At 31.4% G+C, this 72089-nt stretch overlaps 1 protein-coding gene across 2 annotated transcripts; it reads right to left on the reverse strand.

Annotated features, from left to right (window-relative positions):
• Positions 1-14994: 14994 nt before the first annotated feature.
• Positions 14995-56909, reverse strand: LOC119601479 (ras-related protein Rab-40C). Of its 2 annotated transcripts, none has more exons than XM_037952432.1 (5): positions 56700-56909; positions 39548-39683; positions 39294-39487; positions 37554-37776; positions 14995-15243 (listed from the first exon to the last, which is right to left on the reverse strand). In XM_037952432.1, the coding sequence occupies exons 1-5, from the start codon at positions 56700-56702 to the stop codon at positions 15026-15028; spliced, it is 774 nt and encodes a 257-aa protein (XP_037808360.1). In that variant the 5' UTR covers positions 56703-56909; the 3' UTR covers positions 14995-15025. The 2 variants fall into 2 exon arrangements, with proteins under 2 accessions (XP_037808360.1, XP_037808361.1); XM_037952433.1 differs by having other exon boundaries at positions 56706-56885.
• Positions 56910-72089: the final 15180 nt, after the last annotated feature.

Genomic DNA, 72089 nt, shown 5'->3' on the forward strand with positions numbered 1-72089 from the left:
CCATTAAATACGAAACGATGTTTCTACAGATAGCCAGTAAAAACTAATTTTTAAGATGTACATAATTAATTTTTAAACATATTTTTTCAGAAAATCAAGTAAAATTGACTTAAACAAAAGATGTCCAAAAATTTTTAAAATGTGCTAAAAAAAAGTACCAAAAAATATTTGAAAAATTCCAAAAAAAAAAGGTGCTAGATGCTATATTACATTTTTGGGTACTAAATGAGTTTAAAAAGTGCTAAATCTAGCACTAAAAGTGCTAAATTGGCAACACTAATTACAACTGACAAAAAATTATAAATTTAATACTTTTAGACAAAGAATATAAAGAAATTGGGACTTGTCAGTTGGTATTTAAAGGAGTTGTCATTCGGTACCTAATTCAAAGAATATATTGGTAGAATTTTTGTATAAGTATTGTAGCTCCAACCACTTTCACCACTGAATCCAAACCTACATAGTTGCATAAAAACGTAAAATTTTAAGAAAAATATAAAACATTTATATTTATACTTTCACAGATTTTTTAATCTTTTTATTGCACATTTAATCTGTAAACATTTAATAAATACATTTTTCAATTTGTTTATTCCCATATTTGCAAAATATTATGTATGTATATTTTAAATTTATTTCCCATTTTCAATACTCAAATTTACAACTTCGTTTTTTCTAGTTTTATTTAAATTCCTCAAAAATTTAATTGAGAGCGTGTGCCAAATCATAGCAAAGTTCTATGGTGGATTGTAATTTTCCTATGGTGGGAACATTTTTACATTTTGCTGTGCCAAACGATATCTTTTTTGATTACATTAAATTTTTACAATTGTCACTAATTTCACAAGAAAATCTGCATTTATTTTAATAAAAGAAACACTTTTATTGATTTTTTTATTATTAAAATAAATTTCTACAATCACAAATGTATTATAAACTAAAATTATAAAATATTTTATTTTTTGTATTTTCAAATTTTTCTTTTCATTTGTCAAAAATTTATATAACCCTATGAGCTAGTAAAATTTTATTCACCTCATATTTATCAAAAATTTACATATTCAAGTAAATTGTTACCGATTGGCACACACTCTGAGTCAAAAAATTAAAAAAAAAAAATAAAACTATTTCGGGCTATTAAACGGTGTAAAAATGCGCAAAAAAAATTGAAAAAATGTGTTGTGAGTGTAAGAAAATGAGCAAGAAGTGAAATTATCTTCATATTTTCGCGAAAAAGTTTTGAAGCGTTGTGAGAGAGTCGGATCTTCACCAGTGTGTTGAATTCACACAAAACTCGTCTGTGTGGAGATTCTCCACACAAATTAACAAAAAATCTCTTCCGGAACACTTTATATAAAGAAACACATATGAAGAATTTAGCCGGACAGCGGCATGGCTTAATTTTGAAATCTATTAAATGTTAACAATTTAAAAAATATTGTTTTATATATACACCATGTAAATAAAGAGATTAACTAAAAAAAGTTTGTTCCGGAACGCTTTATATAACAAAACCCATATGAGGTATTTACCATAGCTGTAAAATGTAAATAGAATCGAAAATAAAAATACTTTTAATATTATTATAATTTTTAAAATAAAATTTTCTTATGGTGGAAAATATTATCACTTTTGCTGTGCCAAACTAAATCTTTTTTGATTACATAAAATTTTGACAATTGTCACTAATTTCACAAAATCACTAATTTATCAAAATTAAATCTTAAAATAGATGAAGGCTTTGATCTAAACTCTGATCATTCACCAATCTACTTAACATTCTCTTGCGATATCCAACCAAAAGTACCGTATACAGTTTTGTATAATAAATACACAGATTGGAACTTATATAAATTAAATATTAAACATAATTTAAAAACTCATCCTCAAATCCACACAACAGAAGATTTGGAAAATGAAGCTAAAAATTTTGTAACAACCCTACAACAATCCGCATGGAAAAGCACGCCTGAACTTCAACCTAAGATTTATAGTAATGTATCCTATCCCCAAAGTATCAGATCTTTGATAACTTCTAAAAGAAAATTACGCCGAAAATGGCAAAGTACTCGAGCTCCCTGCGATAAAACTTTATTAAATAACGCTACACAAACTCTAAAGAGAGCGATACAAAAATTCAAAAATGATGAATCATGAATCATTATCTATCACATTTGTCATATAATAATAAGACAGACTACTCCTTATGGAAAGCTACCAAAAGTTTTAAGAGGCCAATAAATCAATCATACACAATTAGAACAAGTAAGAGTGCTATATTCGGCTGTGCCGAATCTCATATACCCACCATCAAACCGTATGCTGTAAAAGGAATGCTCCCCTATAAACATCAGCGTGATATTTGGAATATAGCTTAAGTCAATTATGGCCAGAGCTCTTTTGAACTACCAAAATATTAATTAAACAAGTAAGAGTGCTATATTCGGCTGTGCCGAATCTCATATACCCACTATCAAACCGTATGCTGTAAAAGGAATGCTCCCCTATAAACATCAGCGTGATATTTGGAATATAGCTTAAGTCAATTATGGCCAGAGCTCTTTTGAACTACCAAAATATTAATTAAAAAAAACAAATATTTTATTTCAATTCTTAAACCGTGAGCGTCAATTATGAACCGATACTCATAAAATTTTGTACATAGATTATGTATATTTTAAATAAGGAACACTCGTAGTTATTAACCAAGACTCTTTCCTGAAGGGAACCTTTTGTGTATTACCAACACATTCCACATGAAATTCGGAGCGAATTTCATAACCGTATTTCATAACTCATATTTTTAAGCCAGTAATGATCGTTTAAGTAATTTTCTGAAAATTAAATTATGGACCGATCCTCCCTAAATTTGGTGGAGAGATATTGGCACGCATTAAACTTATGTGCGTCAATTTTCGTCACATTCATATTTTTAAGCCAATAATGAACATGTAGTTATTTGCAGAGGGGGACCTTATATGGGGGAAGGCTCATTTATGGGCCGATGCAAAAAAATTGGTACAGAGGTTTTGGCTCGTAAGAAACTTACGTGTGTAGCATTTCATCGCTTTACTCGTATTTTTAAGACAGTAATGAGCGTTTAAGCTATTTCCTGAAGTGGACCCAATAGGGAGAGTAGGGCCAATTATGGACCTATCCACATAAAAGTTATTAAAAAGATTTTGGCTCGCGAAGAACTTAATTGTGTAAAATTTTATTGCTATATTCATATTTTTTAGCCAGTAATGATCGTTAAAGTCATTTTCAGAAGGGGACCTTATATGGGGGATAGGGTCATTTATGGGCCGATCTTAAAAAAATTCGTAGAGCGATTTTGGTTCGTAAGAAACTTACTTATACCGAATTTCATCGCTATACTCGTATTTTTGGACCAGTAATGAGTGTTAAAGTAATTTTCTAAATGGGACCTTATATGGGGGGTAGGGTCAATTATGGACCGATCCTCAAAAAATTTGGTAGACAAATTTTGGCTCACATGAAACGTATTTATGTCGAATTTCATCGCTATACTTGCATTTTAGGGCCAGGGGGACCTTATATAGGAGGTAGGGTCATTTATGGGCCGATCCTAAAAAAAATTGGTTAAAAGGTTTTGGTTCGTAAGAAACTTACTTATACTGAATTTCATCGCTATACTCGAATTTTTAGGCTAGTAATGAGTGTTAAAGTCATTTTCTAAAGGGGACCTTATATAGGGGGTAGGGTCATTTATGGGCCGATCCTAAAAAAAATTGGTAGAGAGATTTTGGTTCGTAGGAAACATACTTGTACCAAATTTCATCGCTATACTTGCATTTTGGGACCAGTAATGATTGTTAAAGTAATTTTCATAAGGGGACCTTATATGGGGGTTAGGGTCATTTATAGGCCGATCCTCAAAAACTTTGGTAGAAATATTTTGGCTCACATTAAACTTCTTTATGTCGAATTTCATCACTATACTCCTACTTATAAAACAGTTATGCCCGTTAAAGCTGTTTTTTGGAGGTCCACTTGTATGGGGGCTATCCGAAAAAGTGGACCGATATTGCCCATTTTCAATACCAAACAAACCTTAACAATAGAGAATATTTATGCAAAATTTCAACTGTCTAGCTCCTCTCGTGTGGTCCCTATCGTGATTTCAACAGACAGACGGACAGACGGACGGACGGACGGACATGGCTAGATCGTCTTAGAATTTAATAAGGACCCGGAATATACATACTTTTATGGGTCTATGACCAATATTTCGATGTGTTACAAACGGAATGACAAAATCAATATACCCCCCATCTTTTTTGATGGTGGGTATAAAAAGCGATGGAAGCTGGGCCAAATCCAACAAAGAAAAAGTGGAAGTTTTTGGGACATACTTAGAAAATGTATTCAAAACGCAAATACCTATCTACGATAGTATTGAAACAGTGATTAACAATGACGATGAAGAAATACCTCTACTAACAAATTCCGAAGTGAAAAAAGAAATCCGGTTACTAAAATGCAAAAAAAGCCCAGGATATGATCTAATAGCAGCTGAGCTTTACAAACATTTGCCTCATAAAGCACTTGCAATATTAACCAAAATCTTCAATGCTATAATAAATCTAAAATATATGCCAAGTCTTTGGAAAGTGGCTGAGATAATAATGATTCCAAAACCAGGAAAACCACTCACAGATGCCAGCTCATATAGGCCAATATCACTATTACCGGTGATAGGAAAACTGTTTGAAAAACTATTCTGTAAAAGGCTGAAAAGTATAATTACAAATAGAAATATTATACCAAATCATCAATTTTGATTTCGTGAAAAACACTCTACAATCGAACAAATACATAGGATAACACATACAATTGAAAATGCCCTAGAAAACAAAGAAATATGTTCATCCGTATTCTTGGATATTTCAAAAGCTTTCGATGGTGTATGGCATAAAGGCTTGCTACATAAACTAAACATGCTCTTACCAATTCAATACTGCGAAATGCTAGAATCTTACCTAAAAGAAAGATATTTCCGTGTTAAAATCAATGATGAATTCTCAAATCTTCATCCGATAAGCTCTGGTGTCCCGCAGGGAAGTATCCTGGGACCAATATTATACTTACTGTATACCTACGATTTACCAGTAGACTCAGATTGTATTGTCGGCACATTTGCAGATGACACTGTAATCATGTCAACTGGAAAAGATGTTGAAGTCGCAACACATAAACTACAACTAGCACTAAATCGAATAGATAGGTGGACTAAAAAATGGTGTATCAAACTAAATAGCTCAAAATCGATTCATGTAAATTTTACAAATAAAAACGTCAACCACAAACCAGTCTTTATCGATGAAATTGAGATTCCACACGAGAACACAGCCAAATACTTGGGAATGACCCTAGACGCAAAGCTTCGTTGGAAAGCGCATGTTAAGAAGAAAAAGGATGAGCTAGAGTTAAAGTTTAGAAAAATGGATTGGCTAATTGGGAGAAAATCTAACCTTTCAGTCCATAATAAGCTAATTGTCTATAAACAAATTCTAAAGCCAGTATGGAGCTATGGCATCCAGATATGGGGATGCGCTAAAAACGATGTTATTAAAATTATACAAAGATTTCAAAACAAAATCCTAAGGACCATCCTGAATGCCCCATGGTACGTTAGAAACTCTGATATCCATAGAGATCTCAACATGAACACAGTAACTGAGGAAATTATTATGAAAGCAGAACAACATAGGCGTAAACTTATACTCCACCCAAATGAAGAAATAGCGTCCTTATTAAGAACCACAAATGTAGTAAGACGACTAAACAGATGCCAACCTCATGACCTCATCAGGCGTTTCAACCAGCATAATGTTTTATAAAATATTTGAATTGCTGTTAATACTAAATTATATGTTTAAATAATTAGATTCGAACTGCTAGTTAGTCTATTTTGACTAGTCGCAGTATTTTAAGAAAAATTGTATATATCAATTTATACCGTTTTAAATAAAAAAAAAAAAAAAAAAAAAAACTAATTTCACAAGAAAATCTGCTTTTATATTAATAAAAGAAACACTTTTATTGATTTTTTATTATTAAAATAAATTTCTACAATCACAAATGTATTATAAACTAAAATTATAAAATATTTCATTTTTTGTATTTTCAAATTTTACTTTTCATTTGTCAAAAATTTATGTAGCCCAATGAGCTATTAAAATTTTATTCACCTCATATCTATCAAAAATTTACATTTTCAAGTAAATTGTTACCGATTGGCACACACTCTAATTAAATAAAATAAATTAAATAATTTCTAATATAAATTAGCTTTTGCATAGTACAAATTTATTAGATTTGATTCATACAAATTAAATTTATATTGAACAAATTTTATATATTAAAAAACAAATTAATACATAAATAAAATCATTTTATAATATTAAAAATAAAATATTGTATATCTGGTATAACATTTTTTATATTTGAATATCATAAATTGAAATAAAAGTCTAACTTTTTTATAATAATTTTATTTATAAAATTTTTGAACGATTAGAATTATTCAAACAAAATACATTTAAATACAAAAAATTCAAATCAACTTTTAACAATTTTTATTCCAAGAAATTGTAAAGAAATACTTTTATTTATACAACAAAGGTAAATTAAAGATAATGTAATACATTTTTCCTATATAATCCAACTAACCCTTAAAAAAACAAGTAAGACATTCAAATGTTTAATTTATTAAACCTACACCACTTTCGTGGGGAGGGTATATTGGATTGGTGCTGATGTTTGTAATGCTTAGAATTAATGGTATAATACCAACCTTTAAGTCCGTCTGTCTGTCCATGTAAACCTTGTAATCAAACTACAGGTCGCAATTTAGACATAATTGGATGAATTGTGGTACATAATTGGATGAAGTTGGCCCAAGGACGAATATTATTGATTTTGGTCCATTATTTCACCTAGCCCCCATATAACGGTACCTCCCAAATTGGGATTTGAGCTCATAATTATGTTAAATATACTAATATCTCACAACTACGTTTTATACCAGCATAAATGATTTTTGGCTTCGTTCTTGTTTTAGTACAGCAAATGTACCTTTTATATCATCAACGGATGCTAAATCTTCATCATACGATCACTTTTTTATATTAAATTCTATTAGGAACTAGTACAATATCAAATTAAATATTTTTAAATATTTGTATTTTTCTTGAAGAAATAAAAATATTTCAGGAAAGTTGATTTGAATATTAACTATTCAAAAAATTTTTGTTGAATAAAAAGAATTTCATTCATAACTTATTGAATAAAATATTATAAAAATCCATTTGTACAATAAAAATACAATTTAAAAATATTTTTAGGTTTTTATATTGAATGAAGCATAATAAAACAATAATAAGGTAGAATCAGTAGAAAAGTACATTCTCAATTTTACATGCCTTGAATTGTCACAAAAAAGAAAATTAAAAAATACTAAAAAAACATCAAATAAAAATTATTGAAAAATTTTTTGTGAAAAAAATAAAATTGGATAATTTGAAAAAAAAGATCGCATAACCAATAAAAATCATAAACAGAATACAGAAGAGTGGAATGCTGTTTGCGTGTGCCGTTCAATAAACATTTCATGGTATTTTTCGTGGTTTTTCATTTGAAGATTTTGAAGTTTTTCTCTTTTTAGTTCTTTTTTGTTTGACTTAACAAGGCAGAGAATTGACAACTCTCCCTACTGATTCTACCTTTCTATGGTTGTATCATGGAATGAAGTATTTTATAATCTATTTTTGATAATATAAATTATATAACTCTTATTTTATTTCATACTATGCAATTTACTTAATATAAAAAAATATTTTGAAAACTGTTAAATACAATTTGTTTATATTTTATTTCTATTAATTTAAATAATATTTTTTAATTTTTTTACCAAATGTATAAATGGTAATTATTATCTTTTTTGAAATAGTATAAATAAAATTCAATATAATGAATTTTTTCCCAGTATACTAAATTTTAAAAATAATTAATTTTTTAAAATATTTAGAATAAAATTATTCACACTTTACAGCTATGGTCGAGACGAGTTCTTCTTTGCTTTTAGGTTAAAAATATCAAAAATAAATTATACTCAAAAAGAAATTCTTGGCAATTTCATGGCAAATCATACGGATTTGCCCAAGAACTTGTTGCCAAATACTTCCCAAGGGAAAGCCCGGTCAAATAAACTTTGGGAACAACTTACTGCTAAGCTAAATGCTTCAGACCCACCAGTTAAAGATGCTAAAGCTTGGCGCAAGGTAATGTACATATAAATAAAAACATTTACCCTCTTCATTATTGCTGTGGAACTACAAATACGTAAAAAGGAGTTGGAAAAACTTAATATTGATATATTAATGGATTAAAATACTTATTTAATTCTTCGTTCTATTGATCTCATTAATTAGATTTTTATTTTTTTTTTCAAAACATTTATACATTTTTCTGTTGGATTAAATTTAATAACAAAAATAGAAAAATATTCGTTTAATTCTAGGAACATAAGCTTAATTCAATGTTGTCTCTAATCTTTTTCCCTAATTTAGCTATTTGTGTTTCTATTCCCGTATATATTTCAGGAATTTCCATATCCAATGGCGTTTGTTGTATGTCGTCGTAATTGGGCTCTTTAATATGTATGCAAATATTGTGTAGAGCTGCACATACATTAGAAAACTGTGCAATTTTCTCGGCACTATAACGTTTTCGCTTGTCCTGACAAAAATTTTCCACCGGGCCTTCAAAATTCTAATTATCCTTTCTACAATACACCTTGCTTTGGAATGAATATCGATAAACTTCGATTCCATTGAATTTTCTTGGAGATTTCGGTAGGGTGTTAACAACCAAGGTTCACATGGATATGACGAATCACCTACATATAAATATAAATAATATTTATGTGACATACCTATTTACATACACAAAATTTATTATACCGTACACCACTATAGTGGGGAGGGTATAATGCGTTTGTGCTGATGTTTGTAACACCCAAAAATATTGGTCCTACACCCACCTTAAAGTATACCAATCGGCTCAGAATTTAGCTATGCCCGTCTGTCTATCTGTCCGTCAGTCTGTCTGTGTGTCCATGTAAAGCTTGTGCACACGCTACAGGTCGCAATTTTTAAGATAATTTGATGAAATTTAGCACATACTCTTCTTTCGACCCAAGGACGCTATTGAAAATGGTTGAAATCGGTCCATTATTTCGCCTTTATTTACCCTTATCCCCATATAACCCCTCATATAGAAAATCTCTTTTTATGTCAACAATGAGTAAAAATATTCCGGAATTAAGGTAAAAATCACAATTAAATGCTTTATTATTTAAAAAATAATCCACATTTTTAACATACTCACTGGTGTAGGGTATAATACTATACTTGCATACTTGTTTTTTAAATTACCTAAGAGGCAAACATTTTATTATATTCTTGTTCGAGGTGGATTCTTTCTTCTGATTCCTTCCAAACAAACGAATCATGAGCAGCTCCTCCATATTTAAAATTTATGGCCAAAATTGTATATTTATGGTTGCATATTATGGTGCATGCCGGTCTGAGGCTCGCCGGATGGGATAGGTTCTTTCCGACACAGCAACTTTTTCTGGGTACAAAAACTATATAAAATTCCAGCTTTTGTCCTTTAGTTAAAAAAAAGGAAACAAATATTCAAATTTGTAAGGGACCCGAAGTAAGTAAAACTATCACAAGACGGACACACCAAACGTTTACCTAAAGTTTTCCTTTACCAACCTAGAATAATCATTATTGGTAGATGGAGTTGCCAATACACAATTACCCTCCCAGAGGCATAAACCTACTACCGTAGCAACCTAACCGTATTAGTGGCCTCTAACTAACCCTACACACTCACAATAATTTCACCCCAATCACTTACCTTGTACTTTAATGACTCTTCATATTATGGATCTGGACTACCATGACCTTAACGACCAAGCATCCGGAGGAAGTGCAACGTTGGTTTTCAGTCTATCCGTTATCTGTCTATATAAAAAAAATAATAAAAACTTTACGAAATACCTTTTAAATAGTTTGTTATTTACTATATCTTTATTTAATTTCTGTTTTCTTCACTATATTTTATTTTTATTGTTTCTTCTTTTTTATACCCTACACCACCATCAGTGGTGATAGAGGTTATATATAAGTTTGTCATTTCGTGTGTAACACCGAGAAATATTCATCTGAGACCCAACAAAGAATATATTCCGGGTCCTTATCAAATTCTATGTCGATTTAGCTATGTCCGTCTGTCCGTCCATCTGTCTGTCTGTGTAAATTACTCTCATGTTAAAACTAAGTAAATGAAATCAACCAAGTTCTCCGAAAATATTCATTATTGGCCTGAGCAGTTTGGTATTGAAAATCAGCAAAATCGGTTCACAACGTAAAAAGTTATGAGTAAAAATTTCAGACTACCTCGAAAAAAATAACATATTTTTCCTAATTCCCGAGTAGTTTTCTCAGAAACTACCGAAGATTATTCAATGAATTCTGTCACAAGTTATTTACTTTGCCCAGGGATCAATTATTTTCAAACTCAAAACAATCGGTCCAAGATTTCCCATAGCCCCCATACAAAGGTCCATATTCTCGAAAATAGGTTTATTATTAATAACTTATAGGTTTTGCACATATGTATATAATATGAACAGAAATTATATTACCAACGTAAATCTGTCTCGGTCCATAAATGGTCATAGCTCCCATATAAGGTCCACTTCCGAAAATCACTTAAATGAACATAACTAATTAAGAAATAAATAAATATATTGGAATAATATTCAACATAAATATGTTCTCTGTATACATATATCACTCTGGAAAATATTTTTCAGATTGGTCCATAATTGGGCATAGCTCCGATATAAGATCTATTGCCGGTAATCACGTAAACTCACATATTTCATTACTAAATGGAGATATCATATATGACTCTACCAAAATCTTTTCGGGTCGGTCATTAATTGGTCATAGCTATGTGTTTAAAGTAGATATGAACCATCCTGAGAAATATTTTCCGGATCAGTCCATAATTGGTCATAGCTCCCATATAAGATCCACTTCCAAAAATCGCATATTTCATTGATAAATAAAGATACCGGACTAAAATTCCTCATAAATTGGTTTTTGAAATATACAAATTTTTTTCTGGATTGGCCCATAATTTGGTCTCCGATATACGGCCCACCAAAAAAAATACTTAGCAGCACATATTTCATTGACAAAAAGAGATATCGCTAGCTCTTTCAGAAAAATATTTGGATCAGTCCATAATTGACCAAAGCTCTCATATAAGATCCATTTCCTCAAGTCACTTTAACCCATATATTTCATTAACATACAAGTATATATGAACAAAATCCGATATATTATATTTTGTGTATCGATAAATTATTCTGCGAAATTTGTTTCAGATTGGCCATACCTTCCATAGCAGGTCTATAAACTAGTTATAGACTTGATCAAAGTTAGCTCCATTGGTTTATAAAGCAACTACTAATAAAATTTATTAAAACCCTGAAACTATTTAGATGGGTTTCAAAAAGCTTACAGGTATTTAAGATTCGGCATAGCCGAATATAGCACTCTAACTTGTTTTTGTATTAAAATTAAAAAGGAACATTCTAAAGGAACAGATGTTATTCGTCATGTCGTTCGAGTAAAAGTAAACTATCATAGTCGAAAACCGGTACCTGGGCACCACAGGACTGTTGGTGCGGATTCGCTCTAGAGTCCCCCGTTGAATGGAGCTGGTGACGGCGTGTCTTGATTTTCTTGTGTTTAGGTTTAACTTAACGTTTTGTTTTTTAATTTAGTTTCACGTTTAGCTTTTTAAATTTTAAACTTTCAAATGGAATACAAATAATTTAATTAAAATAAAATTGTTTTCTTTATTTACGATGACAAAAGCCACGGGCTCCACCTTCTTCCTGAGCCAAGTCTTTATAAAAAAAATCCCTTTTCTATTCAGTTGCCACATGTTTAATTTGCTTCTTCTTGTATTTGGTAGCTTAACTACAGGGTGCACACGACAACTAATTCCTATTAAAAAGTCATTCCCAACTGAATGTTGGAAACCTCCAGAAGCTAATAGGGTACTTTATCCCAATTGTATTTTTGGTGGAACTGTGGTAAAAAGTTGCCCTTCAAATACCAATTCGTCAAGAAGAAAATTTAATGCTTCCTTCGATAGTCTAAACCGATTTTTAAATCTAAAAAATAGAAATTAGTAGTCTATGTATTTTTTTAAATATAAGATCACCTTCTCATTATTTTGCAAACTTAAGGGGTGACTAGTATTCCGTATTTTTTATACCGATCATCAAAAAAGATGGGGGTATATCGTTTTTGTCATTCCGTTTGTAACACATCGAAATATTAGCCCTTAGCTTCTGTAGAGCTAAGAACCACTGTGGACTGCTTCCATCTCAACCAGGTTCATCCATACATAAGTTCAGAAAAGACGTTTTGTTGGGATGTTTGTGGTACAGTCAATTGTCGTGTTATGCCACACTCTTTCAAATAGTTGTTAAAATGTACTCACCCCATTGTCGTTACGAATGCATTTTATATTTCCGCCAGTCTGATGTTCCACCTGTGCCTTAATATCTTTAAATTTCTCCAATATTTCAGATTTTCGCCTCAAAAAATAAAGAAAGGTACTCATGGATTTATCATCAATAAAAATTAGGAAATATTTCGATCCACCGATAGATTGAACCTTCATCGGCCCGCATACATCCGTGTGCACCAGTTCTAGTAACTCATATGATGTTGACGTAGATTGAATAAATCGTCTATAATAAACTTTATTCAACATGTAAGTTATACACATCCCTTTTGAATCACTCCCCTTAGAATCTAAGCCAATCACAATTTTGTCCGTCGATAAGAGGTCAAAACTTTTGGCAATTATATGACAATACTAATCATTCCATTTTAAATTTTGCAGCTCTCATCAATTTTTGTCGTCCAACTTTTCAATTTGATATAACAAACAGTTTTACATCATTTAAAAAAAAAAAAAAACTATTTTTAAACTTTTCGCGTACACTGCGGCCCATAACCTGGTGAAATTATTGATGTTGAATAAAAAAATTTGGTCATTGTATACATTGGCAGAAAAAGTTACTTAGCTCTCGAACAATACTTTATATATGCCAAGTAGTGTTTTCACGGAAATTTCCGGGACGGAAAATCCAGTTAATTATTTTCCTTAGTTTAATGTGATATTTTTGACAAAAAATTTTGTTTACAATAAATATATTGATTTGAAGTGTTAAATTCAAAGAAGATACATTAAAAAGTGCTAAAAGCTAGGAAACAAATTACTAATGCATTATTATTTTTAAGCAATTTATTGACGAAAAACTATATACAAGTATATTTGATATAATTAGCCCAAATCGATAGGTTCGGTTATTTGGGTGTAGGTGAAACAATGGATGCATATCATTGTTAGTTATTGGGGTAAAAGAGCAGTATTCAAAAAAACATAGCCGATTAATTTTTTTTTTTTAAATCCTAATTATTTTCATAATATTTTGTTATCCAATTTTCAATTGTTTATGCACTTTTTAATGTATTTTACATTTTTTTATTGTATTTTGAAATACATACCGAATACGTTTGAAAATACAAAGTTTTTTAAATTGTTTTAAAAAATTTATGAATACCAGTAATATTTTTGAAAATCAAATTTGTTTAGAATAGAAAATTGTATTATCATACAAACATTTTTGACAAGTATTAATTCTCAGTATTGTAATCTGAAAATACCTTAAAAATTAATTATACAATCCTCAATAAAAACCATTCCGACAGAAATATTTTGTGATTGTACATAACATAAATTACAAATCATATCCCATATAGTAGCATATAGGCGAAAGGGATTGTCAAAGACATAAGTCCCCTGTCAAAAACCTAACTGGTGAGAATGTATTAGTAGAAGCAAAAAAATAAACACAGTTGTTCAAAAGGTACTAAATAATAAATGAATTTCTGATACGTTATTTTTTGTATGTTATTACTGGGATTTTATATACTAGTGAATGAAAATAATAGTTATTTTATTTTTTTCAGAAGATATTTCTTTTTGTTATTTGTTTCTGCACTAATGAAAAAAGAAAAAAAGTATGTGAAATACTTTTTTCATTTTCAATACGAAAATTTACAACTTTTCTTTTTTCAGTTTTAAATAAAATGAAATGTCAAAGAATAAAAAATATGTTTTTTTCGTTTGTAAAATATAAATTATTTTCGGGTTCTTAAATACATTAAAAGTGTGGCAAAAAATAATAAATATTAAGTTTAAGTGATAAAAAAAACTATTAAGTGCTAAAATCCTCGCAATTTTGCGAAGAAAATTTGAAGTTTTGTGAGTACGTTTAATTCTCTCAAGAGTGTTTAATTCTCTCAGATCTCGTCTGTGTGAAGAGAATAAAAAATTTTGTTTGACAACCCCTTCAGTTTCGCCTATATCCCTACTATATGTCATATCCTTTAACCCCTTTTTATTTAATTTTTATTGCCTTTTTATTTGTATCTAACTATAAATAACTTAATAATAATACGAAAATGTAAAAATGTGTTCTAGGCGGGAATTCCCGGAAAATAAAATAGAAAAAGAAAAACATTAATACCAGTTGAGTCCGGCCCCAAATTTTATCCACATAAATACCCTTAAATTGTTTGCCAAAATTCAAAACTAGTATGCCATCTATCAAGTTTATACGTTTATAATACAAAAATAAAAACATCTTGTTTTGCTTGTATTTCTTTAATTTATCAATAAAAAATAATAAAAATTCATGTAAACAGAAATATGAAATTAACAACTTTAGATACTAAGTTAGTGTGTAATGCTATAAATATGTAATTAAAATAAATACTTTGTAAATATATTATAGATGTAATGCAAGTAATTTAAACGTATGAAACAATCACGTAATGCAACAGCTGTTTCGTCCACTACTCGTTGGTGTTTTACATCGGTTTTTACTTTTCGAATTATTACTTAACGTATTAAAACACTGGGAAGTAGTCAGAGCATATGATTTTAGTGTTGATTTGACAGATGGAGGCAGAGGTAAGGAATCTATTGCATATACGCTGGTACGTCTGACAATTGTACGGCAACATAATTCTTGTAAAGACAACACTGCAAAATATAAAAAAATATATATGTATTGTTATTAAAGTATGAAATACAAAAGTATAAATGAAATTTTAATAGATATTAGCGGTTTTCACTCTTGGTAGTAAAGTACCATTGTATCCATGTTAAGATGGTAGGTATATTATAAATAATACTATTTACATCAACGCAACAACAAAATATATTTATTTTAAATATACATCGCTGTACTAGAACTACCATGAAAAAAGGTCTAGTATATAAGCGTGGTAGATTTACCAACAAAATAAACAGCTGATCGGCATACCGCCAATAACTTAAAGTGAAAATTAGCAGTGTGATGGTCTAATGTAGTTTTTTCATTGGAATTTCAAATTTTGGAGACAGAACGTAAACATAATTTTTGCTAATACAACCATTCCCTCAACAAAAACTAAGAAAACAAATTAAGATGTCTCTTGGCAATTATATTTTAAGAATAGGCAAAAATGTCTCAAGCAAATAGTAACATAAAAAATGTTGTAAAAACTTAATATCCAGCAAAATCTTTGCTTACAATGATTACCATTAAGTACTTCATTAATGACTTACTTTGTAGGTAAAGTTTAAAAAAATCAAAATAAAGAAACAAACAAAAATAAAACAGTTACTTTTTCTGTTTTTTTCCTTTTTTTGTGCACACGATATCAAATGTCTATTTTTAGACAAACAGAAAATAAAATAGTATTTGTGTGTGAAAACTATTATTTGACGCACAATAAATCAACAAAGCAGTGGTGTGGTAAGAGTAGCATTCAACTGGTAGACGGAAGGTAGAGTTCAACCCCAGTCTGTGTCGACTTTTATTTTTTCATAAATATTCTATAAATAACTCTACTAAAAAACAACTTATTTCCAACCAAATAATATTGACTTACTTTTGGAACATCTCAAACAAAAATAAGTACTTTTTCTAGTAGAATTGTAAGCACTTTACTCGATGAGTACTGGTGATTTTTCTAGTGAATTTGTAAGCAAATATTTTGCTGGGTAACTGCTAAAAACTAGTTGTGTTAAGATATTTCGAAACTCTTTCATGGATTTTGTGATAATCTTTAACACTATACATTGAATTTCATTTTTGCGTAATAACAAAAAATCAGCTGTTTTACCTAGTTTACAATAAACAACAAAAGTTCGCTCACGCTTTCTATAAAAATTCGGTAAATATAATAGGGTATTAAACATACTACCAAGAGTGAAAACCGCTATTATATATGAAGTTTTAAAAGTAATTAAGATTTGTTTTTACGTTATTAATAACAATGAAATTGATTTTAGTGAATAATAATATTTATTTGTTTTTCTTTTCACGTGCATTAGAGCAAAATCACATTGATTCAACAAAACTTTTTATTAAACTAGGATTTTGTACCCGGTGTTGCCCGGGCATTTAAGTGGTTTCATAAAATTAAACTTTACTATTATCCCCTTTGGGTAAACTATAGATCAATTTATGCAAAAGATCGGAGGCTTTCAGAAATATACAAATTTCGTTAACATAAAACAACTTCCACTAAGGGTGGGCTCTCGAAATGTACATATTTCTGAGACTAAAAATCGTGGTCATAATCAGTCTTAAAGCAGAGAAGTACTAATTTTGCCCATTTTGGCCTTTGCCTTATTTTTTGTCTCCCTCTGGTCCAACCATCGCAACGTGACTTTGCTAATACATATTTCTGACGCTTTAAGAAGCTAAATTGAAAATGGTTTTTCTTAAGTATGGACAATAATTAGTAATTACGCTTAAAACTAATTTTGCCTGTTTTTCATCCATTTTTTAAAGAAACAATATAATAATACCCTCAAAACTATGTTTCTAATTTGAAAAAAGATAGTATAAAGCTACGTTCAGACCTATCAAACATTTGATGAAAAAGACGTAACCACTAATTTTGTAATTTTTTTTTTTTTTTTTGATTCTGCATGATTTTTGTAATTGCAAATATTGTCGAAACAAATAATAAAGACGTTCTGAACTGATGTCGTCAAAGATATATTATGTTTGTGCAAATAAATATATATTTTAAGGAAATCAAAATGTAGATTTTTTTAGGGGTCACGTCATTTTAGTCAAACATTTGATAGGTGTGAACGTAGCCTAAGACCTGCTTTTACCGGTTTATACAGCAAATACAGAATTCCCTTTTGTACCTGTTTTCCCCCTAAGAGTGGCATTCGAAACATACATATTTCTGAGACTATAAAAAAAAAAATAATCTAAAATATTTTGACTTCAGAACAGAAAAAGATCGGTCTTAAAGCACTTTTGTGTATGTTCCCTATGTTAAGGGCGGCTGGAAGGTACAATCTGGTTCTGTCAGTCTGAATGTTTTTGGTCGTAACAAAATCCAGGGTGCGTCTGACTCATATTGAGCGGCATCCTGGTCTGCGTCTGACTCCAGAGCGGCAGTGTCTTTTTTCACACCTATGGTAGAGGTATAAACTACCAGAGCAGGCATGTGACCACATCTAAACATGTGCCCCATGCCAGCACTGGACCGAACACGATCACCGTCTCGGAGAATCTCAACGTACAGCCATCTTCATCAAAGAAGGCCACGTCGGGACCAAAGAGAGGTGATGACCAATGCGGCATGACAAAGTCTGCTAGCACAACACCCAAGGGACTGTCTGCATCTTCCTCTTCTCGAGGTACGGCGACGGTCATCAAAGGTCCAGCAAGCAGGCCTAGTATAAAGCGGCAAAGGTCAGGTGAAACGCAGGTGTCTGAGGGTAAGCGGTTGAAACCATCAACTAGCTTAACATCAGCACCTGAGCTACAAGTAGCCATCATAGACCGTAGCACAGTGGTATAGGAAAAAAAAAGAGGGAAACTTCTAAACGGTTAATCCGATTTTAATGAAATTTGGTATGCACAAAGAGGAGGTGTTGTCGATTTTAGGTTTTGAATTTGGACCTTATAGGCAACCAGGGGCCCGGCGGGGGGTCCTCAAATTAGGACACCTCGGCTATGTTAAATTTTTAAAACGATCCTATTTCTTCATTTGAGTTCCGATTTAAAAAAAATTAGTAAAAAAAGCAGTAAATTATCTCTTATAGTTTAGGAGATATTCGCATTTGAAAATTAAAATTTTAAAATTTTTACCGTCCTTACTTTAGTTTTTTTGATAATAGCGGGTCCAAATATTCCCGATTTTCGCCATTTTTTTATTCGCTTAACAACAAGTTTATATATTAAGCAGTGAAAGAATTATGTAAAAATCATGACTGAGTCCAAAGTTATAGGCATTTTAATTTAAAAAATAAAAAAAGGCGATTTTTTGTAATTTTTTGGGAAAAAAATATCAAATTATAGTGACCTGTTTTATATGACCCAATATGTTCTTAATCATTTTGTAGCGGGTTTCGATAACCCTGCCCCTGGTATGGATATAATAGGCAAAAAACCAAAAAATCCCATTTTTGGGATTTTTTAAAACTTTTTTGAGAATTCCGGGATTTCTAATAAGAAAATTCGAAATTTTTATTTATAACTGTATAACTGTAAAATTTCATCAAAAAATATTCATAAATAAAATTTTTATTGCAATTTGAAAAAATTGTATCTTCGCAAAAACTGAATAAAAAACATTTTTGAATAGAAAAATAATAGTGCTATGTAAATTTTCTAAAAGATTTTCTTATTAGAAATCCCGGAATTCCCAAAAAAGTTTTAAAAAATCCCAAAAATGGGATTTTTTGGTTTTTTGCCTATTATATCCATACCAGGGGCGGGGTTATCGAAACCCGTTACAAAATGATTAAGAACATATTGGGTCATATAAAACAGGTCACTATAATTTGATATCGACTATGCGATTTGAGAATTTTTGCTCAAAATTGAATTTTCCATAAAAAATAGGGTTTTTTTGGATGGACCTGGTCCCCTCGGTATCAAAAATTTTTAGGTTTTGTTTCATTTATCGTACTTTATGTAAAGTCAGCTTTCCAAAAAGTATAAATTCTATATACATCTTCTTAGAAACTTTTTAGATAACTTAAAAAGAAAAAGATACTTTTTTCCCAAAAAAATTACAAAAAATCGCCTTTTTTTCATTTTTTAAATTAAAATGCCTATAACTTTGGACTCAGTCATGATTTTTACATAATTCTTTCACTGCTTGATATATAAACTTGTTGTTAAGCGAATAAAAAAAATGGCGAAAATCGGGAATATTTGGACCCGCTATTATCAAAAAAACTAAAGTAAGGACGGTAAAAATTTTAAAATTTTAATTTTCAAATGCGAATATCTCCTAAACTATAACAGATAATTTACTGCTACGACAACATTTTTTATAGTGCTCGATGAGGAGATTCTATATACGAATATATGTCCTAATTTGAGGACCCCCCGCCGGGCCCCTGGTTGGCCTATAAGGTCCAAATTCAAAACCGACAACACCTCCTCTTTGTGCATACCAAATTTCATTAAAATCGGATTAACCGTTTAGAAGTTACCGAATTATTTCCCTCTTTTTTTTTTCCTATACCACTGTGCGTAGTCATCCCGATGTGAAAATTACTACGGACAGATGGCTACTTCTGGAGGAGAAGATCTTGCGGGCACTAGTTGACGAACTCGCACGCAGTGAGGATGACTCCTTTACTGCGTTCGATGGCGCCAAATGGTCAAAGGGTGTCAAAATCATCGGATGCGGTAATGAGAAAGCCCTAGGCTTTCTCAAAAACTGCATCCGAGGAGTTGGCGAACCCTGGCCCAACGCGAAGATTGAAATCGTCCCACTGGACCAAGTACCTTTTCGTACGACGGTGAGAGTGTGGGTTCCTCCTCCTATTCTGGAGGACAAATCCATACTAACACTAATCAAGCGTCAGAATAAGGAACTTGGTACTGATGACTGGACGGTAGAACGAGGACGCACGAGGGACAATGGAGAAGGTAAGGATCTCTGGATCAAAATTGGTTCAGAATCCCTCCGACTCCTTCGTTCCTCTCAAGGCGTCATAAAGTACGGGCTCAACCAAATTCGGTTGATCTTGCCCGCAGAGAAACGCAGTGATGAGTCCAAGCGGCCTGAGGGTGGTACAGATTAATCTGCACCACTCCGAAGCAGCAACGGACGACTTGCTGCGCTTTATGGAGAAGGAAGTTATCCACGTGGCCTTAATCCAAGAACCCTGGCTTGCAGCCAGTAAAGTTCGAGGCGTCCGGTCACGAAACTATGTGCTCCTCTCTCCAATCCCTGAAGGTAAAATAAGGAGCTGTATTTTGGTCACGAAAGACATTAAAGTTTTCCTTCTATCTAATTACAGTTCTGGTGATTTAACGGTAGTTGCATTAGAGCGACAGGGGCTACCAACTCTAATTATATCATCTGCGTACCTACCGTACGACGAAGACAATCCGCCCTCACGTGCCGTACGCACACTAATAGAATGGTGTGATACAAGGGGCCATGATCTTGTCATAGGATGTGATGCTAATGCCCATCATACTCTGTGGGGGAGCTCGGATATAAATGACAGGGGTGAGTGTTTACTTCAATACCTTCTAACTACTAACCTTAGTGTTTGCAATAGGGGTAATAGACCAACGTTTTTCAATAGGATCAGGGAACAGGTCATTGATATTACTTTGGTAGGGAACACTGACTCAGTCAGAATTCTTGATTGGAGAGTATCACTCGAGTGCTCATTCTCTGATCATCACAGAATAATCTTTACGATACAGCTTACGATGGCTAGGGAAAACCCCTTTAGAAATCCTAGGAAAACCGACCGGATAAAAAACTGGACAGAAAACATGCTTAAGAGTAGGGCCATTAACTCTAATATGGGTATTGGCAAGACAAGAAAGTAGTGACAAGGGGCACACCACAAGGTGGTGTTATCTCTCCACTCCTGTGGAATCTTGTCGTGAATAAAATCCTTTTCAGACTCAGTAGGATGGGCTTCAAAGTAGTCGCATATGCTGACGACGTCGTGCTCCTTATTCAAGGGAAGTTTCATCCCACAATAAGTGAACTCATGGAATCAGCCCTCAGCGTTCTACTATCATGGGCCAAGGAAAACGGTCTGGGTGTCAACACGGCCAAAACTGAACTGGTTCTTTTCACCAGGAGGTACAAAATTCCAGAATTCAGACCTCCGCGTTTGGATGGTACCATTTTGAACACCTCAAGCGAAGCCAAATATCTTGGCGTAATCCTAGACTCTAAACTCACGTGGAAACGTAATGCTGAGAGTCGAATGAAGAAGGCATTATGTGCCTTCTGTATATGTAAGAAAACCTTTGGGAAAAGATGGGGTCTTAAACCATACATTGTGCACTGGATGTACACCGCGGTCATAAGACCTATCTTGACCTACGGAGCTCTTGTTTGGTGGAGAGCGGTGGATACCAAGACTTATCTCTCTATTCTGAACAAGGTACAAAGATTGGCATGTCTTGCAATCACTGGCTGTTTGAGTTCCACCCCTCAGGCTAGTCTAGAGACGATGCTGAACATTACTCCCCTTGATATATACATCAAATGCATTTCTGCTAAATCTGCTCTACGACTTAAACAGTCGAACGGGTTGAAGCACGACCGCATTGGTCATGGCACCATCCTACAAAAGATAGGCAGGCCTATCATGGGCAGGAAACAGATTACATTCTATCTACACTGAATTTTAATAGGTCATTCAAGACCAAAATAAAGACAAGGGATGATTGGGCCGCGAATACTGTCCTAAGGGATGACGTGATCTCAATCTACACACAGAAAAAAAAATGCACAATTTTTTTCTTAACAATCGGTTGCTTAAATTTAATTTCTATTTTTATTAATATTTTTATTTGGGTTTATAACGAATTTGTTTGATGTTCACACAGAAGGAAAATATTTTCTAACAAACACTTTATTGAAATAAATTTAACTTTCAGTAAATATTTTTACTGATTCAATAAATGTTTTTGTTTGAGTTTTATTTTTATGTCAGCATATGGAATACAACAATAAAACCAGTTTTGGAATGTACTAAAACGAATTGATATAATTCTTATTTGGTTTATAACATTTAATGTATAAGTGTTTCAGTTTTCACAGTACAAAATAATAGTTTCTAGAATTAGAAACGTTTTCTTAAAAATGTTGTAAATATATATGTAATTTTTTTACTACTTTTAGTTTTAAATATTTTTTGTAAAATTTTTGTTAAAAATTAGTATATATTTTTTAACAAAATTTTTATAGATTCAATGAAAAATTTTCTTATTATTATTGCCAAAATACAATAAATAATTTAAATGTTTCAGATAACATATTTGCTTGAATTTCAGTACAAATACTAATAACTTGTGTTATTGTTTCAGTAAAATAATTGTTTGGAAATGTTGCGATTATTTATTAATGTTTTTCGTAAATAGTATATTATTTTAATAAGAAAAATCCTGAAATTTTTTCAATAAAGAATTTACGAATTTGAGTACTTGATTTTACGAATTTTGTGATAGGTCCTATTTTAGTAAAAAAAATACTTGGCTTTATGAATTTTTTGTTTGATTTTGAATTCCATTTTTTTCTGTGCACAGATGGCTCAAAGACAGAAAGAGGCACGCGATCGGGAATCTTCTCCGATAAACTAAATCTTCTACTGTCTCTTCGACTACCTGACACCTGCACGGTCCTTCAGGCAGATATATATGCCATCTATACTGCCGCGAGAAGAATCCGGGAACTAAATCTCGAAAATTCGACTATACATATATACTTGGACAGCCTTGCATCAATCAAGACGGAACTCAGGTGGTCAAATCTCACCACTTGTAGAATATCGAGACTGCTCTGGCCCACTCTGACAACGGATAGGACTAAGACCCTCTTATCTCTTGGTAAGAACTCGATTAGGCTTCTAACTGGTATAATTACTGTGCACTGTATGATTGGACATATGTCAGAACGTATGGGCTACCCAAATCATAGCTACTGTAGAAGCTGCTTGGACGAAGAGGAAGTGGAATCGGTACAACACCTTCTATGTGACTGTCCAGCCTTACAAGAGCACAGACTACTCTATCTGGGTAGAGCTCTTTTTCATGATCTAGACTGTCTCAGAGATGCGTCACTGATAAACATGATCGGTTTTATTAAAAGCACCGGCTGGTTTACATGGAGACCGAACGAACCAAGTAGTCAACGAAATTAGGGAGGGTAACCATTCTCTCATCGCTAGAGAATGGTAATTCTAAGGGTATCACAATGGGCCATAAGGCCTCCGAGTGAACTCGCTTGCTAGCGAGCGACCCACGTAACCTAACCTAACCTAACCTACATAGACGCTTTAATAGTACCTAATTTACCTGTTTTCACTCACCCCTTTTTGTCCCATTCTACGCAAGTTTTGAAAACAATATAGCCTATAACACCCTCCATGTATAGATCTTACTATATTCCAAATTTGAATAAAATCGTTTCAGCCGTTTAAGCGTGATTGACGAACGAACAAACAAACAAACGACTTAAGGCAGGTTTCCGCATACACCGTAATCGGCACAGAAAACGAAATTTCATACATTTCCTATGAAAAAAAAAAACTTACTTTTAGACTCCTCCGACCAAAATTATTGACAAAAAACAAAAGGCCCTATCTACAAAAACATTTAAATATTAAAGGTAAAAGTCCAATTTATCCATTTTTATGTACGCCAATGTCAATTGTCATAACAAATAATACGTTTCACCATTAAACAATTTGTTTATTTGATAGAAACAAACTTTTCAATTTAAATAATTTTTTGCTTCTCCTGTAAAATTTTAAAAATGTTAGATAGGGCCGTTTGCGTATTAGGTGACGATATGTGTATTGCTAAAATATATTTTTTTGTTAAAAGTATTTTGAATTAAAATTTTGTTTGTGGCTTCCGGTAGATTAGTGGTTAGTGTTCTAGTCTAGTAGACCGGAGGTGGTGGGTTCGATTCCCACCTGAGACACTGGTTAAGGAGAGCACAACAGACCCGATAGAGTATGTACATCCTCCTTTGAAACTCGTTAACTAACTAAAAAAATTTTATTGTTATGCTATTTTAATCTTTATATATTTTTCAGTAATTTATATATTTCATTTATATCGGTTGAAAGCAAAATAATATGCTTTCATGAAAATTTACCAATATTGCATAGCTTGAGTTTAACCTTCAGTTTATGGATTAACATTATTCTTTACATGTATGTTTCCCAATATCTTGAATACATAACAGTACAAAATAAATCCTGTTTTCCAAAAATTTTATCAAAAAATTGTTTTCTCCGTAATCCTCAAAATTTAAATCGCAGGTACCGCTAATATGTGAGAGATATATGTAGACGATGCACAGTGAGACATTTGGCACTTTTAGAACGACATTAATCAAATCTTAGTGATATTGAGTTCTAATTTTAGTTACAGTTAGCAAACAATTGGCCAAACGCTCCACATAATAATCAGCACGATAAGACTGCTGCCACGCCCATTTTTACAAGTATATATTGAATAAAAATTTAATTTTTGGTCGCATATATCTCAAAACTTTTGCAATCGATTTTAAATTTTTATATATTTTTAGAAAGACAATTTTATACAGATTGCTATTTATTTATAAGAAAATGCAAAATATAAATATTTGTAGCACAGTCAAAAAGTTAATAAAACCCATTTTCCTATTTAAACACATTTTCAACGTTTAGATACTGTTTTAAACGGGTTAGTATTATCCGATTTGTCTCAAATGCTCTGCATTGCAGTTTTAGTGCATGCTCTTCTATAATTTTTAAAAACATGTTTATTAGGGTGGTTATATACCCTAATGAATATTAGGGTAGTCACTCTTAGAAATTTTTATCAAATTGTACAAATATTTGCAAATAATTGAATGCAACATTAACAAACAATTTATACTCTAATTAAAATTTAAAATAAAATATAAATTCCGCGGTTTTTACAAAGAACAAAATAAATTTATAATCTATGAATTTAAATCTGGAAATAAACAGAAAATTTTACTTTTTAAATAAAGCTATGACACCTGATTGGCTTAAGTAATTGTCTTTTAAAAACACTAATTGTGGGCTAATACATGGTGCCAAGGCCAAAATTTATGTATACCCCTAACGTGAGTTTACACTTAATTTAAAAAAAAAAAAAAAAAAACATATTAAATTCTATAGGACACTCTAATTTTTTCAATATCTCTGAAGATCGCAAAAGATCGTAGCCAATTTTCATATATATGTTTCTATAGAAAATTTCCTATGCAAGGTTATAATTAGATAACTGCGATTGGCTGCAGTCATTAGATCTATTCCATTAAAAATATAATTTTTAAATATCTTTTTATTATTAATATTATTTTTCCTTAGAGTTAAAAATAAAACCTTTAAAATTGAGCTTTTGTCTAAAAAATCATTGCAGAATAATCTTGAAGTACTAAATTATACTACACTGAAGAAACTATATAAATATCTGAAATATTTACCAAGATATACGCATTCAAAATTAATATGCCGCTTCAGGAATATTACAAGAAAATTATTTTATTTTTAAAAGTAGCAACTTTGAGCATCTATATTTCGGGTTAAAGGAACTCTGCAATATTTTTAGTTATTTTTCTATAGTATATGGAATGTTTACTGTTAACTATAATAACAAGCAAGACAATTGGAAAGCGTTTAATTTTTTATTTTTGTCGTTCTAAAAGTACCAAATGTCTCACTATGCGACGTTCAGATCCCTGCAGGAAAATGTCAACAAAATTAACTGTGACCTTATTACAATACACTGTTGGTCAGTAAAAAACGGACTATGTCTTAACCCAAAGAAATCAAAATGCTTAATTATTCACAAAAAATTCCATCAGTATTTTATCCCCTATCAAAATATTAATAAATAATCAAACAATTGAAATTGTTCTGAAGGCTAAAAATCTCGATGTCTTCTTCAACAATAATTTGACTTGGTCGACTCACATAGATTCACTTGTCACTCAAACTTACTTAAAACAAGTAAGAAGTCTAAGTTCGCCATTGTGTGTTTTTAAAAAAGATTAATTTTAAATTTCAAATTATTTAATTTTTTCCGACTCTTCCATTACTTTAGCAATAGCAAAACAAAAGAAACAACGACAAAAACGATAAACTTAATAACAAAATACACAAGCCAATGAAACCAACACAAATTCAAACAAACGTTTTTTTCTAATACATGTTGTTGTTGCTTTAAAAAAATAGGAAAAAAAAACAACCAACGTAAATGTCCTCTTTCAAATGTCATATCATTTGTTTTATAAAAATCAGGTTTAATTCTGTATTTATCGCCACAAATCACCTTATGGCTGCCCCATCGTGCATTGTTGTTATAAAAAACAACAACCACATGACAACTTCGTGCGTTTTGTGTAACATAATCTTCTGTAGAATAAAAGTACGGTATATTCGATACTTAAAACATGGCGATTAATAAACTACAAGGTTTTGATAAAAGTGTTTGGTATCATTAAAAAGAGAACTTCTCCTATATTACAAATGTGTAAAAATATAATAACCCATCGAACAATTTCAGGAGGTAATAACCAAAAGATTAAAAACATATATATGTTTTTGTGTATCAACAATTATATTTAGGAATAATTGTGTCTTTTTTCTTTATGCACATTTATATGTTCAAAATTTTGTAAAAAGAGGTGTACTTCAAAGTAAATAATTGAAAATTCATTAGAGCGGCTCTAGTTCTTTGTAGCAACATTTTGATATTGAATTTGTTAATATTCATATTGATAAATAATTTGTGTAACGAATTGTAGGAGAATTCTGGAGAATTTTTGAATTTTTGATATTTGCTTTTTAAATTGTTTAATTATAAAATTAAAAATAATAAATTATGTTTTTTTATAATTACAAATTTGATCCCGTTTTTACATAAATGTTTATAAAAGTTTACACATGTATTAGCAACAAAATATTTTATTGTAATTTGTTTAAAATTTGGACTTTTTATAACAACTTAGCGTCTTTTCTTCATGATAAACATACACTTATTAAGAAACTGAATTTAATTATTTTTTTTGTTAGACCTTTTCTCCGACTTTAACTTCCGCCTAAGGGTAGATAACAATGTCCAGAACAAACTAATGACGAGGTTGCATGGAGGGAAATGTCAGCTTTCCAGCAATATAAATGTTTCGAAAATCTCATTTTTAATTATTGAATTATCGCTAACCTTCCCCATATAGCTGCACCAATGTGCAATGTTTAGTTTGTTAGTTTTTATACCCTCCACCACAATCAGTGGTGATAGAGGGTATATATAAAATTGTCATTCCGTGTGTAACACCAAGAAATATTCATCTGAGACCCATATGAAATTCTGAGGCCGTCTGTCCGTCCGTCTGTCTGTATAAAACATTCTCACGTTAACACGAAGCAACAAAAATTAACGAAATTCACCCAAAATATTTATTATTGTCCTAGGTAGTCCTGGTATTGAAAATGAGCAAAATAGGTTAACACCGGGAAAAGTTATGAATCAAAATTTGAAACAACCTCGAAAAAATAAGCATTTTTTACAAATTCTGATGTAATTTTCTCAAAAACTATGCAAGATAATTCCATGAAAATTACCACACATTCGTTTCTATACAAGAGCTTGACTCCTGCTGAAAATTGCCAGAATCGGTCCACAATTTCATATACCTCCCATACAAAAGTACATATTCCCGGAAAATGGGTTTTTTGTTATTAACTTCCGTCACAATATCGAAATCTTTACAAAATTTTACAAATTAAAATCTTATGTCAATAGCATTCATTCAGAGAAAAAATTTTCTGGATCGGTCCATAATTGGACATAGCTCCCATACAAGGTCCCCTCCCGAAAATAACTTAAACGCAAATAATTCATTACTAAATTAAGATATCCGTATAAAATTTGGTACAAGTGAAATTTTTTTTCCATCGGTTCATAATTGGTCATAGCTCCCATACAAGGTCCCCTCCCGAAAATCACTTAAACGCACATAACTCATTACAAAATGAAGATATCAATATAAAATTTGGTACAAGTATTGCTCTCGCATACAGAAATATTACTATTAAATTTTTTCCGATCGGTCCATAATTGGTCATAGCTCCCATACAAGGTCCCCTTCCGAAAATCACTTAAACGCACATAACTCATTACAAAATTAAGATATCCACATAAAATTTGGTACAAGTGTTGCTCATATGCACGAAAATATTACTGTGAAATTTTTTTCCTATCGGTCCATAATTGATCATAGCTCCCATACAATGTCCCTTTCAGAAAAACACTTAAAGGCACATAACTCATTACCAAATAGTGATACCCATAAAAAATTTGGCATAAATATTATTTTTGTATACAGATATGTTATTTGAACATTTTTTCATGATCGGTCCAACTTTGGTTATAGCTCCCATACAAGGTTCCCTCCCAAAAATCACTTAAACGCACATAACTCATTACAAAATATTGATATCCATACATTTAGCAAAAATATTGCTCTTATATACATAAATTAAACTATAGAATTGTTTTACGATCGGTCTATAATTGGTCATATCTCCAATACTAGGTCCTGAAAATCCTTAATTCACACACATGCATACTTGCAATTTACTAATTATCGCTAAGCGCTATAAAAATATAAAGAAAATGGCGTTTGTAATGTTCAATAAATCATGGAATTGTAATAGATTTAAGCTGTTTAAATCTTGGGATTTTTTCTATTTAAGACATGAGAAAACTTATTTCTACAAATATTTGATCAATTAGAAAAGTATTAATATAAAAGTAGCTGGTGGAGGGTATTTAAGATTCGGCTCAGCCGAATATAGCACTCTAACTTGTTTTGATTTGTTTTCTATGTCAAGTTTAAAATTTGCGGAAGGGTTTTTATTTTTCGGTTTTTTTCATTTGACACAGTGAACCAGTACCAACAAAAAACATATATGAGTATATATACATATGAGTGGCATTGTCAAAAAAAAAAAAAAACAAGTAAGAGTGTTATATTCGGCTATGCCCAATCTTATATACCCACCATCAAACCTCGTTTTACTCGAACGAAACTTACTTATGTCGAATTTCATCTATATACTCGTATATTTAGGCCAGTTATAAGCGTTAAAGTAATTTTCTGAAGGGGATCTTATATAGGGGGGTAGGGTCAATTATGGGTCGATCCTCATAAAATTTGGTAGACAGAATTTGGTTCGTATTAAATTTACTTGTGTCGAATTTCATCGCTACACTCGTATTTTTAAACCATTAATGAGCGTTGCAGTCATTTTCTGAAGGAGACCTTATATGGGGGGTAGGGTCAATCATGGACCGATCCTCATAAAATTTTTTAGATAGATTTTGACTCGTATGAAACTTACTTATGTCAAATTTCATCTATATACTAGTATTTTTAAGCCAGTAATGAGCGTTAAAGTCATTTTCTGAAGGGGACCTTATATGGGGGGTAGGGTCAATTATGGACCGATGCTCATCCTGATTTTGGATCATAAGAAACTTACTTATGTCGAATTTCATCGCTATATTCGTATTTTTAAACAAGTTATGGCTGTTAAAGCTGCTTTTCGAGGGGCCACTTGTATGGGGGCTATCCGAAAACGTGGACCGATATTGCCCATTTCCAATACCAAACAAACCTTACCTATAAGAAATATTTATGTGAAATTTCAACCCTCTAGCTCTTTCCATTCGGACTCTATCGTGCTTTCAACAGACAGACAGACGGACGGACAGACAGACATGGCTAGATCGTCTTAGAATTTAATGAGGACCCAGAATATATATACTTTTGTGGGTCTATGATCAATATTTCGATGTGTTACAAACGGAATGACAAAATCAATATACCCCCCATCTTTTTTGATGGTGGGTATAAAATAAATTAAATAATAGTTTCGGTCCATACTAATGTAAATAAATATAACTCAAAATGTCTAAATTATGATATCGTTTTCAAAAAAGTTTTGAAACCGAATGAAATGCAAAATTATAAACATATCACTATTATTAATATATTAACCATTTACTAAACATTTCTAATTGATCAGACCACTAAATATAAATATATAATTAACGATCGAGCAGATTGGCCATTTCTCCCACTGTGCGTTGGTGGAAAAATGCAATATGTGAATTGTTTGAAGTCGTGGTAGTCTGCTTTTTTTGGTTGATTGAATTTCGGCGTCAAGAGACTATGAAGTCGTTAGGTCGATACAAGTAAACGATTGTGGTTAAGTGGTTTGATGTTAGAGAAACTACTGCACTCTAGGTTGCGTAGTTAATCAGGTCAGGAGCAATTACCCAAAATCCGTTTGGGGCCCTCATCATTCAAGGTGCACTAGATAGATTAGTGTTCCACGCTACTCTCTGGTCTTCACCTAGTTTAGAGTGCCAGAGCAGATCACTGTCTGTAGGGTTCTGATTGATTTACAACAATGTTTGTCGTTGTTATTGATGATGTTGTATAATCAGCGGTTGTTGCGATTGTGTAGGGGTGCGTGGTGAATTTCCCTGTTTGACAGTATAATATGATGAAAATGTGGTATGTATGTATATGAATTCAAGTATTGTTCTCCACATAATATTTAATTACATAAACTAAAAAATATTTGTTATGATAATCATCCAGCAAAAACTAGGCAATTACTTTCCTAAAAGCATACTTTGCAATGACTACTACATATCGCCTCGATTACATATAAGTAGTCTATTAAAGTCTTACTAATAATGTGTTATGTAAATACTTTCTAATTCATTAGTCATCTTGCCAGTGAAGATATGGATGCTGTATACGTTTTTTAATGCGATTTACAATGACTACTTTTTCTAATTACTTGTAATCGTTTGTAGTAAGTACTTGCCTCCAATGACATCACCGTGTTAAAATAATGACTTAAAATGTAAGTAAATTTTATCATTTTAACCCCTTACATGGTAATAAAAGTTTTTACTGGACATATATCAGATCTTTCAGCAGAGATTGACAAAATAGACACACCATATTATATGTATACTAGAGTGTCCCGTGTTTTTGTGGGAATACATCCCAAACGATGCGTATTAATGTTCTGAATACGAGGAAAATAAAAAATATTTTCTTTGAAAAGAGCGTAAATTCCCTACCAGAGATGGAAATTCGTGATCTCATAATATGTTAAAAAATTTTTTCGAAATGGGTCCCAAAAATTCCGTTATTTTGAGCTTATCGCGCGATTTTTGTTAGAGTATTCCTTTTTCAAAATACTACTTTTAGTGCATTATAAGGTGCATATTAGATTAGGTTCAATGCCAAACAATTTTTAAATATTTTTCTGTATAAGCAAAAATTAAAACAATTTTGACACCTATTTCAAACCCACTAAAAATCATTTTGTGGAGCAAAAATACTCTAAAACAGTTTACAATTATTTGTCACGCAATACGATTAAAATTACGGAATTTTTGAGCACCATTTCGAAAATATTGTAGATTTTTTAAAATTTTGTACCCTGCATAGCCGGATTACTTTCACAGTGAATTTGAATAAATCTAATAAGGAACCCTTTAGGGATCATAGGAAAACCGACTGGTTAAAATTGGGATGTATCCGAAGTACTGTGTGAGGGGCGTGCAGTCTTTACTGATGGATCCATGATGGATTCTGGTACAGGTGCCGGGGTTTATTTGGTAGATGACAACATAAAAGTGTCTCACAGACTTCCGGACGAATGTAGCATCTTTCAGGCGGAGATCCTGGCAATATGGAAATCTGTGGTCATTATTCAGACACGCATTACTAGGGGTTCGGAAGTAACGATTTATGTTGATAGTCAGGCAGCTCTTAAAGCTTTGCAGCGTAAAACATTACATTCAAGCTTGGTAAATAGCTGTATAAGGGACCTGCAAGAGTTAGTCTTTACTGATGGATCCATGATGGATTCTGGTACAGGCGCCGGGGTTTATTTGGTAGATGACAACATATAAGTGTCACAGACTTCCGGACGAATGTAGCATCTTTCAGGCGGAGATCTTGGCAATATGGAAATCCGTGGACATTATTCAGACACGCATTACTAGAGCTTCGGAAGTAACGATTTATGTTGATAGTCAGGCAGCTCTTAAAGCTTTGCAGTGTAAAACATTACATTCTACCTTGGTAAATAACTGCAAAAGGGACCTGAAAGAGTTAATCAGGTTATACACGGAAAGGCTGTGTTGGGTACCGGGACACTGTGATAATGAGATTGCGAATGAATTGGCCAGACAGAGCTCGATATAGGGTCGGTTCGGGAAAATCCCCCATTTGTTATTACTATTGGCTAATCTCCGAATATTTCAAAAACTCCACCAACCGATCCTGGCACAGTAGGCTGGATTGTAGGATTTCTAGGACACTATGGCCGAAGTTAAATCCAAAAGCAACCAGAGTGCTATTATTTAGTAGGCGTAATAACCGGACACCGCGCAATTGGAGCCTTTGGGGGTAATAGGGTCGGTAACACACGGGATTTTTGCAGGTTGTGTGAGGACGAAGAGGAACTGGAGACAGTAAGCAATATTCTATGCCACTGTCCCAGAATACAGAGTCTGAGACTGAAATGGGTAGGCAAAAGATTCCACGATGAACTTGGAGATTTAGCAGGGTGCAACTTAGGCGACATTCTGGGCTTCATCGGGGGAATATTTTGGTTATTCAGATAACGGACAATTAGTGATTTCTGTTCCATGACCACTTTCTTCCTTTGTTCTTTTTGAAGGGGAATTCTCTCTTTTCACATATTTCTCTTTTCTTCTGTCTTCTTTTTATTTTTCCTTGTTCTTTATTAAAGGGAATCACAATGGACCTTTGGGTCTCCAAGTGGATGTATGCCTTTGGTATACAACCCTTTTAAACTAAACTAATTACTAATTTCAACAAATATTAAATACAGTGGCACCTCGATTTTCCACAATGATCGGGACCGAGAGCATTCTGTATAATCGATTTCTCGGTTAATTGGATACCAATTTTGGGTATCTTTTTAATACATATTTTTATTAATTAATAAATGAATATGTACAATGTGCATAAGATTTTTCTCCTTCGGTCGTGGCTATGTGCTTCGATATAACAGCATCAAATACTGGGAGACTTAATGGAGCGTGCAAACTCCTGGAGCAGATGTTAGGTCGAGAGCTTGCCGACACCACGTTTTAGAAGTCTTGTTGAGAGGGGTTTTTGACTGCAAGTTTGGAAACAAATAGGGACCTCAATCAGATATATTCAAGAGGCTTCAACAAAAATTGTCGGTGATTAATAAATCCAAGTTCGATGTAGGCGAAAATGTTTTGGAACTACTGCCCAAAGAAGAAGTATAGAATATCAAAGAACTGCAAAGGAAACTAATGTAATGCCAGCCAAGAGATGGCTACAAGGAGCTGTTACAGTTGGCATTGATATATCTTGGCCATCTTGACGGAAAAGATGTGCGCTTCAGGTCTCCAGGTCCAGTACACCATGCCCGGTGGATAGCAAAACCTATTTGCTGTCTAAAAATACAACTCTTCCTTCACCAGTTTAAGCTGACTTACCAAGAACAAAAGGCCCTAGAAACACTTTGCTTTCATCGTCTGAGACTACTGTAAAGCCAGGTATAACGCCCCCAGAGCGTGTTTAACAACAAAACAAGACTAAAACACCGTAAAGAGCCGAATGGCAACAAAAATCTTAACAAATCAAGCAGAAGAAAATGAGAAGTGCTTCAGAAATATGCGACCCAAACTAAAAAACAATTGCGGAAATTCTTAGAAAAAGGTCTCCCAGCCCTAATTACAAATGAGACTTACCTGTTGTTCAAGAGATTTAAATTTACACCGAATTTCTGGATAAAGATCCTCTAACTTGGACGCAAAATATCAACTACAAAGAGGGGCAAAGGATGGTAAACAACTTGAAAGTTGTGAACGACATGGTAGAGCGAGGAGTCAAGCTTGCTCTTAACAGATTACAATCAATTATTACAACAACGAGCAACAAAAACCATATTATGTCAGTCACTTGAATGAATTTAAATAAGAATAAAATAAAGACATTTATTATACTTGATTTTTTAAATACATAATTGTTTTCATTCCAAAAGTTTATAATATAAAGGAAAATGGGTTTTTTCACAATAGGTTCCATCTTCGCTCTTACGAACATTGGCTTCATTATCTCGAATTCAGTACTACATACGCAGTACTGCATATAAAATATTATAAATAGTATCGGCTTCAATTTGATGTATTACACTGACAAATATGTTAAACCGTTCTAGAGAACTGCCAAAAAATCGAGATTTTCAAAACTTTGAGGCCCCAGTGGCTCGTGTTAACATCTTTCAATCGTGCTCAAACTTGGCCATCTTTAAATTTAACAAAATGAAACATTTTAAGGGGCTGCCTTCTAAAGAAATCCGACATCGATTTTTTAAAACTACCGTAATACACACCCTGAATTTGTGTCTAATTTTGAGTGGAATATTTTAGCATTTTCCTTCACCCTTAATCCATACCATTCACAAATATGCATATTTTTGTAAGAGAATTTTTACATTTTGTCTCCAATATTTATTTGTACCACTGAAACAGATGAAGACCAATAAAAATAAAATTCCAATAAAAAAATTCTTTAGATTTTTAGAACAAGTGAAATACAATTATGAGATGTTTAATCAATATCATTAAAGAATATAAAATAGAGTAATTGATGAAATGACCCAAAGAATTATTAGAAAAAAATGCACTAAGTGGTCTTATAAAATCTTTAACTACCAAAGGGGAGAGGCTTGTATCCAAGGAAACCCATTAAAATCCTCATTTATCTTCTCCAAAGTCCATATACGAAGTAGGAAGAACACTATGTTTAAATTTAGACCTCTAAACAGACCTTAGGTTGCTTTGAACTAATATAAAGTGAACTGTCGTGTGGTACAGGAAAAATACTTAATTTAGATATTTACAAACAGAGGCGGTTATCATCACTACTATACCTACCTACCTACTGTATTTTATTCATAAAATAAAAGATTTTAGCATGTAATAGTTCTATAGTGGCATACGGTGATGTCCCCATACTTAGAGTGGCTAGGATGCTACTTAGTGTTAGCTTTATTGAATAAGAATAAATATTATACAATTCTAAATAAAATTCACACAGTACTCCCCAAATAGGTGGGGTTTCCGTAATGTAGTTTTTGTTTATCAATACAAAATGACCAACGACCCAGATTATTTTGTTAGTTTTATACCCCACTAAACATTTTTTCTTGTTCCAATTCCATTGACTTTTTGGTATATCATGTATCCAATTCAAAATGACTTATTATTTTAGAAATAAAATCAAAGAAACAATAGATTTCACGTTAAGTCAAATATTAGAAAATTCTTATAGGTATATAGGATAATAAAATCGGTTAATAAATGTCGAAATTTAGTCGTACCGCTACTAAAATATCTAAAAATTGTTATTTTAATATATAGGATTAATATAAATGTTAAATTTTATAAAATAATACAGCAATATTAAAAAAATTTACAAAAAAACTAAAAAAGCAAAATACTTTATTGACCTAACAAATTAACAATACTTTCACATTTTATCAAAAATCTCGTTAATTAATATTACGATTTTTATTATTTTGGTAGAAAATTAAAATATAAGATATTCTTTAAAAAATACAACAAACAAATTGCTTAACTTTGCTAAAAATAATTGTTCAGACAAAGTTTTTTCTTAAAATTTATAAAATTTCACTGTATGTATAAACTTTATGGGGTCGAAAAATTATATTGTGGAAATTACAAACGGAATGACAAACATTCTCACCTAGGTTATAACAAGCATAAATTTGGTGCCAAACAATAATTAAGTACCGTTAACGGTTTACAACATAGATGTTGGAATACGGTTTTTAACGTTGTTAAAAATCGTATTATTCATTTAAAAGAAACAATTAACAAAATGCAGCTCGCAATAAAACTCCATTAAACAATGACACTTTCCGATGGTGCAATGATGAGGTGAAAGATACTTTCGACTTTCTCTGGCCATGCGTTGCATTATCATATTACCGATTTAAATATTTTGAGTCTTATTTCTTTAAGAGTCTTAAAGAGCAAAGAGAATTAGTCCGATGAAGACAATAAAATACATAAAACTTACAAAGTTATATTAAAGCAGGTAGAGATCATTACTATTTTAGAAGATATTGAACTGAAGAACGTAACTTTGAGGACTTACTATGGATCAGCAAATTAGACTTTTATACTCACACAACTTTTGTGGTTCTCGGTAAACCTAACTTACATATATTTTTAGTATACATGTATGTATTATTAAATGTGTATGAACATGGATATTAATCTAACTACATTGCCTGTGTTCTGTAACTTTCGAATCGACAAAAAAATCGAAAAATTTATAATCGTCTTGTTTAAAACAGGGTGAACACACGTAATTCAAATATATGTTGGTTAAGTGTAACGTGTTCAGTTTAAAAATTTTTTGAATCACGCAACTAAAAAGTGGAAGACTCTAATATTTCAATGTTTTTTTCTCGACTCGAAAGTTACAGAACACGGGCACATAATATAAAAATGACGTAACTAACATTTTTTTATAAAAAATTTTTGATTTGTAAAATAATGACTCTTCTTTCATTTTTCACATCGGATTTTAATAAGATTTTTCACCATACAAAAATGGAAATACGTCTTTTAATAATAAGATGGAGATATACAATGGGAAATTTCGTGTCAAGTGGCCCAACTTTTAAAATCGATGTCTTCCGATTTGGATGAAATTTGCACCAAGTTGGGTACAGATACAAAATTTCTATTGCTGAAGAACTGCCGGACTTAGTGGGGGTCAAAATTGGACATTTTGGTCATACAGGGTTTTATTCAAATGAGTGTAACTTTTCACCTATTGGTCCATTGGAGTTCAGATAGCCATTTCTTCATTGTTTCCAAAAAAAAATGTTTTTTTCAAATTTTTTTTTTTTTCAAAAAACTGCCTTTTTTGATCAGATGAAAGCTTATAGAATTTCCTTTATGGGCTTTTTAGTCCCATGATGTGATGCGACTGGGATATCATTCAAAAAAAATAATTTTTTAGCTAAAGAATTAGATTTTTTTCAATATTTGGCACTTAAGTTTCGACTATTTTTTCAAAATGTTTTTTTTTTTTTTTTTTTGCTCAAAGAAAGCTTAAACCATTTCCGTGAAGAGCTTTGTAGTTACTTACAGAAATTGCTTACTCCTAATTACTTACCCTTATTATTCCTCCATATCCTCTCCATTCCGTTTCTATGGAGAGCCATTCGTGCCAATTCACAAAATGATTCCCTTATATTAAAATCGCAAAGAGGAGATATTTCGAAGCAAGACATATTATTTCGAGATGCATAAAGTTCTGCTTGTTTCGCTGCAACCTGCCTTTTGAATGCCAAATGAAGTCTATTTCCTACAAGAACTTTTGGAATACCAGGAGCATGCTACAAAAAAAATATATAAAACAAATAAATTTTAAATTAGCGTATTTTGCTTAAATAATTGTTATTAGTTGTGTTTAAAAAGTGAAATCAAATTGCTTAATACAAAATTGTTATAAATAGTTTGTGTCCAAGCTATACAATAATTAAAATGATGTCAAATAATTAATATTAAATAATATTAAGCATAAATAATATTAAGTAACCCAACACAGCAAAAAGTTACGTGTCTTTGGAGATCATGTGTTTATGCAAGAATTCCGAATAATCGAACCAATGCAAATTCGATGATTCGAAAACGATGTTTCATTGGTTCAAGCTATTTGTTTTGTATGTATTTTTGGAAGATATTTTAAATATTTTTAAGGAAAATATTATAATAAATATTGGAAAATATATAAAATAATATTATTAATCAAAAATATTTCTAATAACACATAAATTTCCTTTGATTAAATTAACAATCTGAATTAATTTTTGAAGTTTTAAAGGAATTTTTTAACTGCGGAATAGGTTGAATTTAGGAAGGCGTTTAGAATGAGTTGCATTAGCACCCAGCAAAAAATAATTGATGTCATACTTTACAAACGACATCTTAATCACATCTAAAAATGCGATTGCATACTTTTCGCTTTTATAAACCAAACATATACTTACAAATTAAAACACAGTTAAAAATGAGTAAAGAGATGTAGAAAAGTCACTACAAACAACATATTCGAAGTACTTCAAATTTTGATGAAAAACCAATGAAATTTACATAAGCGTTTCATTGAAAGAATATGGTTTATTTTTGACATACAAATATCGGATTTTTACAGCTTCTAAAGATAAGATTAGATGTAGTTCAAAGTTGTCAAAAATGAACAACATCCCTCCAATGACACGCTAATGTAAAATTCATAGGTTTTTCACCTGAATTTGAAGCACTTCGGGTTACTACTTAGTTGTGATGAAAATTCTACATCTTTTTCCACACTTTTTTTGCTGGGCACTGTTATTAAAGAAGTCATGAAACATGCATTCACTTTGCACTACTGCAACATTTTTTTGCTGGGAAGTGCTTCAAATTCGTGTGAAAAACCTATGAATTTTACATTAGCGTGTCATTGGAGGGATGTTGTTCATTTTGGACAACTTTGAACTACAAATAATCTTATTTTTAAAAGCAGAAAAAAAACAATATTTGGATGTCAAAAATAAAACGCATTCTTTCAATGACATGTTTATGTAAATTTCATAGGTTTTTCACCAAAATTTGATGTACTTCGAATATGTTTTCTACATCTCTTTCCTAACTTTTAACTAGATTTTATTTGTAAAGAAATATTTCGTTTATAAAAGCAAAAAATATATAACCGCATTTTTAGATGTGATTAATATGTCGTTTGTAAAGTATGACATCAATTACTTTTTGCTGAGAAGTATTAAAAAATTTTCGCCAAATTAGTTATATCCCTAATGTACATATATTAAAATAATAGTAACATATCTATTTGTATATTCATTATAGTATTTACCTCTTCTACTTCCTTCAGCCATCTATCAATTCCATCAAAACTCCACTTGTTAGTTATGTCGTAAACTAATATTATTCCTTGTGCGCCTCTGGAGTAAGACCGAATTATAGTACAAAATCGCCCCTGGCCAGATGTATCCCATAACTGAAGTTTTACTCTTTTTCCTTCCAGAAGAATTGTTGTTGTTTTGTATGCTAATATAAATATATATTATATGGAAATAGAATTCAAGCAGTTTTAATATTAAATAATACCATTTCCACTGCAAAACGGGCTCTCTGATGATGCATCTTCCAATCCCGACAAAATTTCATGTTTTCCAACATCACTATCTCCTACTAATAATACTTTAAGCAAGTAATCATAGTCTTTCGTCATATTATTCATAGACTATAAAATTTAAGAATATGATTATCAGAATTATAATTATTTAAAAAATATTACATTTAATACAAATTTTGCAAATAACAAACAAATATGATATGATATAAAATTTTACCTAAATAAAAAAATTGATTACAAATCACGATTTTTAAATCTAAGCTTTAATCTAAGCTCTTAAACAAATACGTCAATATTTAACTTTAAAGAACTACAACAGCAAAAGTTTTCCAACTTAAACTTATATAATCATATAGACAGTAGCCATTCAACAGATCCTTATCCTTAACCTTAAAGCCATGTTCATGACATCTTAAAAAAAAGTATATTAAACTTATTCTAAATGCCTTCCGCATTTAACGAAGTTTATTGGATCTTCTAAAATTGGTTCCGAGATTTAAATCAAATAATTAGTCATATAGGCGTTAAAAATATTAATATTTGAAAATATCAGTGCAATGAATAAAATAATACACTACAGCTCGAAAACAACTCTCTCTATAGAAATTATAATATATACCATCAAAACACGTACGGCACACAATAAGTGAGCTATTCGTAAAAAACAGATTTGTATGGCCTTAGACCGCCAATACATACGTGCCAATTTACTTTCAGCAATCTAAAATTCAGCAGCAAAACTCTTACTTTCCCGGGCTATGAACTTTGTGTACAATTAGCAATAATCACAGAGAACTGCATAACGTTAAAATTTCAAAAAAGCACCAAATTAAAGAAAAAACAAGTATATCTCGTAAAACAGCACTAAGAAAATTATTTTCCAAACTAGAAATTATAATTTGTTCTAAATTCAGTAGATATAGAACCAGTTCCGATTAAAAGTGTAAGGAATAAAAAACTAGCAAATATTTTTATACCATGATACAACCATGCTTTTAAACCGAAAAATAAAATTTTAAGTGATCAATACTCGAAAATTTATTTCTAGAAGTGTCTTGAAAGATCTTAAATTATTTTGTTCAATAATACCGTCGATTTTTTGGTAAATTTTGGTAACTGTTTGCGCGCAGTAAACTACCACGATAACCAACCAACACTCCGTGGTGGGAAAAACATCAGTACAACATCGTTTTTGGAAATTTTTATTTTACGGATGATATTTTGAGAAAACAAAATTTCATTTTTCTTTGATCGGATTTATGGTTTACGAGTAATATTAATTTAACAATAGTAATTTTTTTATGTAAAGGCCTTACCGAAAAAATATGAATTTATTCTAAATTTAGTAGATCTAGAACCCGTGGAAACAGATAAATCGAAATGCAAACCTTAGAATTAATAATAATACCACTACATCAATTTAACAGACATTAGTAACGAAGTAACTTGGAACAGGTTTAAAATAATTTTTAAAAATTAATATTAATTAAGAATTAAATAAATTTCCTTCCATGAAATTATAGTATGTATTAAAATATTCAATTATTTATGAATGTACGTTTTCTAATTATAATTATTTTGTCCCAGAACTCTTTTAAAGATGGATTATATACATATGGGGAATTTCGTGTCAAGTAACCCAACTTTAAAAATCGATGTCTTGGATGAAATTTGCACCAAGGTTAGTACTGTTGGATAGAAGGCCGGACACAAATTTTTAGCTATATCGGTCAAGAATTTCCGGAGTCAGAAAATAGGGGAACATTAGGTAAGTGCCAAATATTGGAAAAAAAAACATTCTTGAGTTAACCGTTATGTCAATACCCACATAACCGGGTATGTTTTTCATTTTTGAAGTGATATATCTCGAGATCTATATATCGTATCGGCTTGAAATTTGGACTATGCTTTTAGAGTAATGTTTTCTATACATTTTCCAAAAATTAGTTATATATATATATATATATATATATATATATATATATATATATATATATATATATATATATATATATATATATATATATATATAACTATATATATATATATATATATATATATATATATATATATATATATATATATATATATATATATATATATATATATATATATATATATATATAACTATATATATATATATATATACTATATATATATGGCTTCGTTTCAAAAAATAAAATGTTTCCCGTTTTTGTATCAGTAATTAGTATGCTGTCATAATTTTTTCAAAATTCCAACTCCTTCCAATTAATAATTGATTTTATAGGAAAAATCAATAAGAATGAGCTTAATTTCACACTTTTATAATGCTTCAAAAGTGCATTTAGTATTATCCAAAGATGCACTTTTTTCAAAAAATATTTCAAAAAATTTTGTTAGTATGCTTTTTGCTGAGACAAATGGTGCAAAAACAAAAATTTTATCATTAACCCTTTAGATGTGATGAGACTTAAAATTTTCAGATTTTAAACTTTACAACGCTATATTTCGAAAACCACGAAAGTTATAAGACCCATAATTTGTCATTATACAAGTTATACAGTTAATCTCAAAAATAAGTATACAGAAATACTGACAATTGGTTTTATTTAAAAAAGGATATTATTTTTTCAAAAATCAAAAAAGTAACACATTTATTTATTAAAAACAATTATGATAATTATTATTCACTACTTTTTTTCTTCATATTTTGGTTCTTTGAGTTCTCATTTAAGCTGAAAATTTACGTCACAAAAGTAAGTATACAGATAATTTCAGTATATATTTGGTTTAATTATATTGACAAAATTTATGGAAATTTTACTTGTAATAATAAATAAAATATTTTTTACACATTTTAAAATATTTTTTACACAATAACTTGGAAAAAATCTACTTGGCTCCGGAATTAATTAGTAGGACAGTTTTTTTCCCACTTCTGCGATTTTTTTCCACTTTAGACCCCGGATTTTGGATCTGGTGGTCATTGAACCCTCCAAATGATGCCTTGGAAATAGAATTTTTAACTTTTGAAAAGAGTTGTTATTTCGAAATTAATGTTATATGCATGGATTTGGCCATTTTGAACACAGTACGTTCTTAAAAAACCGAAATTTAACTCCGATTTCTTAAGACTTACAACATAATCTTTAAAATTTGGATAATTCTATATATTTCCTTTAATTTAAACAGGTTTTCCAAATACTCCGATTTCCAAAGCATACAATAATGCTACCAATCATATCTTGATATACTTGATACAATAACCATGTTTTATGGATCGGACATTTTATTTGTTCTAGCAACAAACTAAGATGTATCTGTGTTCAAAATTGTTCAATTCGTATTCATACCACCAATTGAGCCTGATTTAATGTAAAAATCTTACTATTTTGGAGAATAATCAATTTCAGAACCGATATGTAGTGTAAGTTATTGACATGGTCACCATTTGACGATTATTGGTAGTATTTAGAAGTGTGTAATGGATGATTGGAACCAAAAAACTTGTTTTAATTAATGGATACTAGTACAAATATTATTAATATCGCAATTTAAGATATAAATTTTAGGAAATCGTCGTTAAATATCGAATATGAACGCTATACTATGTTAAAAACGGCAATGTTCCGCAATGGATTGCAATTATTGTACAGAAACAATTAATTTAAAAGTTAAAATATCGTCTTCCAATGCATCATAATGAACAAACGAGGGTTATTATTGAATACCCGATCCAAAACTCCGGGGATTTAAATAGTCAGATGTTCTTAAATAGGAAAAAATGCTCCTATAAATAATATTCAGATCAATTACCAAAAATTTTAATTTTTCGGAACAAAAAGTGAATTTTTTTCCATGTTATAGTGTACAGAATATTTTATTATAAAATAATTACATTCAAACGGTAAAATTTTCATGAATTTTGTTAATATCATTAAGCCAAATACATATTAAAATTATCTGTATACTTATTTTTGTGACGTAAATTTTGCACCTTCTTAACTTCAGCTTAAATGAGAACTCAAAGAACCAAAATATGAAGAAAAAAGTAGTGAATAATAATTATCATAATTGTTTTAATAAATAAATGTGTTACTTTTGTGATTTTTGAAAAAATAATATCCTTTTTTAAATAAAACCAATTGTCAGTATTTCTGTATACTTATTTTTGAGATTAACTGTATATGGAACATTAATTGAATGGAGTTTTATTAAATTCGGAGATGATGATGAAAAACACCATTGTTTGATGGGAAATTATTAAACCACAAGCCAACATGATAACCATCATAACTCCTAAAGGGATTACAATAAATTAAAAATTTTAACACTATTTTTTTAAGGGCATTGAATATTATATTTACGAATGATAAAATCAGGTTTTGATTTTTTTTTTAATTGCAGTTTTTCTTTTGCTCTTATGCATTTATAGTGCATCTAAATTCTGTCAAATTAAGTTTATATATCTTAAATTTTCCTGTATAATAGTATACTAAAGTCAGATTTGAAATATGTACAGCAGTTTTCGGACTATAAAAAAATGTCGCCCAAAATCGGTATTTTGGGCGCAGATATGCAGATGAAGGAGTTGAAATTTTAACAAAATAATTACGCTAATATTAGCGCTGTTCCAAAAACTGTCATAAAAGGTATGATATCACAATTTCAAAAATATTGCGTGAAGCCTAATATATATATACAGTTAATCTCAAAAATAAGTATACAGAAATACTGACAATTGGTTTTATTTAAAAAAGGATATTATTTTTTCAAAAATCAAAAAAGTAACACATTTATTTATTAAAAACAATTATGATAATTATTATTCACTACTTTTTTCCGGGTTATTTTGGTTACTTAAGTTCTCATTTAAGGTGTAGTTAAATAGGTGCAAAATTTACGTCACAAAAGTAAGTATACAGATAATTTCAATATGTATTTGGCTTAATGATATTAACAAAATTCATGAAAATTTTACCTGTTTGAATGTAATTATTTTATAATAAAATATTCTGTACATTATAACATGGAAAAATTCACTTTTTGTTCCGAAAAATTGAAGTTTTTGGTAATTGATCTGAATATTATTTATAGGAGCATTTTTTCCTATTTAAGAACATCTGACTATTTAAACCCCCGGAGTTTTGGATCGGGTATTCAATAACATCCCTCGTTTGTTCATTATGATACATTAGAAGACGATATTTTAACTTTTAAATTAATTGTTTCTTTACAATAATTGCAATCCATTGCGGAACATTGCCGTTTTTAACATAGTATAGCGTTCATATTCGATATTTAATGGCGATTTCCTAAAATATATATCTTAAAATGCGATATTAATAATATTTGTACTAGTATCCATTAATTAAAACAAGTTTGTTGGTTCCAATCATCCATTACACACTTCTAAATACTACCAATAATCGTCAAATGGTGACCATGTCAATAACTTACACTACATATCGGTTCTGAAATTGATTATTGTCCAAAATAGTAAGATTTTTACATTAAATCAGGCTCAATTGGTGGTATGAATACGAATTGAACAATTTTGAACACGGATACATCTTAATTTGTTGCTAGAACAAATAAAATGTCCGATCCATAAAACATGGTTATTGTATCGACTATATCAAGATATGATTGGTAGCATTATTGTATGCTTTGGAAATCGGAGTATTTCGAAAACCTGTTTAAATTAAAGGAAATATATAGAATTATCCAAATTTTAAAGTTTATGTTATAAGTCTTAAGAAATCGGAGTTAAGTTTCGGTTTTTTAAGAACGTACTGTGTTCAAAATAGCCAAATCCATGCACATAACATTAATTTCGAAATAACAACTCTTTTCAAAAGTTAAAAATTCTATTTCCAATGCATCATTTGGAGGGTTCAATGACCACCAGATCCAAAATCCGGTGTCTAAAGTGTAAAAAAATCGTAGAAATGAGAAAAAACTGTTCTACTAATTAATTCCGGAGCCAATCGGCCCAAATTTCAAGATTTCGGAACTAAAAGTAGATGTTTTCCAAGTTATTGTGTAAAAAAATATTTTATTTATATTTATTAATACAAGTAAAATTTTCATAAATTTTGTTAATATCATTAAACCAAATATATACTGAAATGATCTGTATACTTACTTTTGTGACGTAAATTTTGCACCTTTTTAACTTCAACTTAAATGAGAACTCAAAGAACCAAAATATGAATAAAAAAAGTAGTAAATAATAATTATCATAATTGTTTTTAATAAATAAATGTGTATATATATATATATATATATATATATATATATATACACTGGTTTCCCGGTTTAACGAATACTCAGTTTAGCGAATTCGCGATTTAACGAACGGGCAAATTGTTTCCATTGAGTACCTTATATTACGAATGAATGAGTAAATTTAGTACTCGATATAACGAATTTCTAAAAAAATTTCTATAAAAAGAGGTGAAAATAATACGGAATGATAACTAAACTTCTTTATAAACCAAAAGCAATAACATATTAAGATTTTATGTAAGTTCAATATCCAATTCAATGGGTACAAAATCTACAAATACAAAAATCCGGGAATACGAATAAAATAACATTTAAAAAAATATTTTCGGAAATATAAATTAAATTTATTAAATACATTTTAATATAAAATTCTTTATTTAAGGGAATATTATGATTATTTTACTAATAAAGTGAGAAAAGGAATTGTTTGTAATGAAAATTACCATAAAATACTTAGAATTTCACATCGATTAAAATGGGCATCAAATCCCTATTCTTTTATAAGAGAAGAATTAATTCATTTTCGAAATGAAACAACTTTAACATCATTAAACAAAAAATATTGTTTTTTCCTAATTGTAATAAAATTTTTCATAAAAGCTTTAATTTTGGTTTGATTGCAAATTTAACAAAAAAAACTAATTTCTATCTTTTGCACACTGCATAAAAATGCATTGAAATTGTCAAAAACTTTATGGGTGCATTCAAAAAGATTTAAATAATAGACTTCCTACCTTCCATTACCGTATTTTTATCATTAAATCATAGAAAAGTTGTTATTCGGTTTAACGAATTTTTCGTTTTTACGAATGGGTCTGACATTATATCTTTCGTTAAACCGGGAAACCACTGTATATATATATATATATATATATATTAAACCGATTTATGACCGATTTTCTACTTTTACCTCGTGTATCAATACCCAAGATACCCCGGTATGTATACAAATTATATGTCAGTTGTCATTAAGTTCCATTATAAATTTTATGTTTTATTATTATAATTATATATATTCTTGTATCTTATGAAAAAAATTTAATTAAACAACAAATTTTGTTTCAAATACTATATACTATATATATTCGTGAAATATTTGTGGACCCTGTAACATTAACAAATATGGGCCGATTTTGATGAAATATTTTTTTTTTTTTTTTTGTTGTATATGACTTAGTAAAGTAAAATTATGCTGATATAATATAATAATTTTATTCTCATATAAACAAAAATATTTAAGTTTAAATTTTTATTTGTGACCATGACTTAGCAATCTTTTCGATTTTATACACCTTAATAAATAATATATAAAAAGTTTTGTTCAATTATCTTTCCCGGTCACACAGTAATAGCTTTTTGAAGACAAAATTGTTTAAGCTTTCTTTAAAAAGGGCGCATTTTGAAAAAAAAAATATTAAAAAAAAATCAAAGAATGAAAAAATAGCTACAAAGTCCTTAAAGGAAATTGTTTAAGCATTCTTTAAAAAGGGCACATTTTGAAAAAAAAAATATTTAAAAAAAAATCAAAGAATGAAGAAATAGCTATCCTTTGACAATTTTGGCTAGGACCAATAGGTCCCTGTATGACCAAAATGTCCAAATTTGACCCCCTCTAAATCCGCAGTTCTTGACCGATAGAGCTGAAAATTTGAGTCTGGCCTACTATCCAATAGTACTAACATTGTACAAATTTCGTCGAAATCGATTTATTGAGTTGGGTCACTTGACATGAAATTCCCATATGTATCTCAAAATTGTTACCCTCAAATTCAAAATGAGTATGCCGATTATCATGGTGGCAGTCCAGACATAAATTCTAGAGGTGAGTAAATTTTTAATTTCATTCTATGCAGTAATCTTGACATTTTAAACTCAGGATCCGAACCAACCTATAGTTTCAAACAGAAGGGCGGTTCTTGACATTACGCTGGTTAGTTCTATGCAGCATGATGGGATAAGGGGATGGAGAGTCTCAAGTGAATGTTCGTTCTCTGACCATCAATATATCGATTTTGAAATGATAGTAAACAAGGAGGTCCCAAAACCCTTCAGAACAGGAGAAGAACAGACTGGAAAATGCAAGTAAAGCTAATCTCACGTTCACTCCACACTGTTCCGATCATTGAACGTCGATCGGACATAGTAAACGCGGTCGAAACTATAAAGCTTTCGATCTCGCGACTACACTGACTTGCAAACAAAAGTTCACAAAGTGGTGGTCTGCAGACATTACTGAATCTCGTAAACTGTTTAACGAGGCTAAGAAAACGAGCAACTGGATTTCTTACAAGACCTCGGTAAATAAATTAAAAAACCTGGTGAGAAATGCAAAGCACAAATCTTGGAGATCCTAGTCGTCTTCGCAAAATCTTATCGTCAACTCCTCTGGTCCCGAGTATTATTAAGAAACCATGTGGCAGTTGGACGACCAGTAGCCAGGAAACCCTAGATTTTAATGGCCACTCACTTTCCAGATCTCCCAGTTGATACAGGAAAAAAAATCTCAAGCCTTAGCTAATGTGGATATGTAATGCCTGTCTCAAATGGTCTTATATACCAGAACGTTAGACCAAGTGCACAGTGATCTTCATCCCTAAAGGAAGAAAGACCTCTCACACGAAGCCAAAGTATTCTAGACAAATTAGTCTATCCTCCTTTGTTCTTAAAACGTTGGAAAGGATTATTGATCTGCATCTTAGAATTCACATCAAATCTGAGCTTCTATAAGCGTCTCAACATACCTATATGAAGAGTAAATCTGTTGAGACTGCACTTTACTCGGTAGTAGAACACATAGACTTCCTAGCGCAAGGAGAATATACACTTCCTAGATATTGAGGGGGCCTTCAACAATATTTATCCCGAATCGGCTCTAAATGGTCTAGGTATATATCTACTAATCACAGCTTTCATTAAGAGATTATTGACCCAACGAATTACAAATGTCACAAAAGTGGCAAATCGCGGTACCTCACCAGGAGGAGCTGAACCCACTTCTCATGGACCTCAGGTCAATGGGCTTTATGGTTATTGCGTATGCGCATGATATCTTCGTATCGTATCAAATCACACAGAACTTGGAGAACTATATGTGGTCTTGGTGTATATCCATTGAAAACGGAACTTGTTCTATTCACTAGAAGATACTCTTTCACTCTTCCACGTTTGAACGGGACAGAGCTGAATTTATCTGATAGTGCTAAATATATCTAAACTATCATGGCATTTAAACACTCAATCTAGAGTGTTGAAAGCGGCTGCGGCCTTATACTCGTGTAGAAGAGCAATAGGCAAATCATGGAGCATAAGCCCTAGGAATACATGATGGCTACCTATTGAAAGTGTTCAGGAGGTTACCCTCAACGTGGCCATTAGACTCAACAGAGTTAGTGTGTGGAACATAACCCAGTCAGGCCACTCTACCATTTTCAATCCCTGACAATATTGATGACTGCATCGCCGAAACACCCTTTGATAGAAGTTTTTTAGTGACTATTCAATACGACCCAAATGAGGTGGAATCAATCCTCCATGAGGGAACGTATAACGTCTTCACCGATGTCAAATGAAATTTTATAAACTGCCTATTCTTGTATAGCATGTACCACTTCCAACAAAATTCAACAGACTTATTTTATGGTGTTACTTACTTTAATACATATACATACAGTAGGACCTTGATTATCCGTGATTTGATTATCCGGCAACTACAATTATCCGGGAGTGATTTTTTTTTTTTTTGCATCGACTTAATTTTATTTTGGATTGAATTATATTTTTCTGCATCGTTTTACCTCTATGATTAATTAATTTTATTATTTTTTAAAAAACCATGCACAATTAGAACAAATCGATTGTTGTTGCTTTGATAGATTTTCGAAAAATGCACAGCACCACAGCATTAACCGACATTGCCACTCAAATCTCACAAGGCTTAAATCAGCAGAGGTCCTGTGAAAGGACGGTCCTAGTGGCTCTTGACCTGTCGAAGGCCTTCGACACTGTCAGTCACTCCACACTCTTCGAGGATATCCTGCAATCCCAACAACACGAAGAGATGGATCGTGAATTACCTGAGTGACCGTCAGTCGTTCGTACAGTTTAGAGACAGATGCTCCCCGTAGGGTTAAACAAGGCATACCTCAAAGTGGAGTATTATCGCCACTTTTGTTTAACTTCTACCTCTCTAAGCTCCCCGCACCTCCACAAGGGGTGGACGTGATTTCATTATGCTGCTCCAGTATGGTCACCTTTGCTCAGTGATACCTAGTGGAAAACATTCGAAGCTGCTAAAGTGCCGCCCTAAGGACTGTAACGGGCTGCTTACAAATTACCTCGGAATATCACCAGCACGAGGAAACGAAGGTCCTTCCAGTTAAGGAACACAATGTCATGTTGACTAAACAGTTCCTTCTGGGATGTCATCGGAGGAGTCATCCCAACTTTAACATCACACAGTTGGATGCTCCTCCTAGGCATGTCAGGAAGGATCTTCGTATATACGAGGAAAACATACGCAGATATGTGCAGGATCCATTGGATCAGTCCTCGTATACGGCAGCTTTGAACGACATTCATTGTTTCGGCGTCAATCCGATATGGTTCAGTGTAAATGCACAAAAAGAATAAAACACAAAGAATTATTAGTTTTATAAAAGGAGAAGATTTGTCTTCCTTTATTTATTTATTACCTTAAGCATGTATGCACAACAAGAAGTGCTCTTTAAGGCTTCTATATGACGAGAGGTAAAACTACTTATTTCTAAGTATGGAGGCTAACAAAGTTTAAATACAGTTAGCGGTTTACTCGTTGAAATAATAATAGTTTTCCATCAAAGATGTAAACTAAAGTAGTAAATCATTAGGATTTACACTTAGAGGAAAAATACCGCAAATAATCGATTTGTACTTAAACATTGCCGGCCCCCTTGCAACACTTAAGGTGTTGTAACTAAATAAATGACGAGTCATGAAGGACTCTCGTGGACTGTTTTTTCCAAATTAAAATGAGCCATGATCAGACTCCAGTTTTTTCTACTTGGGTCATTATGGACCCGTTTGAGCCATGATGAGACTCTGGTTGAGCCATGATGAGACTCTGGTTGAGCCATTAAGAGACTCTGGTTGAGCCACTTAGGACTCTTGCTATGTTAAAAATAATTTAGGAAAAGGTTAGTAAAGTAAATTGATATATATGTAGTGATCATTTAGGAATTCAAAACAACAAGTCTGCCATACAAAGCGATCAATAGTAAAATTACTTAAAAATTCTTCTTTCCATCTTTTACGATTCTATTAATACAGCGTTAGGGATAGACGTAAATCTCGAATTATCTATATTTAAATATTACCTCGTAAAAGGTTGTAGTAAGTGTTTGCACGTAGTGCCTTGTCGTTGACGAAATGAAAAATAATGATTTACAAACATTTTAATTAGTAGCGGTTCTATTACAGATTGATAAACTAACTAGTTCCTACATCATTTGGGTTCATTACGATTCCATGTTGGAATGTAGCTATTTTTAGTTGGCCTATATCTTTCCTTCGTAGGAGATGAAATAATACTATTTACAGGACCGGTTAATATCCAACCAAATACTGTATTTTGAGCCAATAATGATCCGAGTACTTTTTTCCTAATTCCGGGTAAAGTAAGCTGGGGGTATACATCAGCTCCTAATAATAATTCCACGGGTCTGCTCCCGAAGGGATTCGAATCTGCCAAATGAAGATTTGGCAATTTGTCGGCATTAACCGAAACCGAAGGCAGATTTCCTGAAATGCTTGGCAAAACAGATGCCGAAGTGTTTAATAAAAATGATGAATCAGTACTAGAACCTATTATCAAATTACAAGTCTTCGTCGAAATGGCCGAAAATTCCTCATTTACGCCCGAAAACTTCGCTGCTTCGGAAATGGTTGGAATTTTGAATCTTTTCCTCAACTTTTCAGAAATAATAGTACATTCTGAAGCAGACCTGACGTAGTCGGTCTTTCTACCAATGCAGTTGACGTGTTAGTAGGTCGTTGGTCATTAGGAGTGTGATTGTATGAAGCTGAAGAATCCCGATGTAGTGAAGTATGGTGCCGCTTATTACAAATAGAACAACGATGTTCACTTAAACAATCATTAACTTCATGTGAGTTAGCTAGACAATTTATGCAGCAATGAAATTTTTTAACCGTTCTAAATCTCTCAGGAATAGACATTCTATCAAACTGACGGCAAAAACGAAGTAAATGACCCGGTTTTTTACATAAAACACAAGCATTCGTAGGACTTGTATTCAAAACATGTGTCTTTTCCTTGCGTTCAATGCCTTCCTTATCAGTATTGGAACTCTTAAGATCGCGTATGCAATCTAACGTTTGGATTCTTTCGGTCAAAAACATGTCCAAATCTTTCCATAAAGATAAGGCAGTTTTGTCCTTAACACTTTGTTCCCATAGTGTCACTGTCTGAGAGGGCAGTCTTTGTATGCAAATAAAAACGATAATTGGATCCCAATTTTGAGTGGGAATCTCATATATCGACATAGCAGTTAAAAATCCATTGATTCCGCGCTGTAACCTTTTCAAAGAGCAACTAGTCTCTTCTGTTATTGTCTCTAAACCAAACAAACACTTTAACTGATTATTAACTAGCATTCGAGGATTTTCGTATGTATCTTTTAAACTTTTCCACGCTATATCAAACCCAGCATTAGTCAACGGACATTTAGATACAATTTCTCTCGCTTCGTTATCTGTTCTTTTCACTAAATAACATAATCGTTCGATATTACTCAGCCGACTGTTATTAATATATAAAGCAGTGAAAAGATCCCTAAATGTAGGCCATGAGAGATAATCGCCGTTGAAGATGTCCGTATCACATGGCGGAAGAGGTAGATTATGACTAACATTATCAAAATTTGAATCATTGTTTGGATGATGGGAAACTTTAGGCTTAGTCTTTGCTTCCAATTCATCAATCTTAATTTTTATCGACTTTGAACATCGCGCATAAACATTAAGGGTACTCTGGAATTTACTTTCAGCCACTTGAATATCTTCTGGCTCAGCGTCTTCAGAAGATTCAAGATCGTCTAAACATTATCGAAAGTAATTTTCACCTTTTCCCAACACATCTTCAATTCACTTTCCAAAACTTCGAAGTAGTACACGTGATGTTCTTCCTCGCGTATATTATTAAAGTTTGCCTCAAATTTTATAACGGCGTCTGAGGCACGAGTGAAACGTTCGAGGGCTGTCAAAGGCATTTTTCACAATTTTAAGATTGGATTTATTTTGGTAAAATACTATAAAAATAGGAAGCAGCTTTCAAAAATCACAAAAAATCGAAATTGTATTGTTACTTTCCAAACAAATTATTAAAAGTCAAATCGACCGACCGTAGGGTAACTAACAATAAATTAGTAAAAGGAGGAAGAAGAAGAATTTTATCTTTCACAACACAATTACTAATATTAAATTTGTGTGAACAAACCTTGCATTAAATGCAGTCACGAATTATTTTGATCACTATTTATTTCACTCAAAAATTAACACCAAAATAATTTTCTTTAAACAGTGAAAAGTTAATTTTTTATTAATTTGCCGAAAAACAAATGCAATTTTTAATTATCAATTATGGCTGTTGTCCAATGTAAACAAACGCAGCCTTGATTATAAAAGTACCGATCACTATCTGTTAACAGGTACTGTATAAAATATAATCGCGCAAGGATGTATTAAATAGGGATTAAAATTAATTCACAATAAATTATTATAAATTATTAATTCCCTTTTTTTGACAATAGACACTTGTTGTTTTCTTTGCTTTTTTCTTTATAAAACACACACACGTATATACATACTATGTATTTATGTATGTTTATATACTTTTTTCCTTTTGACACAATCACTTCAATATCAATTTACTAACCTTATTTAAATTAAGGCTTAAAGAAACCTCCAACAAAAGGGCGCTTATTAATTCCTTGGCAAGGAGTCTTCCTTTCATACGTTGGAGTATGTCCTTCTTAGTGTTTTATCCTCGATTCGAAAAGAGCATGTAATTATCCGGTTCGAAGGACCAATGTTTCGGCGTCAATCCGATATGGTTCAGTGTAAATGCACAAAAAGAATAAAACACAAAGAATTATTAGTTTTATAAAAGGAGAAGATTTGTCTTCCTTTATTTATTTATTACCTTAAGCATGTATGCACAACAAGAAGTGCTCTTTAAGGCTTCTATATGACGAGAGGTAAAACTACTTATTTCTAAGTATGGAGGCTAACAAAGTTTAAATACAGTTAGCGGTTTACTCGTTGAAATAATAATAGTTTTCCATCAAAGATGTGAACTAAAGTAGTAAATCATTAGGATTTACACTTAGAGGAAAAATACCGCAAATAATCGATTTGTACTTAAACATTCATAGAGACGCCATAGATTCCGCGGTCGCAGGATACCGCCTGAATGTCGTACTTGGAGGTGGCCCACCGCCCATAGCAGAGACGGAAGAAAACCTGCCGCGGAAAACAAGAGTAGTTCTGCCACAACTGGTCACGTATAGACCGTGCCGTCCCCAACGAATGCATGTGGTCAGGATCCCCATGACACCGACCACATATTCAACTGCCCAGCCAACCCTACTTCGCTCCGTCCAATAGATTTATGGACGCATCCAGTTGAAGTAACCCAATTTTTATGCCTGGACATTGTATAGTTTTAGATGTTACAACAAACAAAAAAACATGCTAAACGTTGTTTTTGTTTTCAATCGTTAACGACAACAACGTACTCACATACAATCAAGCATAATCCCTGCGTTGCTGTTGATGTTATCTTGCTTCTTCATGCAAAATCTTTTATATCAATATCTTTTATGCTACTTTTATGGCTGGGGGCCATAGTTTTTAGTTTTTACTTGAAATTATAAATAACTCGTTAAACTTTGTAATATTTACTATTATTATTAATATATATGTATTAATATTAATATTTATATTATTGGCCAAATGTGGCTTTAAAATATTACAATAAATTAAATGAAAATATTCTCTTTTTTGTGAAATTTTCAGATGTTATCTCGGATTTTTGCTTATATATCCGTTATTTATGGACGAATTTTGCTGATTTTGAATAGGAAACTTCTCGAAAGCATGTCTAACAGAATTATTGAACGACTTTATCGACTCCGCTATCTATAAGGATCCAGAATATATGTATATACTATATGGGTCGGAAAATTATATGGGACCTCGATGTTCCGTGATGGTCGAGACCGGAAGCATTCTGTATAATCGATTTTCCCGGTTAATTGAGTGCCAATTTTGGCTAGTTTTTTAATAATTTTTTATTAATTAATAAATGAATATGTACATATTTATATTAAAACTAAATAATTCAAGGATTTTATATTCATACATGTTTCAAAAATATAAAAATAATAATTTTGTCGGAAAACAGTAAACTGTGGATAATGATTTCACGTTATGTGATTTCTAAAAATAATCATGTAATGTTGTTTGTCTCCTATTTTTCAATTTTGTATTTTCGTTTCAAGGGAATTCCCCTTTTCGATTTGTTCCAATTGTTCATGGTTGTTAATAAATAATATAATTTTGCTTATAATAACGGATAATAGAGGTAATCACGGTTAAACGATGCAGAAAAATTTAAGTCAACCCAAAATAAAATCAAGTCGATGCAAAAAAAATATTTTCCATCCTGGATAATTGATGTTGCCGGATAATCGAATCACGGATAATCAAGGTACTACAGTATAAATATTGGTATATCTAAAAAACTATATTAGAGCTAAAATTTTAAAAACATGTGAACATTTGGGTAATAAATTGGCGCAGAAGATTTTAGGGACGTACCTAGTGCCTAAGAAATAAATTAAAAAATCGTTTATATAGGTAACTATTGTAGCTAGAATCTTCAAATTTTGTACGAAAAACTTCAACACATTTGGGAGAAAAATGGGTGGACTTTTATTAGGGGGCTTGACACCTCCCGTATGAATCAATTAAAACATTCGTGTATCTGGGAAACGATTAGAGCTATAATCCTCAATTTTTAAAGAAGAACTCTGACATCCCTCTGAACATTTGGATAATAAATTGGCAGACTTTCAATAGGTGTTTGGCACCTCCCATATGAATTAAATATAAAAATTCGTATATCATGGAAACTCTTTGAGATAGAATCTTCTGAAATCGTAAAGTGTATTTTTTTTATGTATATTGACTTTAGGGTAGCAAAGCACACAGGGTAAACTAGTAATATACATAGTCTTTGATTGTGTGTAAAATAACGTAAAAATTATTTGTCGGCCCCGATTACTTTAGGGTGGGCCAGCCTCTAAAGTTCAAAATATTAATGGTTAGATCTCCAAATATACAGATTTGTTTGGACCCATACATATATAAAACGAAAGGTATTTAAAAGATCGTTACAAAAAAGGCATCATTTTAATTTAACGTTATTGAGTATCAATCATAAACAATTCGTTTAAATTTTGCGAGACCAAAGTAAACATTTTTAAGGGCAGGTCTACTATAAATATCTATAAACACGTAGTACATACATACATAGGCATGTAAATAAAAGTTTGCATAAAGTATTTTCGCCATACAAAGATATATTAATTATAATTAAAATACCTTGCGCCATACAAAATATTCTATTCGATAATTTTTTATATTTATTTTTAATAAAAATACTACCTATATAAATATTTTATTGCTTGAATATTTTTATATAAAACGTATACATCTCTACATACAGTATAAATGTATGCACAAAGTTAGAGAAACATATTTATTGGTTATTTGCAAATTTTAAAATTAACAAACCATTACAAATGTTAAGTCACTCTTTTATGTAAACAATATAGGCACTTTGCAATTTTTTAAACTGTTGTTGCATTATTTTTCGAATAATTTTTGATTATTAGCGTTTAATGAAAACAAGAATTTTATGTCGTAAAATTCTACTGAAAAACCTTCGCCGACCAAATTTAACGCCGGTGGCTGATTGTGCGAATGTGAGACGGCATTTAGCCGTCTTGTCGAAATAAGTGGGATGGTCAAGTTCAGGGCGCACTGATTATAAGGTGAGGGCAATTCTACAACAAATACATTTCCAAAAATAACATACTAATTTAGCTTGCTATGTCTGTCAAATTTGGCTGTCGTTGTGTTTACGATTGTTGTATTTTCTCTTCATCAAACACAAGCATTTGACAGTACTGCTCAAAAATATAAGAAACTGCTTTATCGACTTCACCTTATATTTAGTACGCCCTGGTCAAGATTCATTAAAATCAAGGCGTATCGATGATAAGGTAATGTCATATTATTTTATAGAAATTGTTTATAGTCATTTTAAGGCCCTTCAGACGATCACACTTTACGTACGACAAGTCTAATGAAAAAGTAAAATGAAATTTCATCCGTATGACAAAAAAGAGAATAAAAGTCGTATGATTTATATATTTTCAGTCTTATGCAAAAAAACTTACAACATGCTTACTAACCGTTGTTAAGCTAAATTCGATAAAAGTATATCCAAAAACGATAATTAGCTTAAAATACCTGTAGTAAACCATTGTTAAATATACGAAAGTTAATAAAGGTTCAACCGTACTTTAAACCTATATTAAAGTCAAATGTCATTATTTTATTACAATTTATAACTGTTGACGTTTTGTGAAAAATATTGTTGTGTGAATTTTTTAATTTATAAAAAAATAAATAAATAAAAAACAATATGGATACACTTTTCCTTTTATTTTCAGGCTTTGTCTCCATTTTTTTCTTTTCTTTTTGCCAAAAATATAAATTTAGTTTATAAAATAGTTTAGTGATGTTTAAAATATCAATGCAAATTTAAAGAAAACGTTACTCGATTACTTTCTTTAATCAAAATATAATATTGCAATTACATTAGTTGTTTTATTTGATTTTTACGTTATTTTTATTAAAAAAACAAATACAACCCCATTTTTATGTTATTAAAAACAATTATTTTATATAAAAGCATAAAAAAATAATATTAGACACGAATACCAAATGAACTAATAATCGTTCATATACAACATTATGAAAATATTGACAGAATAAAATAATGGCTGGCAATCATCAAATCTAAAAAAAACATTAAAATGTATTTTAGTTAAAATAATGTTTTTGTATATACATTTTTACGCTTGTATTTATAAAAAAATCGTATTTTGCTTTTAATGCACTCAATAGTTAAAGCACACTTTAGCCTTAAAAACCAATTATAAAATTGTGATATTCATAAACAAATAATAAACGTATATTAACTATTGTGCTGATTTATGTTTAAGTTGGCAGCACTGTACAATATGGCTGTCATTTTATGTGTTAGTGTTGCGTACAATTAGGATAAAATATTCGTTGATTCGGTTTTCTTAATTTCATATTTTTGTTTATAATAGATTTTTGACAATAAAAACAAACTTTTAAGAAAAATAAATATATATATGGCTTTAATAAATGTCTATTTAGTTCAGATGTATAAATATAACATATAATTTCTAATTATTATTAAAAGTATCCGAATAACGGATATTTTGCGACAAAATATACATCACTATGACACATTTTCTTATTTTTACTTATTTTCCTTGTAATTTTTGATAAATTTTTGCAAATATTGATAAATTTCTTTGATATTTGACTAATTTTAATGCCGGCGAATATATTTTGCATTAGTATAACACTAATCAATATAATTTACATGGTTAATTACTTTATGGCATTATATTTAACCAAAAAACTTTGAAAAAGCCAAATCAAATGATTTTGTCCATCATTTGGTTGACAGACGGGCATTTCCAAATTGCCTAAAAATAGTGCTGGACAATTGGAATATTGTCAAATATTCATGCATTAATCCAATAATGCCTAGATTTGAGTTTTTTCCTCAAAATATAATCGTTTAAAAATTTTCTGAGATTTTATTTACAAATTGTAAACGTTAAAATTAGAATTTTTAGACTTTATTTTAAAAGAAACCATAATTAGTTTTCGCAATCAACCTAAAATTACCGGAAAAATCTTTATCTGAGAAAAAAATTGTTAAAAATCAAGTTATTGTTGGCTTAAAGAAGGGTCGAGCCTACAATAAAATTCTTCTAATTGTCAATGGTTTATTGAAGGTGTTTTAAGCTATTTCACGTTTATAAATACGATTTTCCTGAATTTTGCCTAAAATTGTTTAATAAACCTAAAATAAGTTTTTATAAATACAGCCGTTAATAATGGATTATTAAGCTAAAAGTCGTTGTTAACTAATGTACACTTTAAGGTCATAATAAGGTTTTTTTTTTGCATAAGACTGTTTGTGTTTACACGATTGGTATAAAACAATAACAAAGTAAAATGGAAAATTCAGATAAGGTGGTGGCAATTCGGCACCAACAAAATTTTCCAAGTAATTTGTTTTTGCATTTGGTACGCACTGATGTCAAAAACAATAATTGAGGCGAATTCATTTAATGAAAATATTTGGTGAAATTTTTATGGAATAATGTTTGTTCCAAATGAAAAATTCTACTCCAGCAGATTAGTTTTACAAAACTTAAGTTTTTGCCCAAAATTATGTAAAATTAATATTTTTGTGAAAAATAAACATAAAGATGTAAAACTTTATGGAAAGAGTATATACCGAATGAAAGAATCTTTGTTGTGAATGGAAAATTCTACTCCGGCGGAGTAATTTTTAAGATTTACACGTTGTAGTCAGCTGCCGCCGGACGGATAAATATCTCATATCGGTTTTGTTATAAAATGAGTTCTGGAACAGAATTTTGTTAGTTAATCACATTATATACACAGTGTAAATTAGGTTAGGTTAGGTTGATAGGAGGATGTATACTACATCAAATCCGAAGAAATACACCTAGGCCACTATCGGGCCTGTTGTGCGCTCCAATTCAAGAAAAAAAAAAAAAATTGTTCACTGAATGTATTATTTTTCCATGTTCAGAAACTCAGTTTCCTGGACGTAATTCCTAAGAATCTTCCAATCGGTGTTCGTTAAGAATGTTATTTCCGGAATAACATCACTTCCAAGATACTTGGATCTAACTTCGACGAATGCCTGACAATGGCAAAGAAAGTGCTCCAGAGTTTCACTGTCCTCTCCACATGCTCTACATTCGTCTGAATCCGCAGGTCCAATTTTGTATAGGTGTGCTCGTAATCCTATGTGTCCACTCAGAATACGAACCATCATACTAACCTCAGACTTGCTCATTTTGAGAAGATTTCTCGTCTTGCTCTCATCAGGGTCACCCCATAGAATCTTTATGGTTCTACCCACCGTTTCATTATTCCAAGAGGCCTTATGGGATTCTCTCATCCATATTTTTAATTCAGCTTTTGTTGCGTCGAATGGTTTTGCGTTTGTCAGGTTAACTACATCGAGCTCCCTTCCCTTTAAAGCTATTACATTCGCCCTTTCGTTGCCGACTACTCCCGAGTGGCCTGGTACCCATATGATGTGAACCTTACCTCTGGGAGAGTATTCAGTTAAAGCTTTCTTACAATCCAATACGGTCTTAGATTTAATTCTATCACCTGATATCGCACAAATTGCCTTCTGGCTGTCGGTAAATATATTAAGCCCTGTGGGTGCCATATATATTCTAATCCAATTTACACATTCCGTTATTGCTCGTACTTCTGCCTGGAAGCTTGTGTTTTGATTAGGTAAACGGTGGTATATTTCTGTTTCTGGGTCTTCAATATAGAACCCCAGGCCCACTTTGTCCCCTAATTTAGAGCCATCCATGTAGCAACGGATTCCTACTGGTATTTGCTTGACCAAGACATTCTATCTGGGATTAGCGTTTCAAAGTTTCCGACATATTCAGTGTCTGGTATGCGATCAGGCACGTCCGATGAATGTGTATAACCTTCCAATGTGTCCAGTATACATTAATGACGTGTCCTATAACCGTTTTTGGCCAGTTCGCCTAAAGTAAAGAGCCGTTCGGCTGTAAGCGCCGCCTCATATCTTATATATGTTTCAATGGGTGGAATATCTAGCAACGTTTCCAGAGCCTTGGTTGAAGTAGTACACATGGCACCACTTATACTCAAGCAGCATGTACGCTGAACTCCCTGTAGTAGTTTGATATTACACTTTTTGTCCAAAGCAGTCCACCAGATTATTGAAGCATAAGCTAGAATTGGTCTAATTACACTTTTATAAAGCCAATTTGTCATAGTAGGACTAAGACCCCATTTCATGCCTATGGTTCTCCTACATATCGCCCAGCACCGATGTGCCTTGTTGATCCTATCCTCTATGTGGTGTCTCCATTTTAATTTCCGGTCAAGTATTACACCTAAGTACTTAACTTTGTCTGTCACCGGTATCTTCTTGCCCAGGAAGCAAGGTTCAGTATATGTAGAAATTTTTGTCTTTCTTGTGAAAAGACAGATTTCCGTCTTCGCCGGGTTAACATTGAGGCCTCTCGGTTGAGCCCAGCTCAAGGCCGTATTCAGAGCCTCCTCAGCTCTTCTACACAAGTAATTTGGATCCTTTCCCTTTAAAAGTATTACGACATCGTCTGCATAGCAGACAGGTCTAAGTCCTTTCTCGGTTAGGGTCCTTAGGAGGCTATTAATCGTGGTAACCCAGAGTAAAGGTGACAAAATGCCACCGTGTGGTATACCGCGAAATACCTTTTTCCTGATAGTTATATCGTACATCTCGCAGCTTATCCATCTGTTCCTTAGCATGTAATTGATCCAGTTACGGAGCACCCGGTCAACATAAAACTGGTCTAGGGATTGGATAAGGGTATCAGTGTGCACGTTATTGAAAGCACCTTCGATGTCAATGCATACCGCCAATGTATACAGTTTGCTATCGAAAGATTCACCTATGTAGTGGACAACTTCATTTAAAGCGGTTTCCACCGATCGTCCCTTTACATAAGCATGCTGCTTATATTTAAGGTCTTTGTATGGTATGCTGCTTTTAACCATGCTATCGACTATCCGTTCCAAGGTTTTAAGTAGGAAGGACGTAAGACTTATCGGTCGATAAGACTTAGGTGTCGCATAGCTAGGTTTCCCTGGTTTGGGTATAAATATTACCCTTGCATCCTGCCATTTAACTGGGGTATATGCCAATTTTAAGCATGCAGTGAATATCTGTCTGAATATCTGACAGATGTACGGAAACCAGTCCCGCCTCCATCTGCAAAAGTGCCGGGAAAATTCCATCCGGCCCTGCAGCTTTATAGGGAGCAAAGCTCTTGATTTCCCCTTTAACCATGTCAGTTGTAATAACTATTTCCGTGTTACCCTCCCCTTCCTCCAATATCGGTTCATCTATGTTATTCGATATACCGGGTGGAAAACTCTCATTTTCCACAGTGTAAATTAAAAACAATTTATTAATTTTTCTTTCAGATCTCAAAATTTTACAGCTGCCGCCGGTCGGGTAAATACCTCATATGGGTTTTTTATATAAAGTGTTCCGGAACAGAATTTGTTTGGTTAATCGCGTTATCTACAAAGTGTAAATATAAAATATAAAACAATATTGTTTAATTTGTTAACATTTAATAGAAAAAATATTATTGTTATATTAAGTTGGTACATGCGTACCAATTATTCATTAATTATATAAGAAAAATATTCGTTTACAAAATGCTTGGTATTTTCAGATATTTTACATAAATTATTCAAAATATTAACGAAGTTTTTCTCTGTTTTAACGGAATTTTTAAATATAAAAATGTAAACAACAAGTAGGAAAGTATAGTCGGGCATGGTCGACCATATAATACCACAAGAAACTTTTATGTTGAATTTTACCTTAATTCCAAAGTATTTAAGCAATTTATTGATAAAAAATAAATTTTCTAAATCAGGCTTTATATAGGAGTATAGGTCAAACATGGGCCGATCCTCATTAAATTTGGGAACAGGATGTATTTTTAAATAATAGTTAATTAATTTGAGTTTCATTGCGATACAAATGGTTACAAGTCAATTTTAGACGTTTAAGACATTTTTTGAAGAAGGTTTGTATGGGGGCTAGGGTCAAATAAGGGCCGATCATTACGAAAATCTGCAGTGTCATTTATACTTATATAAAACATATTTGTGCCAATTTTTAGAGAGATAATAGCATATTTGACGTAATTAGGGCATAAAAGCCCAAATCGGGAGGTACGGTTGTATGGGAGCTATGTGAAATAATGGACCGATTTCAACCATTTTCAATAGGCTTATAGGTCCTTGTGCCAAAAAACATGCTTGGTCCAAATTTCATCAAATTATCTTGAAAATTGCGGCCTGTACCTTGCGCACAAGGTTTACATGGACAGCCAGCCAGCCAGCCGGACAGACGGACGGACGGACGGACATGTCTTAATCGACTCAAAATGTGATTCTGAGTCGATCGGTATACTTAAAGGTGGGTGTAGGACCAATACACCACTATAGTGGTGTAGGGTATAATAACAAACTCTGACATCAGTGCGTACCAGTCAAGTGAAAAAAAAATTATCAGCTGATTGAATAACACCACCTTATGTGAATTCGCCTTGGCTGAGTGTATTTTTGTTTATGAATATATTGCCCGACAGCTCCATATAAAAATTTTCTATCGAAACCTACGCTGTCAAACTTCATAAATAAATGAAATGACTTCAAGGTATGGAGTTTGACAGCGGTTTTGAGGGAGAATGGTTTTGTGTAAATCTAACACATTTGTAAAATTTGTATTCTCTCTCAAAACTTCAAAACAAATGAACATTAAAGGGTAAGGCATAACTTACCGACTCTAAACGGCTGCGATTTTCATAATATTTTAACCAGGTGTAGCAAACTGAATTTGAAATTGTTTGGTGTAAAGATTTTTTTCTTGCTCTCATTTGGTTTAGGATTTATTATAAATTTTACTTTTATATATCATTCGAAAGGGCTTTTGAAAAGCTTTTAAAAAGGATTGCAAATTCCTAGCCCATTTAATGCCTCAGAATTATAGAATTAAAAACTTAGTTTCAATATTTTTTGTAAATTAATTCATTTATTTTGAACGTTTAGTTAATATTTTCACATTTAAATTGAAAAATATAATTTGCTTAAACCAATTATTAACAATCATGCTTTTTCATTCGATATATTTATATTATGAGACCCCAACCAATTAAAATATTTATTATTAAAATATAATTTTTAAATACATAATTGCCTTTTTTAAATAATTTTTCGCCTTTCGCACTTTTCAAGAAAATACAACAAACAGTTCATAAAGCTTTTAACTTATTTCACAAATTTGCATCCTTTTTCCATCTGCGACGCATTTTAATCCATAAGTGCATCACGTTTTTTGTAAGTCTACACTTCAGAATTATATGTATTTATAAAAGTCCCGGTCCTTACTTTTCACTTGAAACTAAAAAACACACAAACAAATTTTTTTTAAATATGTACCCATATAGTAGGGATATAGGCGAAACTGAAGGGGTTGTCAAACAAAATTTTTTATTCTCTTCACACAGACGAGTTCCGAAAGAATAAAACACACTTGAGAGAACTATACGCACTCACAAAACTTCAAATTTTCTTCGCGAAATTGCGAGGATATTAGCACTTAATAGTTTTTCTTATCACTTAAACTTAATATTTATTATTTTTCGCCACACTTTTAATATACAGTAAAACTTCGATATAACGAACCTCGTTATAACGAAAAACTCAATATAACGAATTATTTTCTGAGTCCCTTGGAAAAACCTCTTTATTGCAAAAATGCACTGTAGGTATAACGAAGAAATACTAAGCCATAAAACCTCTATATAGCGAATAATTCGTTCAAAAGCCTTAATACAACGAATTAATAACAAACCAAAATTACATTTAAAGCAAAATCGGTCCCGTTACAAGAACAACGAAGTCTAAACGTGTTTGAAAGTGGCTATGCAAAGCCTCTATTTGAAGTATTCATTCAAAAGCCTCTATATAACGAAGTGAGAATAAAACAAAATTAAATTTTGAGTAAATCTGTTTGCAATTGTCATTAGCATCTATATAGCGAAGTACTCATTCAAAAGCCTCTATATAACGAAGTCATAGTAAAGCAAAATAAAATTGTAAGCAAAGTCCCGTTACCAAAAATTTTTAATAGTGGACACATGCGTAATACGTCATAAAACTAGTCAGTTTTGTTTTGATTCTTGTCAAAATGAGTTCATTAATGCGTAAATCAATTTCTATAGGTGAAAAGATTTCTATAATTGATCGTGGTGACAAATCTAAGCAAGAAATTGCTAAACAGTTTAATATAGCGCCAAGTACTCTTTCTACAATTTTAAAAAATCGAGAGACTATTTGTAACAATAAAGCTTTAAAGTGCAAAAGAATGCGTCTTGCTGAATATGAAGACGTTGAGCAATGTGTATCGAAATGGTTTAAACAATGTCGAAACAAAAACATTCCTTTAGGAGGAAATACGATAAAAACAAAAGCAGAGGAGTTTGCAGGACTTTTGAGACACAAAGATTTTAAAGCTAGTAACGGTTGGCTTAATAATTTTAAAAAACGCCATGATATCGGATTTCGAAAAGTGAGTGGAGAAAGTGCCAGTGTAAGTGATGAAGTTTATTCTGAATGGAAAAAATTGTTACCAAGTTTGTTAGCAGAATATGAACCGCACAATCTTTTTAATGCAGACGAATCTGGATTATTTTTTAAATGCGCTCCAGATCGAACAATGGCGTTCAAGTCCGAGAAATGTAACGGTGGAAAACACAGTAAAGAAAGACTATCCATTCTATTTACTGTTAACATTACAAAAGAGAAAATTGCTTGTAATCGGAAAATCGGCCAATCCAAGATGTTTTAAAAACGTAAAAAGTTTACCAGTTGACTATACTTCTAATAAAAAAGCTTGGATGACAAGCGACATATGGCTGGATTACTTAAAAAATTTGACAACGATATGACTAAAGCCAATCGTAAAGTCTTATTGTTTGTCGATAACTGCACGGTACATAAAAATGTTCCATCACTTAAATCCATTAAATTACAATTTTTGCCACCAAACGTAACATAGAAACTACAACCTCTAGATTTGGGAATAATAAAGAATTTTAAGCAATTTTATCGCAAAGAGGTGGTCAAAATTTTAATCAACGATCTGGAAGAGGGGCGAAAAGGCTCTATAAATATTTTACAAAGAATAAGAATGGCACACAAAGCATGGGAAAGTGTTCAAAAATCAACAATTTTAAATTGTTTTGCGACTTGTGGCTTTGTCGAGCGCTCTGATATTTTAATTACAGAAAATGTTTGCATTCAAGACAACGAAGAATGGCTATTTCTCAAAAACCATTTTAATTTAACAGAACAGTTTGATGATTTTGTGAATTTCGATGACAATATTACTTCCACTGGGTCCCTTACCGATGATGACATTATTCTAGTGTAACGAAACTACAAGATAATGGAGAGCAGGAGGAAGAGGAAACTGAAGAAATGGAAAATATTGTACCAGCTAAAGAAGCAAAAATAATTATCGGAAAACTGCAAACATTTCTGGAGGCACAGGATTCTACACCACTAAGTACATTCAATAGCTTAGCTTCCGTCGAAAAAAATATTGATGATTGTATTAAGCTACGTTCAGACCTGTAAAATATTTGGTCCAAATATTTGTTATAAAATATTTATAAAGTTGCGTCAAACAAACGCAATATTTATTTCATGTTCAGACTTGAACAAATATTTGATGGTATTGTTTTATCAAACAGTGCAAAAATAATTTGGTTCAAACACACACATGTTTTGCAGCCACAGAATATCGTATATTTTCATGCAAGAAAAAAACAATTTGGCAATTTGTTTTAATTTTAACTATTTTATTAGGTTTAAAATTAAATTTTTATAATAAAAGTGTATAATATTAATATATAACACGATTGAAAAAACTTTGTTTGTCGAATCTGAACATAGAATATTTCATGTTAACAAACAGCACTGCGGATGATTTTCATAAAACAAATCGATTTGCTGGCAAATAAATATTTTCTCATTGTTTCATCAATGTGAACACCAAAAGTCAAATAATTTACGTCATTTTGGTAAAATAATTATTTGATCTTGCAAACCAAATGTAAGATCAAACAGCGTCAATGACAGCTGTTCTTTGTTTATTTTCTGAAAATGAGTGTTATCACCTCATACAAAAATGTAAATAGTCGCTTATATGACTGGTTTTATTTTATTTTTTATAAAATATAAATCTGAGACAAAGTTGTGACATTTAATTGAAATTCAAGCAATTGCGTAAATTAATGATAATTATTATTTTTGTTGTTTGTTTTGATATTTATTGGTTGGTAACAACATACTATATATAGTTATGCTACATAATATATGCATCTATAGTCTAGTTTGCAGTCTAGTCCAACGGTTCCTAAATTACAATTAAATAAGAGATACTGTTATCTCGGAGTATGAAGTTAGGACACATTTCATAATTCAAGGACAAGCTTATCGCAGATTTAAGTTTGTCAAATTGTAAACAAAAGTGTTCTTGTTTGGAAGGACTAAAATAATATATTTCCGAAGCAGAGGTGACTCTTTATTCGTTTTCAATACGTTAATCCAGGTAATTTTAAATATAAATATTCCGACGTGATACACAGATTTTAACTTGATTTTGTCGACCAATATTATTAAATTAACATCAGAAAATGCGTAAATAGTCAAAACCATGCAGTAAAATTCACAGTACTTTCGCAAAGAGTTCAAGTCATATATTATGCGGATAACGCATTCCGCAACAATATCGAAGAAGTTCAACTTTCTTATATTATTTTCCCGAAAAATTAGCTAACATACTCAGTTCACCCGTCTGCAATCGCAAAAAATTTTTGCAACATGACTTTTTAAGCACATGTCGACGATATTTGATGAAGAAACCTTTTCGTTACCTTAAAGAAAAATGAACGTGAAAGATCTCACGATCATAAAATTAAACATCATGTTAACATTTCAACAATGAAGTCATTCTATCTTCAAAAACAGGCAATTGAAACTTCTCTGAAATATTAATTATTCTCAATGTACGGGAATATTTTATAGAAATGACATATCTACATCTGTTTGACCTTGGGATTTATGGACTATGACAATTTTCGGATGAACAATTACATATTTAGAACAATAAGATATCAAAATATGTATGGGGGTCCGCGAATTTAAATAAATTCCCGGGGGAACCGCTGGTCTAGTCTATAGTCAAGCTATAGTTTAGTCTATAGTCTTGTCTATACTCTAGTTTATAGTATTGTTTATAGTCTAGTCTATAGGTTATTATCTAGTCTATAGTTTAGTAATTAATTGAGAAATTATTTAATTAATTTATTACTCAATTTATTTAAACAATTATTTATTATATTAATGGATATAAAAATATATTAATAATAAACAATTCTCTATAATTTTCAATTTTATAGATATGTAATTTAATGAAAATTATTTATAATTTGGTTATTTCCGGGCTTATAGCGATTTTTTTGAAATCGCTATGAACCGTTCCAAACAACCAAGGTTTTTCGCTACATTGACTATACTAAATAGCAACAACATGACAGTAAAGATCCACCATCTATCTCTTTTCCACTTGCACAAGGTATTGAAATGTAATTTCAATACCTTGTGCTATCTATCTCTTTTTGTGTCTATCTATCTCTTTTCCACCTTGTGTCTATCTATCTCTTTTCCACTTGCACAAGGTATTGAAATGTAATTTGTATTTTTTTGTTGTAAAATTTTGATGAAAAGCAATCAATGATATAGCTTTTTAGTAAATATAAACACATATATTTTTGGCTTTTGGTTTGGTTGCGCATTAGCTGTTCTTGTTGTTATGTTCCTCTTTGCCTGCAAACAAAATCTTGTTTTTTTACTGTTTTATCCGTCAATTGTTTTACGAAATTATTTGTTGTAATGTGAACACCGGGCAAACAAACTTTTACTATTTGTATTGAATTGTGTTTGGCTTTGTTTCTTCAAACAAAACGCCAAAATAGAAATACTCATTTTAAGCACATTATGAAATAAAAATGTATTTAATTTTTTATTTTTAGGCAGAAATTTCTATGAAATCGTAAAAAATATTATTAAATAGTTTTTTTAACGTTTAACAAAAATGTTTCATGTTTGGTGTTCACATTGTGTTCACATTAAGAAAATATTTGTAGGTTGACAAATAAAAATGTTTCACGAAAAACAGCTGATATTTAGTTTGCTCTTCAAAAATATTTTGTGTTCACATTACAGCCAACAAATATTTGATAAAAAACGTCAAATATTTGATAGGTGTGAACGTACCTTTAGAAACTTTCGTAAACAAACTAAAATAACACAATATTTTACTAAAATCTAATAAAATAAAAAAAATAAATGTTTAATTTTCTATTTTATTTTTAAATACATAGTTCATTTTTATTAATACTTTCGAGTAAATAGAATTTGTATAAAAAACTATAGTTATAACGAATTTTTTTCGTATATCTTCTAATTTCGTTATACCAACGAAATATTTTGCGATCCCCTTCAGATTCGTTATATAGAAGTTTGTCTGTATTTAAAACCCTGAAAATAATTTATTTTTTACAAACAGAAAAAACTATTTTTGATTCTTTGACATTTCATTTTAATTAAAACTGAAAAAAATTTATTAAAATAAATTTTCTTACTGAAAATGAAAAAAGTATTTCACATACTTTTTTTCTTTTTCCATTAGTGCAGAAAACATAACAAAAAGACGTGTTTATAATACGTTTTAAGATGAAATATCTTCTGAAAAAAATTAATTAACTAATATTTTCGTTCACTAGTATATGAAATCCTAGTAATAACATACAAAAAATTACGTATAAAAAATACATTTATTATTTAGTACCTTTTGAACAACTGTGTTTATTTTCGTGCTTCTACTAATACATTCTCACCAGTTAGGTTTTTGACAGGGGACTTAGGTCTTTGACAATCCCTTTCGCCTATATGCTACTATATGTATGTACCTAAGTGCATTTTTTAAATAAGTATTTAAATTAAAAAAAAAATTAAGAACTTTAAAATCGTCTTTGGAACTAAAATACATTGGGTATAACTCTCCAATTTTGACAAAAATTTTACCACTTATAGGCCTTTTAATTCTATGATTTATGATATATGTCTTTTGGTCAACAAATGTTTCTGGGGGGTTCTTCTCTATTTAAGAACCCGGACAATATATATATCATTAGAAAGAGCTCTGAAATACCTTTTCAACGATATATAATATGATCCTTTTTATTAACCCTTTGAGGACCAATTCCACAAAAAGTATTTTTATATAGAGTTTTTTGAAAAATGCCGTTATTTCGTAAATCCATCGATATAACGTTACTGATATAAATTGGAAAAATCGCAGAAGAGATTTCTAGCTTTCATTTGATGTATGAATATATACTAATATCTTAATAAATATAGACGATATTGTAGTTGGAATAAGGTAAAGTAACTAAAATTAATGTTTTTTATTTGATATTAGTTAATTGTTGTTGTTTTGGCAGGAATTATAACTATATAAAGTACTAAACTAAATATACGTAAAGTATTGAAAATTACATCAAAATACCCTTCCAACGATATATAATAGAAGCTAATTTATTAGCTTATTGAGAAGGATTAATACAAACTGTGCTTTTTATATTAACCTTTGTTAATAAAAGTTCTGTTATATCAAAAATTCATTCATAAGAAGGTACCGATTTATGTTTATTGAGTAAATTGCGATTTTTCTGGGTAAATACTCGGAAATGGGTATGTAGCGCCGGACCTGAACAATTTTTTTAAATTTTTTGGGTAATGAAATGTTGTATTTGTAAACCCCCCCAAAAAAAATACTTTTTTTTGTGGGTAAACATTCGAAAATTGGATGATAGCGCCGCAGGCGAAAAATTATTTGAAAAAAATCGCGCGATTTTTTTCAAATAATTTTTCACTTTTTTAAATAATTTAAGAATTTTTTTGTCACAGTCTCTCTTTACTATTTTTAAACTTAAATATCATCCCCATTTATTAAGATATTAGCACATATCTATACATCAAAAGAAAGCTTAAAATCTTTTCTACAATTTTCTCGATATTTATCGGTACCATTATATCGATGGATTTATGAAATAACGGCACTTTCATCAAAAAACTCTATATAAAAAAAACTTTTTGTGGAATTTGTTCTCAAAGGGTTAATAAATGCGGTCATATTATATATCTTTGAAAAGGTATTTCAAAGCTCTTGTCAGGATCGGTTCTTAATTAGAGAAGATATCGAATATATATAAATTTAACTTTGATGGTCTATAACTCCAAAACTATACATTTATTGACCAAAAGACATATATCACAAGTCATAGAATTGAAAGCTTTATATGTGGTATAAATTTTTTCATAATCGGAGAGTTATACCTATAATATATTTAAGCCTCGTTTTTTACTGTAATGCGTTTATATAGGTTAGGTTAGGTTGATAGGAGTATGTATACTACATCAAATCCGAAGAAATACACCTAGGCCACTATCGGGCCTGTTGTGCGCTCCAATTCAAGAAAAAAAAAAAAAAATTGTTCACTGAATGTATTATTTTTCCATGTTCAGAAAACTCAGTTTCCTGGACGTAATTCCTAAGAATCTTCCAATCGGTGTTGGTTAAGAATGTTATTTCCGGAATAACATCACTTCCAAGATACTTGGATCTAACTTCGACGAATGCCTGACAATGGCAAAGAAAGTGCTCCAGAGTTTCACTGTCCTCTCCACATGCTCTACATTCGTCTGAATTCGCACGTCCAATTTTGTATAGATGTGCTCGTAATCCTGTGTGTCCACTGAGAATACGTACCATCATACTAACCTCAGACTTGCTCATTTTGAGAAGATTTCTCGTCTTGCTCTCATCAGGGTCACCCCATAGAATCTTTGTGGTTCTACCCACCGTTTCATTATTCCAAGAGGCCTTATGGGATTCTCTCATCCATATTTTTAATTCAGCTTTTGTTGCGTCGAATGGTTTTGCGTTTGTCAGGTTAACTACATCGAGCTCCCTTCCCTTTAAAGCTATTACATTCGCCCTTTCGTTGCCGATTACTCCCGAGTGGCCTGGTACCTATATGATGTGAACCTTACCTCTGG

This window comes from Lucilia sericata, unplaced genomic scaffold, assembly GCF_015586225.1.
Source record: "Lucilia sericata isolate MDLA Ls3-8-SP2 unplaced genomic scaffold, ASM1558622v1 Contig000168F_arrow, whole genome shotgun sequence".
Classification (NCBI taxonomy): domain Eukaryota; kingdom Metazoa; phylum Arthropoda; class Insecta; order Diptera; family Calliphoridae; genus Lucilia; species Lucilia sericata.

Coding starts and splice junctions, on each gene's coding strand:
- LOC119601479 (XM_037952432.1), bottom strand. Junction 37,777..39,293: donor GGCTGAAGGAAGTAGAAGAG/GTAAATACTATA, acceptor TTTTTTTTGTAG/CATGCTCCTGGTATTCCAAA. Junction 15,244..37,553: donor GATATGGAGGAATAATAAGG/GTAAGTAATTAG, acceptor TATATTTTGCAG/TGTTGTCTTTACAAGAATTA.